Consider the following 72,089-nt stretch of genomic DNA (forward strand, 5'->3'; position numbering starts at 1 on the left):
CCAACTGGCAAATGGAAACAGATATTCTGGTTCTTCCTCTTGGCAAGGGAAAAGCAAAGCCCTGGGGATTTCCCCGTGGAAAGAGAGTGAAAACAAACACACAAAAATTTGCTTCCTATCAGGGCAACAAACCCAAATACAATCGTTTCTGGCATACTACCCTCAGCACAGCCAATTTCATAACTTAGCAGAAAAATACAGTATTTCCCAGCCAGGAACATTCAGGCCAACTAATTTTTTCTTATGGCAGTCTGCAATTACTCTAAAACTAAAACTTATGCCTCTTACCCAATCTTTATACAGGCAAAATGGATCCAAGAGATTTAGAAAATTGAAACCTATTTTTACTCTTTTTTTGGTAGAAACAAATTGTAGTTTTCTTCTTTGCTTCTTTCTGTTTGGTTGTTTTTTCTTTTTTTTTTTTTTATTAATCTGATATCTTTGTTTACTTGAAAATATGTTGGTTTTTAATAAAGATACTCTTTAAAAAACCTAACCACTAACTAAACAAATAACAAAAATGAATAGCAAATACCTCAACTAAAATCTCTTCCCTTCCTTCACTATTTGGATTTCATCAAGTTGTGATGTCTCCTTTTCAGTAACTGTTCAGGTATCACTACTTCTTTCAGGCCCTGTAAGATCTGAATTTCAGTAGTGAAAAGCAAGGAAAGAAGGACAAACTGAAACAGATAAATAAAAACATGTAGATATTCTTTAGGAGGAGAGAAAAGGAGAGGAAAGGACAGGAGAGGAGAGGAGGAAAGGAGAAGAGAAGAGAAAGTAGGAAAGAAAAAAGAAAAAGGAAAGGTAAAAAGAGAGAAGAAAGAGAAAGACAGAATGAAGGAAAGAGAAGGAAAGTCTTCATAGAGCACATTTAATGAGTCATAGTTGAGAAATCCTGGCAAGTCATGTGAAACAAGACAAGGTATCTCCTTCTTCCCAAGAGGAATTACAAATTAAGGGCAATTCATCCAAAACAGAGGACCCTCACAAAAAAACCCACACCAAAACCCAAAGCGACCAAAGGTACAGCAATCCAGGTTTACAATTCTATTTCTAAGGCAATCCAAGTACAAAACCAGTGAGGATTGTTTCTGCTTTTATGATCTAGCAGATTAATTTTATTCATCAGAAAGAAGCTGAAGGAAGGAAACCTCTCCTGGCTTTCTCTGACTGTGGTTTTCCATAGCTATTGTTGAAGCCGAATTAAGGGGTTTCAGGACCTTTGTTCTTCAGCTTTGTATGGAGTACAAGGTCATGTATGACCTTTCCACTTCTCCCTATAACTCTAAAACAACATTTGCTTTGTGATGTAAGTTATAGAAAGTCAGATTTTTTCTTCTTCTTGTGTTGCTGCTCATCTTAAAAGGCATCTACAAAATGAGACAGTAGGTTCTGCAGGTGTGATCTTGTGCCTGCAGTAATTGTTGGACCCAAAGCCTGGGGAAAAATAGATTATTTTTAGAATGCAAACAATTAAATCTAGAGCAAAACTTTCAGTCAGTTGACTTGACTTAACCAAGAGCAGACATACATCCTAATGAAGCATGGATATTGCAAAACTGAAAAACTAATTTAAAAGACAATAATACTTCCCTGAATGCTAAAGTAGGTGAGGAAACATAGGCTAGATTGTGGCTTGACAACCATTTGACAGCCTAATATGAGTGTGTTTGTTTTACTAACAGGAGTTTAGCTCTTTGAGTTCAAATATCCTTCACAAAGCTGTGGACCACAGTTTTTTCTTGAGAGCAGAAGCAAAATGAAAATTAATCAAGATCACACGGTGTCGTATGTAGCATCATGGTTGTGAAAATGTAGAAATATGTCATTCAACATGTAAAATATTTGTAACCTTCTCATTATATTATTACATGTATGTTGTCATAGGTTAGGTCTTCAGTTAGTTTATTCTGAACATTTTGTTCCACTGAAGGAGACCATGGCAGCTGTGTAAAATATTCCCTGACAAATAAAAACGAAACCATGATAATTCAGTAGCAACTTAGCACTGTGAGAGGAAAATCTGTATCTTCACAGAAGAATGAAATACTAATTCTGTTCCCATTCCTGTGAAAATTTATGTAGTTAATTCCACAGAAATGAACTGAGGCCAGTGAACTGCTACAGAGCCTGAGAGTTAAGCAGTTCTTTTCAAGATCAAGGCAATAGCTTTTGCTTCAGGGTTTAAGTTGTCATTCCCAACACGTTTGTTTTCCAGACATAAAATGTAGAGGAGTGTATCAGTCTGAGAGATTTCCTCTCAAAGTATAGGAACATAAGAAACACCCTACTTGGTTAGACCTATCTAACCCATTAGTACATGTTCAAGAGCAGCAAAACAAAATGCTATTTAATGAGAATGTGCAAGCCTGGCCACTGTATTTTGTACTCTCCTCCCAAAACTGTATTTGTCTTAGTGCTGTAAGAGGTTACATGCCTGCAAAGTTCTTCTAGTGTTGCTTTAGGGGCTGTTGTTTCTGAATTTGTCTAACCCCCTTTTGAACCTGCTGATGCTGTTTGCCTCCACAGCCCTCCATGGCAGCAAGCTCCAGAGGTTCTCTGCCCACTGCATAAAGATGCGCTTTCTTAATCAGTTGTAAACTGATCTCCTACTAGATTCACTGAATCCTCTCTAGTCCTGGTAATGTGAATTTGGTGAAAAACTGTTCTGTGTTTATCTTATCCACTATCTTAAATATTTTGTAAACCTTGATTTTATCCCCTTCCACCTTCTCCCCTCTCATTTGAAGAGCCTCCACCTTGTTAGTCTCTTCCCGTAAAGCAGCTGCTCCACGCCTTGATCATCTGAGATCCTCTTCTCTGTACTGTTAGGTTAAATGATCATGGTGAACACAAAGACCCAGTGAGGGTCAGAGGAGCAATAACATGCAAAGGAACCTCAGCAAGCTAATCAGTGAAAATGAAGCCAAACTGCCTACTACCAAGCCTATCCAAGGGGAATGACCAGATCATTGTCCTGGGGGTGAAACCCACCAAGGTGATCAAGGGAAGAAACTCTTTCCCTTGAAATGTAGTACAAACTAAAGAGGTGCTTTCCTAAAGGAATGTGGGACTTGTTATGGTATGCAAGGGGAAGAGAATTGTATGAAAATGATTATGGGCTATTTTAAGGGGATTGTGAGAATATGCAAGACTTACTGTGGGATGTCTAGGGAAAGGACCAAAAGTGGGGAAAGAAAGGGATCAAGGTGGATCAGGGAGGAATAAGAATGAGAAAACAGGAAAAATGCCATTAAAAGGGCCAGTTCAGTACATGATATCCCTCCCTTCCATCTCCCAAACTTTTTGTAGGGTCTAAGTTTCCCCCTGTTTCATTCACCCACCCTCACCTCATTCTAGTAGCTAAGTGTATCCCCTTCCCACTTACCCCATGTACTTCATTTTCCTCTTCCCCACCACCAATTTTCCTTTATTCCTTTAGCACCTTTGTGTACGAAAAGTGTAAGAGCCCAATTAGATGGAATAGTTTTCAGGGAGGAACTTAGAAATAACTAGGCAAGCATGGGATGTTAAAACAGGGCTGAACGAAGCTGGGCAGTAGGTGAAGAAGAGATTTTGTGGCTTAGCTGCTGTGTTGTGATATGAGCGCTCCGGGCCAGACTCTGGTAATGGAGAAATGGTAATAAATTTTAGTGCTGTTCCCTTGATAAGGCTGTCTTGATGGAGGGTACACAGCAGAATAGAGTCCATCCCAAGCACTGGAGAAGGTGAACAATTTATTGTTAATTGTGTCAAGGAGAAGGCAGACCTGAAGTATTTATGTGCCTGCAGGGGACAAACCTGTGACTCGAAATAGCTAAGTAAAAGTCCCATTGATTTCACTGGGATATTTGCCTCTGCAAGGACTAAATGGTGAGGGTTAAATATTTGCAATAGAACAGTGATATCAGAACAGGGATGAAACTGGAATTATTAGGAATTACTTTTCTGAATATAGTCTAATGCACCATCTAATTCTCTGGTTTCAGTTATTTTGCATAAGTAATATTTAAGAGTAGCTTAGCTTCATTATGTCTTATATAAATGTTTTCCTTCGTTTAGCACAACATACTGTACACTTTACCAGGACGTAAAGCAGCCATGTCTGCTCCACTATAAGCACAATCTATTCAAAGATAACTCAGTTTATATTTAGATTGTTACGAAAAGTGGAGCAATATCTATGACTCATGTCTCCCTAGCTTCAGAAACAGTGTGTTCTTCATCCATAATAAAATCATAGGGCTACATCTCAGAGAATAATTCCTCTACATCACAGAACCACTTGCACCCTTGCTGGTGTTCATACATATCAGTGGAATTTGAACAGATTTCCCCAGAAATGCCTCAAATGGTATTTCAGGGATGGAGAAGTGGTTACAACTTAATAGGTTCTGCAGGTGAAACTCTGCACATACCTGGGCTCTTTGTATTTGTTCATTCCATTCCCCAGCTCCATGTGGATAACCAACCCTCCCATCCCCTCTGTTTCAAGGATTCACTTCAGTTTTTTTAGACTCTCTCCCATTTGTCATTCACTTGTCCTCCATTTTTCCCATCTCCCTGACTAAGGATTTCTGTTCCCTACTATCTTGATGCTGCTGCATTAATCTCATTCAGTATCCACGTACTTATTTTTCTCCTTTAACATCCATTGGACTCCTTTACTCTTTCCTCTCATAAGAAAATGTGTATGCTTGCAATGTCACCTTTCCTCTTTGTCCCAGATCTCCCAGATTTGTCCTGTCCCTTCCCATTCCATGTTAATGTCTCTTTGCATAGCTTCATAGTCCCAGCCTTTCTCTGCCCCAGAATACCCTTTTGTCTGTCATTAATTATCTGTGAATAAATAATTTAGGATGTTCATATCCTTGTAAATGTACTAAGTCTATTGCAAATTAGAAGGCACAAGAGAAAGCTGTCATTATTTTAATTATGGGTGCCATTGAATAATTGTTAGACTGCTGAACTGCTGCAGAGATGCTGCAGGTGCCCTGCAAGTGACTCGTTTTTTTCCCATTCTGGCTTCTTTTTTTTTTTTTTCTTTTTAAGGATTTCCTAGTAGAACACTTAAAATATTTTTGAATGAATGAGATGCACTGTTCAACAGTTATTCTGGTATATGCACAGGTGCAGGTGGACGGGCAAGAAAGAAATGCCATTTAGTTGTATTTATGAGTCACAGGACTGGAAAAAAAGGCAAAGAAAAAAATTGACATGAGTTATGTGGCCATTCCTCAAGTCCAGCAATAAGATACTTCTCAGCATTTCAAGTAATGGAGACATTGACATGGAAAATTCTTTTTCAGTAGAGCACATCCAACAAAACAGTGTAAGCATGTCTATAAAGACTGCACATGACTGCAAACTACAAAATTGACTGTCCAGTTCAAAAAAACCCACACTTACCTTACTTCTTTTTTAATAGTGAGCCCAAAAGATGAAATTTAAGGACCAAATACTTCCATCAGTAGCAGTGGCAGTATTCTCCCAGTCCCACAGGGATTACACATCTTTAACCAAGTCAAGGACATAGCATATTTATCTCAGTAATATACTTTGGTGCTACAAAGATGAAATATACGTAAATAGAAATAAAAAAACCCAAAACAACTGTATCTTCTGTTGCATCATCTTTATTGGAAGTAGCTGTGGTCTTCTTTTTTATAAGTTTATAGAGCTTGGTTCACTGACTGGTTTTATATATTTTCATTTGAAAATCTCTGAAAACTTGTTACGCACACTTAATAAATTAGTCTCACCACACCCATTCAAATGTTACATTCAATCTACAGAGAAGTTCAAACAATGGTGTAAAAGTTGAACTCTGAATTCAATGAGATTTCTTTAAGGAGTCCAAGGTCTCACCAAAAGAAATTATTTTGCCATCAGCAACACAGCACGCTGATGGGATCAAGAAATCCTGGCACTACTGAAAAAATTCAGTGGCAATGATCAGCCATTGCCAGACACTTAACAGTGACTACAGCAGACTACATTCTCCAGGGGTGGATTCAGCATGTTTTCAAAAATCTGCCTTTTTGTTTTGTTGTGTTCTTTTAAATGATTCTTTTAATGCCATTTTAAGAAAATCAACTTAAAAGAAATTAGTCTGAATTTCAAAAATGGTTAACATAACATTTCATGTTATCCAGGGATGGTACTAACTGTGGATATAGCAGAAAAGAAGACATGAGATCATCATCTTACAAATGAAGCCACACAGTCCATAGTCATGTAGAGGTCAGTCAGTTTTGTATGCTTTTTGGTGAGAATTTCGAGAACACATTTTTGCCTACTGATTCATGGAAAACTAAGAACAGGACAAATAAGTGAATCACTGAAACATTCTTACTACTGAAGTAGGATGAAATAATTTAAGTTTTGAATTTTAGGAGCACTTGCAACCACACAGTTCAAACTGGTTTAAGTTAGCTGTCCCTTTACGCCATTCCTCTTCCTGTCCTTGCTGCTGGCATATGTGCATGGCTGTCAGGTGAATCAGACCAGTGTATGGATCTGGCTGAAACATTATTTTCCCTGCATTACTTTTCAACTGGATCCACTTCCCAGGTCTGATTAACTTCACAGCTTTAAGCACTTCCAGAACTGAGAGAACAGAGAAGAGTGGCCAAAGGGAGGAACTGCTTACAGTAAGTGCTGCTGTCAACAGGAATTTACATTAAACTATAGCCAGCACAGCACTGGCTCTAGATTCCTGAGTGCTGATTGTTGGAACCACTTCTTGGGAATAGCATTCTGGGATCTGGCTGCCTCAGGTAAACTTAGCACAAAATTCCTCAAGTCCCTTCAACACTTTCTGAGTATCTCTCCAGGGTTTCAATTCTGCCTCCGACTTAAATACATCAGGGACATACAACTGAAGGAAGTACTCTGGAGCCTTTCTAGAGGCATTGCAAACCCACTTACAGTACAACGATAGATTCTTATCCAAAAATATGCCTGTATTCCTTTCCTCTCCTCAATGCCCTCACCATCCTTGTGTTTTTCCTGGTCTTTGATCAGTATTTTCAGGGATCATAGGTCCCCCGCCAAAGCACTCCACAACTAGCTCAGCTTTTTCTTCCTTCTCACAAAACCTCCTCTGAATGCTAGAATATGCAGTCTGTCAGTTAAAAGATCTGTCAGGAAAAATGTGCTTTCATTACATCCCCCTATGAAAGTATCCATTTTGCTTTTCACATCTTTGTCTTCTCTCCTTTGGAGACTCCAGGCTCTGCACCAGCACAGGCAGAATAGTTCCCCTTGACTGAAGCCATTTCTATTGATCATGGCAACAGCTCTTCTAGAGTCTACTGTGCCTTTTTAGCCTTATACCCTGGATGTATATGATGCAACAGCAGATACAGCATACATTGAAACATTTAATGATGCACAGTTTTATAAAAGCCATCAGTGTTACACAAATAAGTGCCCAAAATTTGCACACACATTGATTTTATGTATTATAGTAGTATATAGGCATATTAATACACTGAATTTTGAAATAGGTACATAAACTTAAATTAAAAGGTACATATGCAGTTATTTTAATTAGTGTTGAACTAAATAATTTCTATGATAAAGGGAGAAACAAAATACTGTCAATAGCATTTTCTTCTGTAGCCCTTTATAGCCCTTACTTGCCCCTCCTCTCTCACTATAGTATCTGAATGCCTTGAAAGCTTGAAAATACTGTTGCAATGTCCTGTAAAGTGTTACTGCTCCAATTCTGCAGATTGGGAAGTGAGTTACTGAGAAGTAGTTTACTAAAGACTTACAAAGCAGGGAGGAGACGTGATATGAGGTCTCAAATTCTGGCTATAAGCATTCAATGGTGGCTTCTAAAGAAATGGCTAGCTGCGATACAGAAAACCTGGGTCCTACTTGAGACACTCAGTAGGGAAAAAGTGCTTGACTGTTTGGATGTCATGTGTGATTTTAGGAATAGCTTTCATAGACGGTATGCAAATTTCAGCTGGCAGAAGTCACTTCTGGGTTTGCCCCTGCACAATGCTGGAGAGAAAAATCTGAAGTGTGCTTAATGTCCTCAGCTGAATGATGAGCATAAAAGGTCAGTTTGGGTAATATGTGATGATCTTGAAATTGGTTTTCATCTGTAATTTATGTTAGGATTTCAACCCATATTAACAGATTGACATTAATGAAGTTATGCTAGTTTGCACTACCTTGTGTAAAAAAGTGCATAGAGCAGGGTATTACAATAGAATGTTTCATAAGGACATGATTTCTCAGCCACTCGAAGTGGGATGAATCTAAATTTATCACTGCTGCACCATGAACAGAAGATAAGTAAAGATATACATGTACATACATGTTCTTTAGTACTTCCTGAAAGGAGTTCTGTGCTTGTGATGTGCCTTGTTCTGATTTTATGCCCTAAATACAATGGTACAGACAACGGTTCCTTCCTGCTGCTTGGATAAAGATGTATTAGAACAGATGTCTCAAAAACTTTTTATGAAGTGTTGAATATAGCTAATATATTTACATCTTCATGGAGTTCTTGGTCTGTTTTCTAGCAGTGGTACCTATAGTGTTTTCTGCAATAACGATCTGTCTGTTAGTCTCCAAATTAGACAATATCTTACAGATTCAGAGAGACAATGTTTTAAAAACTTGGACAAAAATTTCAGAAAGGCCAAACCAACTTTGGCATTAAAGTCCCATTTTCAAAAGTGACTTATTGGCCTAAATCCTACTGCTGTGCTGTAAGATGCACACTCCAAAGGCACAGAACCTTAACTTCCAGTTTCCATTAACTTCATAACCATGTTGACCATACTACTCAATGTTCACTGATCTAACTGATCCATAACAGAGCCCTGTTATGAAAAAGATTTCAGTTGGTAATGGTGGTGGTAAGGTGAAAAGCCTTGAAGCCCATTAGCATTCCCTTGAACTATTTTGTTCTCTAAATGCATACAGATATTAATTTGCCTTGATTTTGTTTTATACATGCCATATGAATAGCTTTGAACTGCTTCTTTCAGCGAGCGTCTTTATTCACCTCTTTTCAGTTTTCAGTCATCAAGGGTCAGGTTCTGCTCTCTGCGCCACATGCTTTGTTACCCCTGAAGCTGTTTATATTCCTCTGTGCCGAAGAGTTGGCTTCTCTGACCAGCTGTAAACAATTAGTCCAACTATTTGACCAGAATTTAATAAAGCTGGAGATTGAATTAAATTCTCCAGACTTTCTAAGTAGCAGGGCTGATTCTGGAGAGCACAATTTAACACAATTTAGAACATATTTTGATAAACCCAAATGTCATTCTTTTCAGTGGATGCATACAGGGGTTGCTTGGAGTACTTACAGTCTCAGCTTTGCCCTGAGTAGTAAGTACGAGTAGCTAGCGGAAAATACAGAAGACAAAGGGATTTCTTTATCATTGCACTTGCCTCACCCTGTTCTATTAATAGAATTATTTTATTATTTTTTATGACTCCTGACAACAAAGTGCAGGTAATATTCTGCATAAGCCTTTGGCAAACATTATTCTTTATCCCTAATATGACTTCTAAAAGATTTTATTTCATTTATAGAAATGTAAATGCTAATACATTGACAACCACACTTTTCCTGTTCTGTTGAAAATTTCTCAGATTCACATTGCAGACTAGCTTCCTGTGGTTTAGAGAGTGTTTGCCTCTGTCATGCATTACTGCTTTGATACACAATGCCACTCATTTCTCTTCAGTCTATATTATACAGGCCACCATGTCCCCAGTTATTTTCACAGTACTACGTTAAGTGCAAATAACAAGGCCAACTTTCAAGTTGCAATAACTGAATGGAGTTATAACCAGGAAAATACAAAATGTAGTATCCCTGTAGCTATTTAATTTGTCTGTTATTTATGCTCAGTGTACCAAGTCCACAAATGTAAAACAGAATCATTAGCTGCAGAATCATTAGCACCATGTATTAGATATTTTTTATGCACACATTGTTTGTTTTAATACAAGAGCCATTACCAATTACAATTCTCATTCAGATGAGCCCAGCAATAGGTGGCACCATGAGTCCATGTCCTAGTCAACTCATGCAGGGAGACTGGCAGAATTGCTCCTGATGCTGGGTGAAAATATTAACTACTGCATAGCATATTTAAAAATAGATACTAACGAATGAATTATTCATTTAAAACATTCAGCCAGACCTGTGCAACATAAGGAAAGTAAGGCTTAATTAGCTCATATGAAAATTTTTGTAAAAGCAAATGCATTCAGAAGCCATTTTACATGAAAATCTCACCAAATCAATGTTAAGATTCAAATGTCTATTTTTAACGTTTTTCTTCCAGTCACACAATTGTGCTGGCCCTAGAGTAAACAGTATAACACATTTACCTGATGCGAGTTATCCCACTGGAATAATTTGTGTGAATAAAGTTTAGCGCATGTCAAGGGCAGCAGGCTTAGGTCAAAAGCATGGAAAATTTCCAGCATCAGAAACAAAAGAACGTGTTCATGGAATAAAAAATAAGAAATGTTTTATCGTTTTAAGTAAACAGAGACACACCTAGTCCTTTAAAAGATGGAGATCTAAGTCTAAAAACTCTTTTTTTAGACTGTGACCAAGCCTCAGGAGAGATTTACCTTGTAAAGTTCCCTGCAATTCTGCTTGCCCAATTGTCTAAGTTCAAGACCTGGTGGGAATACACAGTTTCTGTCTGGCTCATGTGCCAAGGTCCCCATTCTGCAGAGTGAAACATAGGATGCAGGTGATAAGGGGGAGTGGGATGATAAATACGCAAGTTGTTGTCCCATTATAATACTGAGTTTTAACAAAGGAACAAACATGGCTGTGGGAAGCAGAAAGCATTCCCGGGTTCTGTGGTGTAATAATTTATTTACTTTCTGTGGTCATCTGGAGCAATGATCTATGATTGCTTTTGCCTATGAAAGAATTACTATTGAGGCAATGAAGCCCTTGGATTTTAAAAGCCGTGAGTCAGAAAAAAGAAATGATCAAATAGACACTGAATAGATTAAAATGTAAAATGAATGTTTCCACTTTCTGTCTTAGAGAAGGTCTAAATTGTATCAAGTATCCCATACTCCTGAAGTCGAAATGAAAAGTGAAAAAGAAACACCTATGGAAAATATGAAAACAGAGCTCACGAGTGAACATTTCATGGCCTTGAGCATATTTACATACATAGACAGGAAATGTCCATATTGGATCTACAGTCTGGAAGTCATGCTGGTTTGATTGGTTTGTGTGTTAGCTTCCCAACCACATCTGATCTTTTTTATCCTCTTCCTAAAACATGGGAGGAACAGTATGCATTTACCAATCAGAACTACAAGAGGAAGAAAAACTGCTACCATAAATGAAGGTGGTGTATACCAGACAAATTGGTTAACATCAACCCACTTATTCCAAGCAAACACCAGTGCGTGAACAGTGCATAGCAGCAGAGCTAAATATCCCATCTTGCTCTGAAAAGAGAAATAAAATAGTAAGCTGTTTATTTTTTCCAACTTGGCAAAAAAGCATTTGTTAAGCAAATATGGAAATCAGGAAGGGCCTCAACCAACACACTTAAATCAAAGAAAAGAGACCGTTGGCTTGGAACTAAAATTTAAGAACTATAATTCAAGAATCCAACTGTACACCTCTATGCCACCGTAAGAGAAAACAGATGAGGCACATTTTTCAACTACTGCTATGATACTTAGCTAACATATAGAAGAGATCACAGATTACAGGCTATTCTTGAAAAAGAGTCAATTCTCTAGATGTCATTTGTATCCTAAATTACTTTACTTCTGTGATAAATTATTATGAGTTCAAAAGCAGATTTATAAATGGCCTGACTGCTTGCAAATAAAAATTTTAAGGCAAATTAAAATCAGAAACTCTAGTAAGTCCAGTACTATGACAAAAGCAATTGCACAACTATAGGAAACTGAAGTCTTTCATTCCACTTAAGTGATAAATTTGGCTTAGGATGTCTACAAAATTCAGAAGCAAAGGAAATTTTATGCTAGAGTTACTAGTAATTTTGAGTTTCCTGTTGCATAACAATCTTGTTATTGTTAGAAAAATGGAATTTGTCATCAGTGAAGTCTGCCTTTCCAGGTGCTAAATCTACAGAATCTGATTTTCAAGTATAAAGGTTATTTGTTTATAAAACTTATCTACTATATTAGTATTACTCTTCTGGGTTTCTTCACCATGCCAATTTAATACTGAAAGCAATCATGCACTAGACCTGTTCATATAGATTCTCTGTAGAGCTGAAAACTTTTCTTACAAATTATGCATTTCACAGAGTGGGCAGAATCTCAAATCACTAATTGTAGGAAGATATACATTTCAGATCTACTTTTCAAATATAGATCAAATTTTCAAATGCCAGGTACTTAGTAGGTCATTGAATTTTCTGATTTTGGTGTTCAGGGACCTAATTCAACACTTGCTTAACTCTAGCATTATCATATTGATGCCAGCAGAACCACCCCTGATTATTACTGCATATAATACAAGAGAACTAAGAGCAAACCAGATACTTAGGTGAATGAAACCTGCACATCTGTAGCAAACTCAGGACTGGCTGGATTTGATTATGCATGTGTTCTACGATGTCTCCTTTTCAGAATACACCTTTTTGGAGGGGGTTATGAAGCTAATAATGCTGCAGATGGAAAACCTTTGCCTGTATTATTGGGGAGAAGTCTTCTCCTGGACCTTCCAGCCACCTGGTACTGGTCAGGCAGTAAAGAATTGCCAAAACAGCTCCAAGGGAGCAACAAGCAATTCTCCTTGTGTAGTGGAATCCCATGTTGTATGGGAACAGCGTTGGCTGGTTCAATACCACCTAACTCCCAATTCAGCAGGACACCGGGCGTTCCTGAAACATAAGATGCCCAGATGACTGAAATGCCTTCAGCCCAGAGGTCTTTGACCTAAGAATAGGTCCTGAAGGGAAAACTGCTGCTGGTCACCAGGTTAGAGGAGCAAAAAAGTGGTTTGGAGTTGTCTTTCTTCCCACTTCATAACCTGAACCTGACAGCCTTTTCCTCTGACAAAATATAACAAATAAAATTAACATTTCTTGCAAAGCAATTAACAAAGAGTACGGAACAAACTTGTAGATTGGTTTCACTAACCACTCTGTGTTTGATATTTCTAACTCCTAATGGTCTTAGTTGATAACATACAGTCCTATAAATGCGGACTAATGACATGCAATAATGACATTTATGTGTACCTGAATGTAGTGGAACTCTCTCCAGGTCAAAGAGTGACTGACGGATGGGATTGATGTTATTGCCAACAAGGCTAGCAAAGCAAGTCCCAGAATTCCTAGAGAGACATAAATCTCCATTCTCCAAACATCGTGTTCAATCCAGGCATTTTCTTTTTTTTGTTTGACCTGCCAAAAGAACACCTCATTTAAAATGACAGACCGGCACACTTAGCCATTTGTTTGAAATACAGCTATTTTCACCATAATATTCAGGAAACAAGCCAAGAAACACAGTATTTTTGTTTGTTTGAATGTCTCTGAATGTAACTGCTGTTTAGTTCTGATAACAAAGTCTCCGCTAGTATGTGCGGAACAAAGGTGGGCTTTAAGTGAGAAGAATTTAGACTTCATCAGCATCTTGGCCCAGGAGAGACTGGTTCTGAGGCCTGTTACCATGCCTTCACAGCAGGAGAAATCTTATTCTTTGCCAAGAAAATTCCACCTATGGCTAAATACCATATCTGGGAGATTATAACAACAGGAAATATATTAACAGCACTATTTTAGGGAGCTAATTCAGCAGATATTCTTAATGATGGTATCCTGCCAGGAGAGTTGTTTAGCTCTATTTTTTTAAAAACAAGTTGGTACATTCAACTGCACTGAATATGATCGTTGGTATGGATGAAAAGGTTGTGATTTTAATAAACTGATGTCAAAGCTTCTCCTATTTATGAGTAACTGCAACAGCCCTTTGATGCTGCCAGTGATCACCATGGCATCATATGCCCCAAACATGATCATTTCTTCATAGAATCATATAGAATCATAGACTGGTTTGGGTTGGAAGAGACCTTAAAGATCATCTAGTTCCAACCCACCTGCCGCAGGCAGGGACACCCTCCACTAGACCACGTTGCCCAAAGCTTCATCCAACCTCGTCTTGAATGCTTCCAGGGATGGGGCATCCACAACCTCTCTGGGCAACCTGTTCCAGTACCTCACCACCCTCACAGTAAAGAATTTCTTTCTAGCATCTAACCTAAATCGACCCTCCTTCAGCTTAAACCCACTACCCCTTGTCCTGTCACTACACTCACTGATAAACAGTCCCTCACCAGCTTTCCTGTAGACCCCTTCAGGTACTGGTAAGCCGCAATTAGATCCCCCCGGAGCCTTCTCTTCTCCAGGCTGAACAATCCCAACTCTCTCAGCCTGTTCTCACAAGAGAGGTGCTCCAGCCCTCTGATCAGCTTTGTGGCCCTCCTCTGGACTCTCTCCAACAGCTCAATGTCTTTCTTGTACTGGGGCCCCCAGAGCTGACAGCCTCATCTTGAGGACTGGAATCTCAAGGAAATTTCTGGTAATCCATTCAAGTTAGATTACCAGTAAGGCTAATGTCAGAGTTTTCAACAGGTAGTTAGACTGTTTACAGAATTCTTAAGAAGCTGCTAACATCATACTATGCTTTTCATAAAACTCTAGATTAGACTTTGAGGGTAATAAAAAAGGACATCTGCAGTCTATACCTTATACTGCAATACTCATGGCACTCAAGGCAATAGGCAAGTATTAAGAACTGTCCAGTCACAGAGGATCTTAGAGAGCTTTGCCAGCCAATTATTGCCCATGACTCAGAAGCATGACTGAAATTCTATCTTTCAGCAAGTTAGTGTGCATCAGCCCAATTGTGGAGCCATCACTGCTCAAAAATTTAGTTTCTGGCAAATACATGTTGTTGTGATTTAGCTCAGCCCTCCTTCATTGCTGGCTAATTCATTTTACAAAGAAGATGTCTAAAAATAGTGTGTGCTCAGTTTTTGTAGATAGTTAGATTCCACTGGTGCAGACAAGATTAATCCACACTAAACAGTGTGCCAAAGACTTAAATGTTCCTGTGAGGCAGGTACAATTATGTGCATTTTACAGAGAGATAAAAAATCTCAAATGAAGCAAATTGCTTATTTAATACACACTGGCACAGCTGTGATGACTTTTAACTCTCTATTACATGCTTTAACAACTAGGTCCTGCTTCATCCCTCAACAGTGCTCTGTGGGGATCTGCTTCAAAATCCAACTAAGACAATGAAAATGGCTTCCCCCCCATCCAGATTTGCTTGAATGACAAAAAGAAGGATTTTCTGAATACAGAAGGGTTGGCATTTGTGCGCCCATCGTACCTGCTGGAATGCCCAGTTCAGCAGCTTGTATCTGTATGATCTTCTCATTGGATAGCATAGGCTATAGCAGGCGTGCATTGCAGCGAAGAAGAAACTGAGAAGTCCAAATTGCTTTCTTGATAACATCCATCTGTCCAGCCACTGGGGAAACCGTTTATACTTGGTGCCAAAGTACAGCTGGAAACCAGCAGCTAATATTCCTGGTAAATATACTAGTGCTAAAAGGGTAATTGAAACCACTGGTAAAACTTTGTTTATGACAAGGATTGGAATTTTATAGAAAACATTTTCCTTTCTGGTTATAAAAGGATATATGACATCTCTCAGAGAAGTGTAAATAAATGTTAATAATGAGATCACAGATGCTATCTTCACTGGCAAGTGCCACTTGGGGAACAGATCCTGCTTGCAGTGTTGTTCTGAAGAGTGTTCAAACTCACCAAAATGGTGTGCTTGATGTAAATTAAAAAGTGCAGCTGCTTCTGGTGGATTGGTGACTTGCGTATCCACATTCTGGAAATGACAGAAAGGAAATACCAAGTGAGTTCAAGAGAAGATTAAAAACTTCAGTAATGATAGTATTTGCCATCATGGCTTTTACTCCGTACTGCTCTGAAACCATATACAAAACATACACACTATTAAAGACAAGATAGCTTGAAAACATAACGTTTCAAACAGCATAGTCAGTAGTTGAGCAAGGCACTTTTAGCATAGGTTTCTCATTCTTCATTAACATTATGATTTCAAAATAGATTTTAATTCCAGGAAGCTAACTACATTGCACGGGAAGACGGATTACATTATGTGAAGCATCACTACGGCTTCTTATGATATGAGCTACAGATTTCAAATGTCAAATTTCAGCTACAGACTTGATGATGCAGCCCAAATAATATTCACAATGACAGAATCCAGAGTCAAGACAAAAAAATATTCCATTCAGTCACTGCTATTTTAATGACATTTAATTGGGGGAATAAGGATGTAAGTAGAAATGTTTGGGATCCGGCATATTAGACCAGCTGCACATATGCCAACTCCAGCATCAAGTCCCGTGGTTGTCTTCCTCTCCTTCATAATTGTAATAGTGTCCTCTTAACTTTTATGAAATGTTGTGAAATTGAGTCACTTCAGTTTAAAAAAATGAATTTTCTGGTGCCAAGTAGGCATGACTTGATTCTAGTCTCACAGATGATCTTGGCAGAATTATGACAGACTTTAGAAAAAGCTAAGCTAGTACAAAAATTTAGTGTAATATTATAAACCATTTTACACTGAGATAATATATTTAAAGATTGTCCCATAGAAAGAATTTAAAGATTGTTCATGGAAGAAGCACATGATCAGTATACATACAAAATGAAAATACGTGTACCAACAGCAGGACGTTGCATTCGATGTAGCAGACAGCTGACCAGGGTGGAGAACTGAGAACTGATAACATTAGGTAATAAACACGTAAGTCCTTTAATATTCCAGTGGAATATAACGTACAACTGAACTATGCTGCAATGGCTCAGCTTTAGAATGGCTGATGTGGCAGATGTCCAGACCTCCAGAAAGCAAAACAGCACTGTCCCTTTTGAGGAAGGCAAATATTTCTAGTTTGAAAGTTGTAAGTTAGCATTCTGCTAGGATACAGGAGATCTTCCTATCTCAGCAATATCATCTGGCTTTATTCTTAAGAATCAAACATTACCTTGAAGCTGATTAAGGGCTCAATTCAAACAAGGTACTACTTGTAAATAATGCAAAGGCAAGTAGGTGCAAGTCTTGTGTTCATCTTCAATGAAACAGGTGGGGTTTTTTAATAGAAAGATAAAGAATGTACATTGGTATCTTGCTGTAAAATCCCAACTGGAGACAAGGTAGCCTGTTTAGCACCACATGTCTGACTTGCCTGTAGTGCGTCACAGTAAAATTAAAGGGCATGGTCTTCATTAGGATTTTTAGCTGAATAGCTACTACATGTTTATCTGATGATAAAAGCATATCTTTGTAACAGTGAAGGTGCAGCCTAAGTAACTTTTATTCTCTAGTCTGAAGAAAAGTTGAGTGTAGTCTATGCATTGCAGAATTAGAAGCTGGTATAAATTATACAAAGTGAGGTTCACATCTGAACCAAGTTTTACCTAGAGATACTCGTTTCTTGAAGATATAGTTTGCAAAGCCTAATTCAGTATTTCACAGCCTGTGAGACAGTTCACATTAGAATAGAAAGTTGTAGCTTGAACTACTTCTGTGCATCAGCAGTTGCAGAGGCAAATGCTCTTCAAGTGGATTTTTTTTTTCTGGATTTTTTTTGTGTGGTGTGGAAAACTTACTGAGTATGATGCAATTATGAAGACTCCTCCAAAGATAAATTTTATATTCCTGTATAAAAATCCCAAATTCTTTCTACAGAGCTTTGCTCATCTGGTAAAATGCAACTAGTAACCAACCTCATGTATTTTTTAGCTCACCCAAACTTTATGTATTTTTTGTCATGGATTGTGATTAAATTGAACGAGATGCTCTTTACCTTTTTATCTCTTCATGTCAATATTGTGACAAGACTTTAGAATATTGATGATATGCCAGTGTGATGGGAACACTGTTTCGGGACAAAATTGAATGAAAGGTTGCAATATTCTGTGTGACATATGAGCTGCTTTTCAACAGAAACTTTACCAAGTTGCTAAGGTTTCCTGTATTTCTTCTCGGCATGATGCTCTGACCTGCATTCTGATCAATGACGTGATTATCACCTTCCCTCTTCTCCATTGCGGAAACTCCCTGCAAAACAAACACAGGATGTAAAACAGGTTTTGAAATGCCCTACTGGAACTTTGAGGCCTATTTTCCCTCAAAATGTTTTCTTCCCTCTCCTCCACCCATTTGCTGGAGAAGGTATGATAATCTAGGGAAAGGAAAGTCTCTCCTCTGAGAACAGAAAAGCTCAGCTTGTTTTTTAAGTAAAGCAGAGACTAAGAGAGGATATGAATCAACAGAATAAAATCACTAAGGAAAACCAGTATTTAAGCTAAATGCCCATGTCACCAGTGGAATGAATGCATTCATTCAGGCTGAATGTTTTTAAATTACAACAAATAAGCTTGAGACAGCTTACAGAAATAACATGTAAAATATTATGAAGATGGATTTTGGTAAGTTCATGAGACTTGCTGACGCAAGAAACCCATGCAAATATGTTGTTCCTAATATTTTTTAGGTTTTAGGATTTAGGTTTTAGGATTGGTTTACCTTACAGCCACCCTATGGCTTTAGAGGCATGTTCTCTTTTCAAGATTGTCAGGAAACTCCAGCTGGAGCTTCACTCACGTATTCCAAGGTATACTGGCAATACTCATCACCTACCAGTACCAGCAGAAATGGTTCTAAGCTACTAAGGACTACAAGAAATCAGAAGCCGGGGGGAAAAAAAAAAAAAAAAAGGAAGAGAATGGATAAACTGAAAGAGATGTTTCTGTAAATCCTAGGATAGCAGGAAAGACAGCATCCTGAAGGCTGTAAAATAACTACCAGGACTGCAAGGACCCTGCAACAGGGACTTCCCGTGTGTACATCAGCCACACTGTCGCACACTGCAGGAGGAGAGGCACTAGCACCGCACCACTGGAAGCTCAGGGTGCCATACCACAGTGTGACTTTCTCTGGCTGCCTTTAAGACAGTGACTAGGTAGCTCTTCCATGTACCTTCCTACTGAACAGCTGAATTACTAGATATGAAACTGTTTTGCTAACTACTGATTCTCTTATATCCATAAACCTTTTGGGAAATTGTATGGACGAATCAGACTTTAACAGCTGTCCTTTTTTTACTGTGTGTGGCTCTGTCAGTGGATGAGTCCTACAGTCTTGTGCTGTCTGCTATGAGGGTTTGCTTTCTGCCAGGCCACCAGACTCCTGAAGCCGAAGTATTCTTTTTCTGAGTATTTCTCTCTGGATTTTTCCCTCCTGCTAGCAAGCTCTCTCTTTGGGCATAACCTTTCAGCCAAGTGTTGCAGAGTAGGGTCAACAAGAGCTTCTGTCTGAAGGTCAGGCTGTTAACCCTTTCCTACACCAGCTAATGGGTGGTTTGTATATCCTGTACACAAGAAAGCATGGGCTGATGAAGGCACATTTCTATTTTTTCCCCCTATTCCTAGGGCTAGTCGCAGTGATTTTATGGCAGATTTCGGGGTATCAGATGTCTTCATATCTGGACAGCTCTTGCAGTCCCATGATTAGTTAAGAATTTCTACTTCTATATGTTTTAATATGCTGTATTTCTAGCTGTTACAATGGCAAAGAGTAGTTTACAAACAGAACTCAGTATAGTGTACTTACTGGAAAAAAACAGTAACAAATACAGTGAGCTCCAGATCTATTTTTAAAAGAACTCAGAATATGGAGGGCAGTCACACTGGTTTTGAGGCCTACCCTCTGATTTTTAAAGTCTGATGTAGAAAAAAGGAGGACATAAACTTATAGACTGACTTTTTACTCTTAGGTAATGAGACTGACTTCTTGAAATTATTAAAGCAGCTTGTGGCTCAGATCTTTGCTGCTTTTTAATTTTTTTTTTCTGTACTGATCTCCATTGAGCTTTCAACTGTTAATATCACCAGTCTACAAGAGCTTACACAGTGATCCCAGCCACTTCATAACTCTCCTCTTCTGACTACCACACTACCCTGGAGGTCCAAAAGCATGTTTTAGATTGGGAAGCTCTGTGTGGAAGAGCTTGACTCACCTGAGTCTTGCGCTGCTGTCACTCTTCATTTAGAAAATTTAGAAATGAGGACTCCAGTAATAGCTTCTAGCTAAACATTTGTATGGATGAGGATGTAGTAAATGATATCATGATGTGAAAAAACCACCCTAATCATGAGCTAGAATGCCAGCTGCTGATCCTAAAAGCTAACTTATTGGTTCTTTTGGGAAACAATGTTTAATAAAATGTTAAATACAGTGTTAATGGTTTATGCAGCAGAAGACAAAATGGAAAGAAGAAAGTGTGTGTGAATGAATGCATGTGTTTATCCATGGAAACATGGGTTACCACCATGCGGCTGCATGCAAGGAAACATAGGTGCCAAGCCATAATAGCCTACTTGGCTGCTGATACCAGAGTTAACACAAAATTATTTCTTGGGTACACCCAACAACAAAGCACAGTAACATTCTTGGAAAACCTTAAATACAAGACAGTTAGAATTCCACTATTCAGTGCCTTATGAATTGCCAGAAAGGAGTCATCTACAGCATGCGTCTTTTCGGAGCAGATCTGAAGAAAAAAATGTAGGAGTCCCGTCAGAGACAGACAGTAATCAGTTATAGCCCTATGCAAGTCACAACTGGTATGAAATAAAACAGTTGTAGTAATGTCCATCCTCAGTGCACACCCCTTCTTCTCTGGGAGGCAGCTGTGAATGAGGGTGGAGGATGTTCAGCTGCAGAAAGCCAAGTTTCCAACGCCGTGGGTACGCTACTGCATTTCGGACTGAGAAAACAGGCTCATTATAACGCTGAACCAACAGGGATCTACGCTGTGCAGACACTACCCCGAGAAAACATCATCCAAAGTCAATGAGAGTTTTTCCCGAGTAAGGGGTTTCAGGGCTGACTCCATGAAAACAGATCAATGGGTAAAATAAACAGGCTATGACAATAACGATGAGGTGATGGAGGAGGCACGGGACAGTGACTACATCTCTCTCCTTTGGCACCATCGGAAAATGACGGCGTGGAAGTGTGAGGGATAACCGTCTTACTTTGAAAGCGCCTGCTGCATCGCGCAGGGCGGTGTAAGCACTCGGGGTACAGTAACTTTCCCTGCTCTTCAGAAATTCTGCTGAGCTCTGTGGAAAACCTAACAAAAACCCGGGGACTGGAACAAGAGAGCGTCGCTCGGCGTCTCTGCTCGGTCAGCGTGCGCCCGGGCCGGACCCCGCCGGCCACAGGGCAGGGCCGGGTGGGCTGCCAGCCCGACGCCCGGCCGCTTCGCGCCGCTGCCCTGGGGAGGCCGGGCCCCGCAGGGAGCCCGAGCCCGCACCCCCCCGGGGTACCCGACCCGACCCGGCCCAGCCCGGCAGCGGCCGCGGAGTGGGCGGGGCCCCGCGCCGGAACCCGGCCGCAGCCCGGCCACGCGGGCGCGCGTGGACGCTTCCCCGGCGGCTTCGGCACCGGCCGCCGCCCCGGGGCTCACCCACCTCAGCCCGCCGCCAGCGCAGCCTCTTCTGCCCGCCGCAGGCCGGAGGCAGCGGCGGGCCCCAGCTCGGCTCTGTCAGCCAAGGGGCAGCCCTCGCCGGCGCCGCCGATGTGGGTGCCGGTGCGCGGCCGCGGCTCTGCTCTGTAGGGGAAGGCGAGTTCGGGTCAGCCGCGGAGCGCCTCCCGGGCTCTGAGGAGGGGAGCGGCGGGGGGGAACCCGGCCGCAGCCTCCACCTCCCCTCCCGGCCCCGCCTTCCGTGCCCGTCCCGCTCCCCTCCGCGCCGGCGGGGTGCAAGCCGGAGTCCCGTCCCCCGTCCCGAGCCGCGGCGGGCACCGGGAGCGGCGGAGCGGCGTGGCCTCGGGGTCTCCCCTGCGGCGCCGCCCGGGGCCGCGGTGCCCGGCCCGGCCGCCCCAAGAAGCGCCCGGCCGTGGGTCTGCTGGGGCTTCGGCTGGACAAAGGGCGCATTCACCTGCGCCCTCCCCGCCCCGCAGGAGGGAGGAGGAGGAAGAGGCGCCGAGGTGCGCGGTCTCCCCGGGCGCCCCTCGCCTCCGCGAACCTGCTCCTGCCAGCAGCTCCGCAGCGTGCTTTTGCCAGAGGGTGCTGCAGCACTTCGGGGGACCGGGGGAGTTGCCCCCGTACCCACCAGCTGCACCCCTTCGAGTCCTTACCCGGGAAACCTTCTCCTCGCCTTTCAGTCTGTTCTCCCTTCCCTACCGCTTCTTCCAAACTGGTCACTCCCAGCCTGACAAAATGCTGTATTAAACCCTGCTTCTAATAGGAGCAGTCCTCACTTCAAAAGTTACAATTTTTTTTCCCAAGTACCAATGATCTCGTGCTTTTTTTTCTGTGCTGGCAATTCTGTAAAGGCAGTTGTCTCCTGAAAGTTTAGTCACACAGTACTGTGAACCATCATTATCTTCTGAAAGCTCTGGTTTAGTGGATATTTCAACATTTAGTGGCTTACTGACATTGCAGAAAATATGGCCAATCTGTCTCAGAAATGTTTTCATTTCTTCATGCAAAGCTCATTGCGTCTTCCTCAGGATGTCTTCACAGAAATGATGCCAAGTTCCATCTCCTTTTTTCTATTGTCTTGGGAATGTATTTTTTCTCCTTTTCGGTAGATGTTAAGTGGACCTAGACTCCAGCTGAATGCTGCATCTGGCAGAAAAGAGATTGCCTTAAAAGGGATAAAAGAATAATTGATTCTCCTGTGATAAAACTTTAACTTCCAATTTTTCTTTATAGGTGCTTTCATTAGAGTATTCGTCTGTGCTTTGCATGAAGGCTATTTTCCACGTGCTTTCCATTAGTTACTTTTGTGCAAGGGATGCTAACTTTCGTCTGCTCTCACTTCGTGAGGGTGCCGTTTGATTTGCTTTTCTACCCTTTTTTGGCACCGTCGGTTTGGGTTTCTCCCCTTCGTTCCCGATACTAAGGGTGACGCCTGGCGGTGGGAGCGCCGGGGAGGAGGCTGCCTGCGGCAAGGTGTCCCGGGCTTTCAATGAGAATTTGTAGTCCAAAGGGCCAGAACATTGCCTTTCCCCAAGTGAACTCCGTGGTAAAGCTCTCCTCAGGGGTTGCTGGTGGAAGCTAGTGTTATGGGAACTACATTTATAGACCAAAAGATAACTCAAGATGCTGAGAGATTTCAGTATCTGGATATCTGATCTTAAGGATCCTTAGGATATCCTTAGCCTTTTCACAAAACACACAAGAGCTAAGCTCCTGCATAAAAGCGTTCTCAGAAGATGAGGCGAAAAGCCAGCCAAAGTGAACCCAGCTATTAAATAAGTACCTAGTAAGCTGCTCTGCCCAGATGCTCCTGGGTATCTCTGGCCAAGCAATCCTCTCTCTAGTCTCTACATCCTGAGTACTATTAGGTGCCTCTCTGTGAATAAAAATGGAAAGCTCATTTGATGTGGGTGCTGACAAAGTGGAAGTAGATTCAAATGCCAGGGAAAACTTTCCTTTCATGGCTACCCTAAGGCATGACTTCCACATCATTCAAAGTACCACTCATATTAGAGTGGTTACTGGAAAGCAAACCGCATGGAAGTCCTCCTGCAGACTGTTACATCTAGATGGTACCGCTGCGTGCTGACAGCTTTGAACTGATATTTATGCAAAGTGCTATGCAAGAAGTGTGAGACTTAAGGTAGGAAACATGACAGGAATCAGGAGTTGAGTCAAAATGAGATAATTTCTCTAGGCACATGCAGAACAGGGATGATCTCACTGAAAAAAATTTAAAGCTGTGCAGATTTGGCTAGCTCCAAACGTTTAGAAGAGTGTCAGTATTCTTTAACTATTGCATGAGTTGGGTGGGAAAGAGTAATATTTCTGTGGTTGCTGAAGTGTGACAGGGTATTTTCCAGAGATGAAAAACACTCTGGTGACTCTGTCTCAGCCCGTCTGTGTTTTAGTGCTTCTTCATTCTGGACAGAGTTTGTGGGTGATGTTGACAAAGGACGTGAGGGAATGGTAGTTTGCATTTTCTGGTGGAAAATAAAAATTATCGCATCATTGACCAGATTGCCTGACAGTGCTTTAATCTTGAGAACATTTTCCCCACAGTTTATACAGGGACAAGTCTTTGGTCAGGGCAATTAATCTGCTTCTGCAACTGCTCTTTAGGAGCTCTGAGAACAACTTGCCAAATGGTTGGAAAAGTGGTGCAGTGTTCCAGTAAGACACAGGCCTACATATAATCATACTAACACCTAGTCTCGCTCTGAAATTGTTGAGTAAGCTAAGTGTAACTATTACTGTCAGCAAGATGACTCTAGCATGCCTTTGGGTGACTCAGAAATGATGCTGCACAGGGGGAAGGGCTGGGAAAGGGTAGAAACCATTCCCTGTAATTTAAACAAGTGCAAATGGGCTTGGATCAGCTGTTGAAACAATGGCTGGATTTCCAGGATGGCTCTGGAGGAGGTTCAGCAGAGGGTTACCAAGGTGGGGAAGGGCTTACAGCACATGATCCCTGAGGAGAGGTGTGGAGGAGCTGGGCTTGTTTAGTCTGGTGAAAAGCAAACTGAGGGGTGATGTAGTAGGAACCCTCAAACACCAGAAGGGGAGGTACGAAGGTGATGAAGCCCAACTCTTGTCGGCAGTGCCAGAGGGTGTAAGAACAGTCAGGGATCACAAATTGCAGCTTGAAGGTTCATTCTGGATATTAGGAAAAAAATCTTCACTGTGAGAATAGTGAAAGTCCAGAGGGATTGTGGAATCATGAAAATTTTCAAAATTTTGCTATACAGAGTTATGGCTGACTTCACAGAATTGCTGAATTGTTGAGGTTGGAGGGGAACTCTGGAGACTGCCTAGTCCACCCCCTCTACTCCCCTGGTCCAAAGCAGTATTAACAGAGCAGGATGGTCAGGGCATTGTCCTGTTGGGTTTTGAATATCTCCAAGGACTAAGACTCAACAACCCGTCTGGGCAACTTATTCCAGTATTTGATCACTGTCACAGTAAACATTTCTTTTTCTTTTTTCTTATGTTGTTTAAATGAAATTTCTTATTTTTAAATGGAATTTCCTGTATTTCAGCTTGTGCCCATTGCTTCTTGTCCTTTCTTTGGGTTCCACTGAGAAGAGTCTGGCTCCATCTTCTTTACTCCCCTCCGCGCTCAGGTATTTATATGTATTGTTAAGAGCCTCCCTGAGCCTTCTCATCTCCAGGCTGAATAGTCCCACCTCTCTCAGCCTGTCCTTGGCGGAGAAATGCTCCAGTCCCTTAATCATCCTTGTGGTGACCTGCACTGAAGTAACTTCAGTACATCCGTGTCTTGCTTGTGCTGGGAAGCCCAGCACTAAACACAGCACTGCAGATGGGTCTCAAAGGGGCTGAGAAAAGGGGAAGGCTCACCTGCCTCGACCAGCTGGCAATGTTCTTCCTAATACAGCCTAGGGCTTGATCTGATATTGGTAGGGTTCTTGCTTTGGGTGGGAAAGTGGACACAAAATTTAACTGCATTAACTTTTTTGGCCATGAAGATGTGTGAGATGCCAACGAGAAGACTCTTGCTCAAAATTCCAAAACCCAGCAGTCTGTGAAAAGGAATACTAAAAACTGCACACTACAAAGAACCTTGCACAAACTTGGAAAATTATGCAATAATTTGAAAATTATGCAATAATTTGAAAATTAATTTTGAAATACAATCAAATCTGACCTGATTTTGAAACTGCAGTGTAAGAAACTGCAGTGTCGGCTCTTAAATAGGACGGAGCTGAGTTGGGAATGGAAGCAATCAGTGCCCTCCGTTCATATTGTGAATGGGAGTTGCAGATGCACCTGGCAGGGAACGCTTGTTCCTTGTGGGCTAAGGCCATCTGAGAACAGGGACATCAGACAACGTATTTGGTTTACTGTCATTTAATAAGCTCCTTTATCCAAGGGAATATGACAGAAAGAGATCAGATAAGCAGACAACTGCTGTATCCCCTGCTGAATGAACATGAAGTAAAGGACCAGCTGTTCTTAGTGAGTAACATCGTTAAAGTCAAACAGATTTCTTACTTGGCCTGGATTTATCACACAAATTCTGATTCAAAGAAGTGGCTCTCAAACTACTTGAAATACTTGAATTCCTCTGGAGGATTTAAGTCATCAGTGCCAAGTTACAGGAAGCTGAGGAAAAGAAATGCAGTGAAAAAACCCAGAGGCTCAAGATTGTTTGAGAGGGCTGTTCAATCCAGTCCAACACGTGTAAGAAACAAAATTATGTACTATTTCTCTGAATTATGAGAAATCAATAGAGCCACATGACACCCAAATATTTTTTTAACAGTGATACTTTTAGACACTGTTGAAAGTACAAGTAAAGATCGCATGACTGCTTCGGTTAAAGTTCAATTAAATGAGTTGAAAAACAGCTCAAAGTAGAGGAGAATAGCAGTATTTTATTTTCTCATTCCTTGTAAAAGAAATTACATTCTGGATTTCAAGTATATAATTTATAGACAAGTACAGAAAGCACTTCCGCTCCCAGTTTGTCGAACTAATACCTTTCACAGAATTCCTTTCTGATACTGCATGTTGTTCCTTGGAAGCAACACAGAAGAATTTGTTTGATATTTAAGAACAAAATCTGATTGAATCTGGCATAGTGATATTCTTTGTGTATAATCACATACTCTTAAAGTAATGCTTGCCTTTTTCATTGTGTTTGTCTCTTTTACTTATATAACATCTAAAATTGTACTGTTATCCCTTGAAGCAGTTATGATACTTCTCTGATTGTGGCGTTTTGATGATTTCATGATTTTACTTCACATGTGTCACTGGAGTATAGAGCTGACTGCCTTAAAATAATAATGAAACCAGTGATAATAAAAATAACAGTAATTTATATATAGACTAACAGAAAAGATGCAGCACTTCAAGACTCTAAAATGTAAAGGATGCAGGGGAAGGAATGGACCTGCAGGGGAAGGGTTACTGAGCAAAGACAGAATATTGAGCATGCAGGTAGGCATTTGAACCACTCCGGTTCAAGAGTTCTTTTACATTTCTGCCTCTGCTTTTTTTTCTACAGGAAACCATTTTGTTTAAGTCTGATTATGTAATAATAGCAATGAATAGCAGTGATATATTTTCTGGTGTGGTGTATATGGGTATTCATTACCTCTAAATGTTAAAAAAGACAGTTTTTTACAGTATTTCTACAAGAGTAATTTGAAATTAAGATGCTTTGGAACATATCTTGTGAAAAACATTTATTGTGGTTTATTGCCTGTAGCTATGGCTCTTTGATAGATTTTGTGGTTTAGGAATGGCATTCTAATGTTATTATATTTTCCATTGAGGACTTATAAAGGCATGTGGTGAGACCACAAAATTGTCAAAACATCGCAGGATCCCTCCCATAACCATGTCCTTTCCCAGGCCTTCTACCTCAGGAATTTCTCAGAAAACCTGCTTCCAATACCATATTTTAAAATTCTTACAATTTGTAAGGAATTTTTTTACACTATACCTTGCATTTATGTCATCAGCTTTTTGCCTACTACCATAGCACCTACAAACCCTAGTCCATAGTGTTGGATGCTAAGCAAACCACAAATACTGACACTTTCTCTGTAGGCTACAATGTAGGTTTAACATTCAAAAAATAGGAGAGGGGTGATACAAGCAGATAGGGAAGAAGCAGAGCTGAACACAGATTTAGGAAGGTAAGGAGATGATGATGGTTAGGATGGCTGTGGTTAAAACTCTCCAGTGTGACAATAGCAGTTCCAGCTGCTGGATGCCACTGTAATAACAACAACAACAACATGTTAATTTTAAAGAGGGATTTGAAGGAAGGCAAGGAATTAGATTGTCAGAACTTATAAGTCATTTCTTGGTTACCAAGATGTCTTTGAGAAGTGAGCAGATGTCAGAAATTCTTAAAACGCTGTGGTAAGTGTACTGATATACTTAAACAAACCTTAAGTTGATCGGACAGCTGTTATAAATTTGATGCAATCTAAATAAATGGGGAACAGAACCTGCTGATACATTTGGAATTATTTAAATAATTTGATCATTATTAAAAAATCAAATAATACCATAATTAACTTAAATAAAACAATAAATGCTTCAAAGTTGTCTGACATCATATTTTGGGCATTTTTTTTTACTTGAAACTACTGCAGTAATACATTTATTATGGTTGACTAGTAAGGGAATTGTTGCTCACATACAAAGACTGACAACACAATTACACATATGTCTTCAATATGGAAATAATTGTGCTAATTGGAGCTTGTTAAGTTGGATATTTGGCCAGATTTGGAATTATTTTTCAACAATTTGAGTGCTAATATTGATATTTTATACCAATTATAAGTTCTTAGAGCAATAGCATGTTTAAATCCAGATAGTTTTATTACTGACAAAGAAAAAAGATCTTTTGTACAAAACTACATACTGGAATTCTAGCTTAAGATTCTGACTGTTCAAAAATACTATCCATGGTCAAAATTAAAATGTTCCCGTCATCCAAAAGTGCTAGTTATACTACGTGACTAACTACACACAACAAACAACAATAGATGGCTGAAGTTAATTGTCAGAAATAATCCAAGAGTTGAAATCTTTGTTCAGACTTTTTGCTGCTGCCTGGGACACTGGTCTACTCCAGAAGCAGAGCAGGGACTGAAGGATGAACCGGAGCAGGAAATGAGTCAGGACTGGAACAGAGACAGGGAGCTCAGGCAGAGCAGGAACAGCAGGCCCTACCATGCTGCAGGCTCCAGGGAAAGACTAAGCTTCCATCTAAGAGCCATCCAGTCAGAAATGAACTTTGCAAGCAACACAAAAACTGGGGTGAGTGGTTGATACAGCAGATGGTTGTGCTACCATTCAGAGCCACTTCAGCAGGGTGGAGGAAGAGGCCAACAGGAACCTCATGAAGTTCAAACAAAATCCTGCACCTGGGAAGAAATAAACCCATACACCAGTACAGGCTGGTGGCCAACCAGCTGGAAAGAAGCTTGGCAGCAAAGGCCTTGGAGGCCCTGGTGGACACCGAATGAACATGAGCACCCTTGCAAGAAAAAAGGCCAACGGTCTGCTGGGCTGCAGTCATCAGAGCATTGCCAGTGGGTCGAGGGAGGTTACCCTTCTCCTCTACTCGACACTCCACATCGAGAGTGCTGTGTACAGTTCTGGGGTCCCCAGTATGAGCGAGATGTGGGCATACTTGAATGAGTCCAGCGAAGGGTGACAACCATGACTAAAGGATTGGAGCATCTGACTTAAGAGAAGATGGACTGCTTCGCTTGGAGAAGTGAAGGCATGGGGACATCTTATCTATGTGTATAAATACCTGGCCGGGTGGAGTAAAGAACAGCCAGACTTTTCTCAGTGACAGCACAAGAGGTAATGATCACAAACTGAAATAAAGGAAATTCCATTTATACATAACAAAAATAATCCTGATTGGCTGTGATTGAGAAGGTGCATTGATTGTGAAAAGACTGAAATCAAACTCCACAGCAATATTTGACTCTAATTATGGAAAGTTTCAGGAACTGGACTCGAGGGTGCACTAGCTTGAATGTGGAGGTTGAATGACGAGCACAAGAGTTTGATGAGAACTCAAATCCATATCATAGGAAGTGTACTCAGAAATCTCCTTTCAGGTCATTTTTTGTTTGGTTATTGCCCTTACTTGAAGTCTAGAGTAGAAGTCTGGTTTTCTGCTGTTTTGCTACTCTCTTTGGCTCACTTGTTTTACTAGAGCTGTTGACCTAAGGTGACTTAACATTAATGGCCCTCTGAGAACCCTGCCTCTGCCAATTCTACTTGACATCTCAGTGAAAATGGAGGCAGGGAGAGCACAGTGAAAGCAAAGACAGACATTGACATGGACATAATCATTGCAGGCTACCAAATGAAAGCTTGGCAATACCTTCAGAAAGAGATGAGTCAAGCCAGAAGATCTTTAAACTACTTAGATAGTAGAAACATTGCACATCTCATCTACTATCTATTTTCAGAAACAGTATCAGAAGATGAAGCAGTGTAGAGAAACGCATTTTGAGCATTCATAAAAAGCAGCAAAGCTAAGGAAACAAGTTTTTCTTAAAATGATTTATTATTATAGTTCCCTGGTTGTCAATATGGATCTGTAACAATCCTGGCTTTGGCATAAACTGCAACACGATTTTTTGGGGTTTTTTTCCTTCCTAATGTGACAACATTGCCCTGACTTGCTCAGTCAACAGTTCATGAAAAAAATAGAGACTTCAAAGACAGGATCTATGCTTCTGAATGTTATTTGGTGATCTACAAGGGGCTGAGTGTTGTTATTCATCCTTTACTCTCACTTAGGAGACCCCTTATGTTTACAAGCACTTTCTTCTTATTGCCTGAAACAACTGTCTGGAGCTTTGTGGATTCCATTCAGCAGAATATTTATCTAACTTTTAGATGTTTTGGTGCTTCGCACACCTAAGAAACCTAAGTATGCTGATATGCTTAAGGATGCCTTAGCATCTTTGAGGAACTTGCCTAAATGACTGCTATAGAAGTATTTAATAAATATTATTTAATAAACTGGTTTGGTATACCATAAACCTCTTATCTTTGTCCTTAAAAAGATACTCCTGTTGATTGACTCATGACTAAATGGTTCCCAGTTCTACTGACTGTCACCTCTTCTAAATTTAGAGTTTTCAGCAAAACAGAAATCCTGACAACATATCCTAATGTACACTCCCAAAACACAACATAGAAGGGAAAGTTAGAACAAAGTAATTTCAAAAGCTGCAATGTAGTGTTCTTAGTGTTTTATGGTCTAGAGTGTTACTTAACTTTTTGGACTCACAAGAACTATTTTATGTTGACAGAAATTGGAAATCTTTATTTTCTTCACTTATCCTGACTATCTTGTTTAAAAACAACTCGAAATATGTATTTTTATGTTATCCAAAAGTCACTGGTATAAAAATAGTTGAAGATATTGCTTAAATTTCAATAAAGGTTCTGGGAAAGTCATAAAAATGAATTGTAGAGTTTTGTCCAACTTTGATTTTATTCATGCTGAGCTCTGCCCTACTATACTGCTTTGGTGCTGAAGAAGAAAACCCAAATGCTGCCTTTGTATGTTTTGCACAGTTAATTTGTGTAAAACATACATAACTATTTGTAATTCTAGAAAAAATGACAGGTCAGTCTTTTTTATGCCTTTGAAAAGAAGAGAACTGCAACACATTTCACAGATCAGTAGAGCAAAGTAAAATGGCGATGAAATACATTCTCTTGGTAATACATTAATTTCAAATACAAGTTTACACAGAACATTCAGATATTGCAAGGATTTTCATAAGTGAGTCAAATACTGTAGCAGTACTTTAGATATATATGTACAATTATAATGAAGAAAAAGGATAGCAATTATATAAGAGAAAAAGAAATACTGTTTCCTCATACAAGTCTTTCTTCCTGCTCTAAAATATGGTTATATTGTAGAGTCAGGAATATTAAATGAAACTCTGAAGCTGTTCAGTAAAGAGTAATGCATGTGATTTAGAATAAATGGGACTGCACTGGATCAGAGGAAGAAGTTGGCTTGTATTTAAAATCAAATCAGTAATTTGAAGTGATTGGTAGGGATGCCTAATTCTACTGTTGTGGACTGATTCAGCATCACATCTACTTGACTCTAGTGTTATGTTACTTTTGCTGGAATTGTTCCTTATTTAGCATCACAACAGAACATGGCTTAGCCCTATAGAGTATCCTCTGTGGAAATTCTTCAGTAAATTAGGGGATGATTTCATTCATGTGTAAGATAATGGAATATTCCATACTGAAAGAGCTTTCTGCTGTGGTCCTTTAAATTTTGTAGAAAAATACTAGTTTTACTTTTCCCTTGAATAGCAACACTTTATAGTGTAATTCACAGGAGGAATGTTAATCCATACGCTGCCAAGCCCCTTTTTCTGCTAGAAAGGCTTTTGAGGTTGGATGGCATGGGCAAATGGCAAAACTCGTCCACGAAATAGCATCTCCCCTTAATGTAATGCTGGCCACCTCTACTTTCATTCACAAATCCTGAACATTTTAGTGGCCATTGCTGCCATAACAGTGTTGAAGCAGTGCATGTATGCTTGTATGTACATTTACATATGCAGCCACACACATGCCCTCCTCCTCCTCCCCCCAGTCTATCTAGTTATCTGTCCGAAACGCATACAGTTATATTTCAACTCAGTGAAAAAAACAACTGCTTTCTGTATATTTTCTCTCCTCATCCTATCTATTGCCTTTTCCACATGTGGCCAGCTGTTTGCGTGTGAAAACCTTCTCTCTTCAGAACATACTTTGGAAACTGTGAATTACTTTATTTCTGGAAAACAGTTTCTACTCTTCTTGCCCCCTTCTTGGCCATCTGCTGTGGCCTGAAGAGTAAAACTTCAGTAGAACTTTTTTTTAAAAAAACTTTTTTGTTGTTGTTGTTGTTAAGACTAAAAATAAATTGAAGAAGTCATTTCCATTGTCTCAATTCATCTGTTTTGTTTTATCTGGGAGAAACTGAAAGTTGGATGTGGGTGACTTAATTTTGAAAAAAACCCAACCCCTGCATGAAGTCCAAATCTAATAAGATAAAGGAAAGCTCTGGGTGAGAAAAAACCAAACAAATACATAATGTTGTGTCTATCTAGTTTGAGTTCTCTGGCAAGTTGCTTTTTCTTCACCCTCAGTGCTATTACTAAACTAGCTACTATGCCAGAACTCGCCACATCTCGATACAGCCCTAAGACCCTTCAGCTTGCAGCAGCCAAGGTTTCAAAGTGATTTAAAAAGTCAGTGGTCCCCGCTTCCCAGAGGCTGGCTGTGATGGAACATGGTCCTTTTCTTGAGAGGGTCGCCTTCTGATAGAACGGAGGGGCTGTGTCACTCTTTCACCAATCCATTTTACACTGAAATAGCACATAGTTTTTGTAGGGGTGAAATGTAGGTTTTTCCACTGACTTCACAGACTTTGTATGTGCTCCTTTGTAAGAAGTTCTTACACCAAAAGCTCCAAAGCGGAGGTCAGTGTCAGACTTGATGCTTGCTTTCCTCTGAAGCCGAACACTGGAGAAGAATGTAGCTGTGATTTCCATGGCAAATGTGCGCGGTGCTGACACTCCACAGAGGCACCTGAGGTATAATGCTGGGGGTTTTTGGCTCCCTGTGTGGTTTGTGGTTTCTGTTAAGCTGCAATATCTCACATCTGCTGCGCACTAAGAACTGGCCCATGTAAAGTTACCATAACTCAGTTGATGTTCGATAACTTGTTAAGCTGCTGTCAAATTGTAACGAGACTCTAAGTCTGAGCATTAATACAACTACCACTCCCAGCAACAAATAGGAATTAAAGTGTTGTATCAATTATGGTTTTTATAGTAGGAGTAAATCTGTTTTAGTTACAGAAATGGGTTAAGTCATGTCCAACAAGAATAAAAAAACAGTGAAAACATCTATTTCCTTATAAATTAACAGGGTGACATGAAACAGTATTAGACACTTATTTGAACTGTCTTCCTGAAGTAATAAACGTTTAGAATTAAGCAATGAAATCTCTGTAACTAAATACTTCATAACGGAAGCCTAAACTTACCATGAAGAAAGCAACAAGGTGAAATAAGCAGTAAAGCAAACTAATATTTTCACTGAGGTTATTTAATTTTATTATTTATTCCTTGTTTCTACAATAGCTGTTTATTTCATAAATCCACTATAAACAGAAGTCCATCAAGTTATCACTGGGGCTGAAAAGAAGGGTGCCAGTCTGTGAGTCAGCATGTTCTGCCCATCAGAACTTTTGACAAATCCCTGAGTGTTAAAGTGATTATTAATGCTGGAGAGAGAGTTCAGAATGATATCTTCCATGATGCTCCCTTTGTTTATCCAGACAAGATGTACAGCAGCATAAGCCCTAACACAACAGTGCTTCCCATCTGCTTCAGAATATCAGTTTTCCGAACTGAATGTCCGTCCCCCGAGCCACCACACCACCGGCGGTGAGTAGTGTCCTGAGGGAGCATTCTCAGAGGAGCCACCGCATGGTTGGTGTGAGAGGCAAGATGGACTGGAGGAAAACATCCCACAGTAGGACGCCAATGACTTCCTTCTTTGCTGCTTTTACAGCTTCTTGGGCGACTTTGGAAAAGTTTCATCACTGCTCTGTGTCTCTGTTTTCCCCTCTTTAACATAAGCAGCATCGTCCTGATGTCTATGAAAATATTTTGAGATCATAAAGGACAAATAGTAGAGCCGAGTGAAGGTAGTAGCAATTGCTATACTTATACTTGCTAGGCTTGGGATGTGCTAAATTGTAAGTCTTTATTAAGTGTGTACAAATGCATCTGTTACTCTTATTTACTCTTTCTACAGATTGACACACTTCTCTACCACGTATTCCTTCATCTTACCCAGACTCATAGGGAAGGCGTATCCCTGCCCAGGGTGTTCTGGGCTCATACTAATTTCAACTCATTCAAACACTTTGTGGCAGCCAGAAAGTAGTGATGCTGCTTCCTGTCTGTGTAACATTTTCTTTAATGAATTAAGAGTTAAGCCCTTAATAAATGAGCAGGCACATTCTAGGTCCTGATCCCAGTTGGTCTCAGCATGTGATAGATACTTGTAAATGACTTTCTTTTGTGGAGGTACAAATGAAAATAATGTTCAGGTCTCTTGCACGTACTTTTTTTCTGATTTATTAGAATGCAAAATAGCTTCACTTGGAAGCAGATTTTGTGTTACGTCTCCTGAGGATAGCGGATGACTTGGGTGGTGGCTGCGAGAAGACTGTTAAGGATTAGTAGTTTCTGGTGCTCTGCCACTATGCAGCACATGTTAGAACAGCCTGAAAATTATTTTAACTAATACCCGTCAGAGCTGCTCTCTTAAGAACTATTCATTAGGTGGAAATAACAGAGTGGACAGTGATACCCATTCCTCCTCGTGGCCTTTCCCTGCCTTCCTCTGCTAAGACTACAGGAAGCAAGGGGAGAGAGCTGCTGGCTGCTCCGTGCCTTTTGGAGGCTCCTCAACATTGAAGACCATTGCAGGGTACTTGAAGAATCAACAAATGCAATAATATTCTTATTTTCTTTGGAATAGTAAATACTTTGATCATGAATAATCACTTTGCTTATGTCTGTATACAGTGAAGTCTTTGCCAGTTGCATTTTAAGTCCTGTTGCTGTATAAACTTTACATTAATATAGTGGTAATAATAATTTATTAAAATGTTACATGTGTATTTCAGTGACATAAAGCAGCCTTCGTCGTGAAATAGGATTCTGCTGTGCATTAACATGCATTAACAGAACAAATGTGAATTCTAATAACGCTGAAAGAGCAGCTAACTATCAAAAGAGAACAAGTACTTACTGAGAGGCATTGCTCTATGGAGAGAAAACAAGTAAACTCTGACTCTGAAGTCAGCGTATCCAGAGACAGCTTTATAGATCTGTGTTCAATCGCAGTACCTCAGGAGGGCTGTGAATCAACAGCAGCGAACCTTTCTGTAGCTGAATTAAGGATAAAATAGGTTTGGGGTTTTTTTTTCATCTGACCTTTTTCTTTTTCTTTTTTTTTCTTGTTTTAGGCTTTGAAAGTGTCGATAGTGAAAAGCTGTATTTGTGTCATCTTGTACATTCTTTTGCTCTGGATATACTTTTGTGTTTTTGTTTTTGTGTTTGTTTTGTTACATTGCTCTTTGTGTATTGCTTTAAAAAAGAAATAAAATGAAAAATAAATAAAAAAAGTGATAACAAACAGGTTTTGCCAAAAGGTGGCAGTGAAGGCACGTAAAATACACCATCCTACATTTGAATAGTAAAGAGTTGAAAAGAAAAATCTTGTTCACCTGAGCTTTAAGAGCATTATTGTTAAAAAAGTTACCAGTTAGGCTGCATGTTAATGTAAAATCTCCAAAAGGAGTTTGACTTACTGAAGTAATTTATTGCTTGATAAGAGCCTGCTATTGACTCGTGCACGAGCTGCGTGTACGCCAGGAAAAGATGGCTTTGCCTTGATCGAGTCTCCAGCTGCTCAGTGAACAGGTCACGGAGGGTTCGGCTGGCTCTTCCTATGGAGATGGGGACACCCATGGCACTGCTCATCCATCATTCCCAGTGCACGCGCGATGTGTCCGAGCAGCCTTTCCCTTGCTCTTCCTTTTCTAGCTCGATCTGAGAGTCACGGGTGAAGCAAAGGGTAAAGCCAACACTTGAGCTCTCCGGACCGTGGTGAGATCTTTGCCTGCCGAGCTCTGCCGGCTGCAGTCTGCAGGGACGTCTGGGTCACTGCTGCGTGCGTGGGTACAGACCTGTGGCCTTTCCTCAGCTGGGACTGCCAAACGCCGATTCAGTTCAGTAACACATATGGCATGGCGCTCTTCTACCCCAGCAACTGCTTTGGTCTTAAAAATGTACTTTCCTTTATTATCCTTATTAGTTATGAGAGTAGCTACATAGTCTAGTTGTGCTCTGTAGAAATGACTAATTAAAAAGATAGCTTCTCCCTCAAGTAGTTACACCCTAGGGCTTAGTTTCCTTTTCCGTTCTTAAATTGTTCCTCGTTTGCACAGAAGCGTACAATTTGAAGTACGCATGCACACGCGCGTGCACACACACACACATACGTCTTTAAACATCGACGCTGAAGCACTCAGATTTTGTTTCTGGGTCTAGCCCATTGATAAGGTCAAATTCCTGTAAATGTCTTTTGAGACTCTGCATATTTTTCAATGCATTTTCTCCTGAGTGTTAGCAAAATATATTATGGAAACTGGGGGCAATATATAGCGTGAAAGTTAGCTTCATTTATCTGTATGGCTGCTTTTCACAACTTGTAATCTGTGGGTCACTGTTGATCTATGAGACATCAAAAACTTGGAAAAAAATAGTAAAAAACCAGCTACAGAGTCCTCGGAATATGAACAAGAAAGTAAGCAAATAAAATAGTGGGCAATAAGAGTAAAAAAATGAATATTCATGATTTAGCCTGATTTTTATTTGGTTGGAAATGACAAGATATTGTGAGAACCCTATACAAGACAGTCTTTAAGTTTTTGTGGGTTTTTTTTTTTTTTTTTAAAAAAAAAGCTGTAAATGGTCCTCCATGTGAAAAGAGGTTAAACAACACTGTTAGCCAGTATCCTACTGACTGTTTGATCCATCCAGTTTAAAAAACTGACAGCCTGTCCTCTGGGAAGTTGCTCCACTGTGTGATAGATTTCTTTGCAAGGAAACTTTCATGCCATGCAGCCCAGATTTCCTGGGCATCACATTATGTTGATCAGGTCCCAATACAAAAAACAAAAATGCAAAATCCTCTAAAGATATTTAATATAGTTTATACTGATCACTATTTTGTAAGCCTGTAACTAGCTGGAAGTTAAACCTACAAATGCTGTAACGTTGTAAGATGCTGTATTCTTAGAAGCCTGTATCCTTAGAAGCCTGGATAATTTGTGTAGGTTAATCCCATTAAAATTAGGAACAAATTAGCTTGACATTGAGGACGGGAAAATCAATCCTTACTCTACTAAGAGCAATCCTTTAATTTCACGGTGGGAATTGGAGAATGCTTTTCCTGTTTTCCCAGCTTTCAGTGCATTTTTGTAAGATTTTTTTTTTCTCTCACTTCGAATTGAGTCAGCCAGGGGAAGCCACTGACAGGAGATATACTAAATGTGTTTACTTGAACCACATCTCTTTCTGAATGTATAAAATTTCTAATTGTATTAAATGAAGATGCTGTAGAGCTTCTGTGGTTTGGGTTTCTTGTTCTTCTAAGGATATGCAGCAATAGATTTCTTAGATTAGCTCAGTTTGGAATGTCTGTACAGTTTTGATAGTAATTGCAAATACTAGTTAACTTGTCCTAATTAAATTCTTTGCGAACTATTGATGAACCCTGAACAGATGAAATGAAATCAAGGAGATGAAGAAATCAGAAATACATACTTAAATATCCGCAGGGACTGACACATGGAAATTGCTATTTTTGTTAAGTTCATGTTGAGTGAGGCACCTTTTGAGCCATATACTTGTAAGTCTTTTCTTTTGTGTTGATCAGTCAGAGTAAAGATGCCGGATAAAAGCTTTAACTTTTTACCTTTAACCTGGTAGTGTTGGGGTGGCTATGGGAGAAACTCCCAGCTGGTTCGTAGTCAGAAGAGCTGCTTCCCCGTTGGAACGGGCACTGGAGGTGCCTGGAGGTGGACTTACCCGTGAGGTGGCTGCAGCCTCTTCCATGGGCTCTGCTTGTATCAGTGCGGTGCTCCCTCTATGCTGTGTGGCAGGGGAAAATTGCAGCACTGCCGAATTGGTTCCCCGAGACGGAACTTTTTAGTGTGGATCTCCTGCAACTGCAGAGTTCTCTAGCCAGATGTAGCTCTAAGAAAATCTATGCCCCTCTCAATGGCATTAATTTCACTCTTTCCCATGTACTGCTATCATCACTGCTGGATGTATAAAGCTCTTGAGGTGGAGGAAGGATGTGCTGGGAGCGTGTCGAGTTGAGGCTGGAAAGAGACAAAGTGGTTGGTTCTCCCCATCATGAGGAAACTCAGTGCTGAAATGAGCTCAGATTCCTCTGTGGAATTAAGGAAATGCCACCATGTTCCTGAGAGCATCCTTGCAGCAAGTGGGACTCATGCCTAGAGGAGAGCAAGTCCCTTTTTGTTTGTTTGCTGATTGGGTACAATCTTCCTGTGTTACCTGATCAAGATAGTGGGACCTATTTTGGCTTCTGATTCCTTTTCTGCCTTCTAAAATTATAATCTACTTAAAGCATATATAGAAGGCTTTGATAAGCATTGGAAAATATAGCTGGGTGCTGGGAACTGACAAAAAAGAAAGACAAAATACAGTGTTTTGGATAATAGACAAAATATCATATTCTGACATTTATCTTAAGTTCAAGAAGTGTTTTAAAAAAGTCTTTCCTTTTGTGTGTCACAATTAGTGGTGCAGGGACCTGCTGCCTGCTGGAAGGTAGGCTGCAGATGATAAGCAGTATTTCTAAAAAATATCCTTTGTAGTTATAACAGGAAAATGATGATTTGGAAACAATAATGCAACCAAATTTCCTAGCTGCCAAAGAATAGTGAGATGCAGTATCTGGGGATTTTTTCCCAGAAATCTTAAACGGTCCTTCAATTTAAAAAAAAAAAAAGAAGCAGCATTTGGTTGCATTGCTATTATTTCACATAAACTTGAAGTAATTCTTTCATTTAAAGTTTTTGGGTGAGGTCACTGGTGATCTGAAATTCTTCTTGTGGCATATATAGTGGATAAAGAAGTTCAGCCAATTGGAAAGAAATTTATGTGGATGAAAACAGATACATTTTTCACAATTGAATGGAGAGGGAAGGACTTCCTTGTAGTGAAAAAAAAAACCCACAAAAATTCATATAGACTGTTTCAGGAAAATGAAAGCAATCTGTGGTATTTTTAGAGCTACTTCAAAGACAATTTATATACATAAGTTGAAATGTCAAAAAGACATTGGTGCCCAAATTGTAGTGAATTTCTTTGGGAACTGGGCACTCAGCTACATATTGCCCTTAATCTTACTCATGAGGTACACCCCTTTTAGTTCCATTTATCTCAGTACAAACATTTCAAAGTTATCAATCTAAAGCATAGTTCTTTAAATCCTATGTGAATGTTCTGATTTTCAAATGCTATGGAATATGGAAAGTCCCATTAACGTTGGAGTAATACTGCACTTTTATACTAAGAGCTGGTTATAATTTCAGATACAGCTTTCCTTAGAATACCTCAAAACTTGTGCTGAGGACAAAAATTTCCCCCAAATTTCAGCATCAGTAATGTCAAGAATCAGCACTGGCTGCCGTTACGCTTAGCTGATAAAGCCTATTTGGCCAGCATGCCTGGATTTACCCTCCATGGAAACTGCAGTGCTGAGGGTTGACTAGATGCATGCCTGGATCTAGCCGCGACGAGGAGCTTGACTATGCTGTAAATCGTGCCTAGGGCTGGGGACTTGAAAGAACAGAGGATCTGCAAAACTAAGCGTAGCTTTTATGAAATAGCTGGAGCCCAGTCAGGGGATGGTAATGCCATCAGTGTCTGTTAAAGCTTCAAACTGGGATACAGAGAATGTCTGGGTAGTGCTTGATTTGAATAAGTCTTTGGATAATAAAGTTTGTTTCTGTCTAGAACTCCTGTTATGCAAAGGACTGATGACTTGGCTTGTCCTGTTGTGTACAAAACATCTCTTTTCAGGTCATCCTCCTTAGTTCATGCTGTTTATTTCCCTCTCAAGGTATATAGTGAATGTTTTCTACTTTCCCCTGCAGACAGAAAAATATCTTCAATTAGATATTTATCTAAAGCTGTTATCAGCTTCAGCTGTGTTTGTTACATAATAAAACATACCCATGCAGTAAACCCAAGCAGTCCTGCCCTGCAGCCCTAGCTAATAACAGCAAGAGATGCACATTAAGCTCACAGTATGGTCACATTAGTTTCACAGTAACTTTTCTACGTTATCACAGGACGAAAGAAAAATTAACAGCCAATAATGTTGGAACCAAGAAAAGAGCGTATAGGGGGGTAAAGAAAGAACAATTTAGAGCTGTCAATTACAAACATTTAATGATAAGAAAGTATTTTTATGCAGAGCTTATCTTAGCTGGATCCCTCCTTGCCAACAGGATAGTCTACGTTTTTTCCAAAATGTTCCAATTTTATTAATATTTAATGCTGCTTTAAATAGTTACTAGGCACTTTTTTACAATTTCTTATGTCCCTTCTTATACCCTTCATATAAGACTTCATGTTGAGAGCCTAAAGCACGCTTCACCTTCCTATTGAAAACTTTCTGCTTCTTACACCATGGGAGATGAAGACAAAATGGAAAGGACAAAATGAAAAGAACATACAACTTCTAAGTGGAAGTAATGCGTTCTTTTCAAATGCATATTGCTCAAAATATAAACGAAGCTCTTGTTAGTTGTCAGACTAATATAAATCAAGCTCTGTTTAGTTTTCAGATGGTGTCATTGATTTGTATATCTGAAATCTGCAAGACTGTTGACATCTGCTGTTTTGAGACTGAAACACTTACACTGAATACCACTAATTGTTCATTGCACTGAGGAGCCTTTTATGCAATTAGGCCACATTTTTTTGATGAGGAAATCAATTTTAAATTAAACGACTGCACTAGGGAAAGGTGCAGTTAAAAGGTTCTACCTAAAAGGGAAATGGAAAACTATACGAGTATTGTAGTGCTTTATCATGCAGCAGTTCTGAAGAGCTTTTATTTCTGCAATGAACTTCGATACCTGAGGAAGAGGTTTTTGCGGAACATGGTAATTCACTTTCAGAAGTTAAGTTACGTTATTTTGGAATTTGCGAGATGATTGATGTGCCTGTGATAAGACAGCATTTGGATGTCAGTATGCATGAATGACAGCAAAAAGCAGACACAGGACATCTGAGCAGTGATACCTGAGGAATCTTATTTGACGCACCCACATATTATTTAATTGCAGGAATATTTTTTTTCTAGTGAAGGACAAGGGTATTTTTTGCCAGGAGAGTAAATGCAATTGGCACAAAGAGCACCCTTTATGACATCCTGAGGCCACAGTGACCCTTTGCTTCTTTTATTTCCCTCTTTATTCTTATGCTGCCTAAGCAGGCAAGCCGACTCAGACAAGATAGAGCTGCCACTGGGCTACTCCACATTGTACAGACTAGAACAACCTGAACTTACAGTCTTCTACACCTCTTCTACCCAACGTCGAGTCTCCTTTTTGCCCAGATTCAGTGTTACCCTGCTTCCAGGTGGATGTGAGATGCCTCTGCTTCTGTGTCTGGTGAAGGTGTGAAAGTGGGTTAATTTTTTAGTTTGTAAGCTCGTTAGTCAATCCTCCATAACTACCTTCTGTCTGAAGATGTCCAATGATCTTCTTTTCAGATACTATCATTACTTAATCTGACTTTGTTTGACTATGTTAACTAATGAGTTCACATGGACACAATAAGACTCTTATATTTAGGCTGAACTGCTTGAATCCTCCCCTGTAGCCATGGGCAGATGGACTGGTGATGCACAGATGTATCAGTACCCAATACTCATAAGACAATCCCCTTGCAACACCGGAGATACAGACTTTTCCGGAAATAGAAAATGTCTCATTCACATGTAATCTACTTGATCTTCTTCTGAGTAAAGAAAATATATTGATGATGGGAAAAGGTTGGAATGCATCCTTTCAGGACATGTTTTTCAAAGCATTGGTGTATGTGCTGGTTTTGGCTGGGATAGAGTTAATTTTCTTCACAGTAGCTGGTATGAAGCTATGTTTTGGATTGGTGCTGAAACCAGCGTTGATAACACAGGGATGTTTTAGCTATTGCTGAGCAGTGCTTACACAGAGCCAAGGCCTTTGCTGCTTCTCACACCACCCCACCAGCCAGTGGGCTGGGGGTGCACAAGGAGCTGGGAGGGGAGACAGCTGGGACAGCTGACCCCACCTGACCAAAGGGATATCCCATGCCATATGACGTCATGCCCAGCATATAAAGCTGGGGGAAGAAGAAGGAAGGGGAAGATGTTCGGAGCGATGGTGTTTGGCTCCCTGAGTAACCATTACGCGTGATGGAGCCCTGCTTTCCTGGAGATGGCTGAACACCTGCCTGCCCATGGGAAGTGGGGAATGAATTCCTTGCTTTGCTTTGCTTGTGTGTGCGGCTTTTGCTTTACCTATTAAACTGTCTTTATCTCAAGCCACAAGTTTTTTCACTTTTACCCTTCCAATTCTCTCCCCCCAGTCTGCCATGGGGGGAGTGAGCGAGCAGCTATGTGGTGCTCAGTTGCTGGCTGGGGCAAAATAATGACAGTGGGTTTGGGTCAGAAATAGTTATGTAAGTGTAAGAAAGTTGAGTACTCCATAAATACAGGCATATCTGTGCACATGCAAGCATGAAGCATTTAAGTTTCGTGTGCCCTTTAAAGTTCCCAAGCATGGCAGCAAGTAAGTATTAATGAAAGCTTTTTGCTCCACCTAAACTGAACAAAGAAAACACTCAGCTCCTAGGCAAAGAAGAGACATTATTTTAATTTGTCACATTGATGGTATTTTCAATCAATTATGCAAATTTCCTGAGACAAAATGAAAATAAAGACACTGTAAAGACACTTTAGTATCTCAGTTCAGTATCTTCTTTAACTGATCTGCCAAGGACCTTTTATTAGAGATTATTATAATACTGATTTCAATGAAGAATCCATATGATATTATCTTCATATTTGACATGCCTTTAAATCTAAGCTTGTTTTAAATGTAATTGCACCTCCTACGTCTCATAAGAAGACTTGCAAAGGAATGCTGAGGGTATTATCGTGTGAACTTGGTATGCTCTCTTCAGTCTGGCAGACGCTTTTTTTGCAGACAGATTATTTCTGCACAGTTTTGCTTGGGGAACTACACCGAACGTTGAGTCTTAGAGTAAGAATTTGGCAAGTTGTTGATATATGCCTGAAATGTAATACACTGCTTATAGTAAATAAAGGATATACCACTACTGAATAGGTGCTATCCTTATTAGAGTGTAGAAGGCAATGTTCCAAATTCCTACAAAAATGCCATCACTGGAGCTGCCCTATGTCTTTTGTGTCTTAATTTCCCCACATTCCTTTTCCCACACTAAGTTTCTTCTATCCCTTTAGTGCATGGAAATTTAGGAACATCTTTACCTGAACAAGGACCCTCTCCTGCCCATTGGTCATGTCAGGAACTTTTATCTGCTTGAATCCTCGAGCTGTGCTAACTCGAGCTTGTGCTGAGAGACATAAATTACATTTTGTTGTGCTGCTCTAGCTGTGTGCTAAGGGGATTCATTTCAAGGCAACATATATGATTCTGTCTCACTCTTCACTGTGGCTTGCAAAATGGGAGGGCAGTTTTAACTTGCACTGGGTGGGTTGGTAGGGAGGAATATTGATTCAGCTTCTTATCCATGCTCTGCGTTTCTTTCCTCCCTGAATTAATGTGGTCCACAGCCTGGGTTGCGCAGGTCTCTTTCTTTGTAGAGAAACATTGACTGAGATCTTCTGTATGTAAATGTTGATCTCAGCCTCATAATGACATAAAATGATTAAAAATGTTTGTGAAGTTCAGGGCTAGGCCTTATCTGTGTGCTGGATCACTTGTCTTTGTGGTGCTGTGAACCTGGTCCCTCTGATGAAACCCATAGAAAGATATGGTGACTCTTATCTAGGGCCATCTTTAGTACAGCCATAGCAAGCATGGCCTGAAATGGGAGCCTTTTCAACATGTGCAAGCAAAAGCAGCCCAGAAAGATCAAGAGGTGCTTGATACCTTGCTTAGTTGAACTGAGACCAAGCATGATAGGATGCCTCATTCCACCATTGTTGGCTGGTAAGTCTGGGAGGAGTTAGGAGGAAACACTAAAGTAGTTTGTGTAATTCATTTGATGTCAAAGAAACTTAGGCATTCACTAAGACAGTGTCAAGCCCAAGTGCATCTAATTTAATGCTGTGTTATTTTATAAATGAAGCAGATAACTTTCAGCAGCCTGTCTGCACTTAGCAGTTGCTGTCTTTCTTGATCAATTAGAACTTCCAGAATGGAGATTCTGGTTGTTAGCTTGCCTAATCCTGATTCGAGACTGCAAATACTTTTGCTCATTGCATTTTACTTTTACAGTAGAACATGCACTGACCTGCAAGGATTGCAATTCCAGAGAAACATACTGGAGACCACAAAAGCCTTGATCTTAGAGCTACATCCCCTCAAAGTTTTCACATAAACTAGGATATATGTAGATTGTGATTATTTAATATACGAAATCATACTTTCCAGTTTTCACAACTGATTCTTTAGAGATATATTTTTATGTATTCATACACTAGCTCATCATCATCAACTAGCTCTGAATAAACCAGAAGTGCAATCAGGTTAATACAGACATATTGATGTGCCATAATAGATGGTCCCAATGCAAATAGTTCACAATATGCTTGCTGAGTCTGTGCTGAAGAGTAACTTCTGTTAAACAAGGTAAGTATATCTCCAAACATGTGCTTATTAGTAGGCCAGTGTTCACATGTCTGGAAGTCTACTCGTGGTTTATTGTGCACAGAAGCCAGAAAAGAGAGTAGGAAAAAGATCAAGAGCTTGCTTGCCTGGAATGTACTCGGAATGCAAGCAGTGAGTTTTCTTCCTAAGAAGAGAGCGAATCTGTGCCTGTATGCTTGGTTTGCTCTCTGTGTTTTGGTACTGTGTGCCATGATTGAGAAAGTGATTTGGTAGCTGAGGATGTGAGGCAGGCTTCACACTTTCAGTTTCTACTGGTATATGGATGATCATGAAAGATAAAGGGGGATCAGAATTAGCCTGTGCAAAAGGCTTAATAGACGAGCTCCCAGCAACCAGAATGTGGCCCAGCTGGAGGGGACTTTGGAGGAAGGATTGCTCCCTTCTTTGAATACATGGGCCAGAAAGAATGATGAGAATGCTTCAGAGGCAAGAACTGAAGGCAACTTACTGAAGGGAAGAGACAATGAAGATAAGTGGATGAAGATTCCACAGTATCAAAATTATCCCTAAATGGAGGCCTTGAAGGAGACATTTGGGTATGAAATGTCACCTCTGAGAGCTAACATAAAAACCTGAGGAACAGGGATGCAGATGGGTGGCAGTGCTGATATTCAGAAAAGGGTATGAAAAGCATATATATATACAGAGAGAGAAGGCTGTACAGAAAATTTTGTACCTGTGGACAAATCCTGAAAAGGGGATGTATGAGGCAGCCCTAAAAGAATACTGGATGAGCATGACTGAATACAAGATACAGTAAGACACTGACTTAGGAAGAAGTAGAGTTGCTGCAGTATCTTGTTTAGAACAGATGAGTTTAGGGTCCAGGGAAGACTATTCAGTAGGAGGGTTAGGATGCGTGAACGGTGGGAGGCAGCCACAATGTCGGAGTACTCTATTACAGAGTAGGACATCTATATTTCTAATGTGTCATGAATGGTCTCCATAGAACAACAGCAACAGAAATCATAAGCTTAGCCAAATTGTTGTATAATTTATACTGTTTATGAGGTGCAACATAGGAAGGCTAGTGAAGTCAAGAAAGCGTTAAAACATTTGTCTTGTGCCTCCTGTGGAAGAAAGAATATGTTAAAATTGCAATGTAAAGGTCGTCTTAAACTGGAAATGGAGAGAGAAAAGAGGGAGTCATGATTCCAGGAAGTGATTTGAATATCAAAGGCAAACCCTGAATATTTCATTTGCTTTGAAAGGACACTGATCAAGCTTTGAATGTTTCATTTGCATTATAAAGGGACAGGAGTACCCAGTCTAAGAGAAATCATCCAGGATTGGAGGGAATCACCCAGCAGATGGAGTAATTTGATGAATTCTGCACCCTTAGCTTTTGCAACAAGAGGTTTTGGGTGAATATTATTTCTTGAGCACCTAAGGAGAAGCCATTTTGCTGTTAAAATTTAGGTATGTATTTTTAAATGTATTTACTATTTGCAATCCAGTTTACAAGTTTGTAATTAATTGTGCGAACTTCATCTTCATAAACTAGCTTTTGTTGTGCTATAACCTTTAACACTCACATAGTATTGTAGGGGGAGTCTGGGTGAAGCTGAGAACTTGGGGATTTATAACCTCTTTGAAAACAAAAAGAATCTGTGTGAAGCAGCTTCCTCAGGACAATCTGCACACAAAGTCATGTTTTTAAGAAGCATGGGTGCTTTCCTCGTAAGCTGCAAGAGCTAGTATGCAGGCTATTAAATACAGAAGTCGGTCCAGTGAACAGCCGTCCTAAAGGCAGCAGGACATGGAGATATCTCACTACTGAATGTGTGGAATGGAACAAGTTCCTTCAAGACTATTTCATCTGGTCTATTTGAAGTTAGAATCAATTGGATTGGAGTAGAGTCAAGCTACAGTTAGCTAACTTGTCTCTTATCCTCAAATAAGACTATCTGGGGATTTGGCCTGTCACCGTGCCTGTCAGAGAGTTCAGTCTGACAGTAGCTTTCAACTGTCATTTTGTAAGTCCCCCCTCCAAACCCAATAGCCTTTAATTCAGTCTCTTTGCAACCACAGAACACAAACTTTTGCAGCATTGGATTATTTGTGGAGGTCCCCATGGATTCAGAACATTTAGCATTACTTTGTAGATAGGCACAGATTCTGTGAATCTCCTCTTGTAAACCTGGAATTTTTTAAAAAGAAAAAAAGTTAAAATTAAATTAAGGAAGGATGGTATTGGTGAAAACACCGATGTTGAGTGAGTGCTAATACAAACAATCAATCCATTGGCTAGAATTAGCCATCGCACATGCCAGTCCTCAACAGACAAAGACATTTTGGTAAGCAAAACTAGAATTTACTACAGAGTTGGAACAATTAAGAAAGTTGAAGAACCTTCATTACAGAAGTTTGGAAGGTACCTGTGAATGGCACAAATTACTGCTCAATTTACTTGATCTATTGTGACACAAAGGTTCTTGCCAGAGCCCTTGGCTTGTAAGCTCAAAAAACCTCAAACCTCTTATTACTCTAATTAGACACGTAAATCAGGTCAGATTTATTCAGTCTTGGCAAGAGGCAGACAACTCATAAATATGATTGTAATTGTGCTTGAAGGAATGCTTGGTAGTGTTGCTGCTGGACGCTGAAAAATAGATCGGGTAGCTTGGGATTTTTTTTCCTAACCCTTGAAGGAAAGGGATTCAATACCCCCTTTAAGAATCAGATTAAATTGTTATATACTAACCCCTCATTAAGGCAAATAATAATTAGATTTCAGAATCTTTCTCATTACAGAGGGACAATCCTTGCTACTCTTCCAGATCCTGCCAGCAGTGCTAGTGAGGACAACCCAGGGCAATATAGCCATTGTGTTCTATAAGTTATATCACGCATGCAACAAATGAACAAAAAGTTTTATGTAGAGGATGTGCTGGTTCTAAAACCCATGAAGACTTGTTTCCAAATTATGAGAACACATCAAGAACTGTGTACATAATATTTGTACAAATGTTGCATAAAATTCTTTGTTATACGATAAATACGAATTTGAGGTTTAGCAAATGACATTGAAATATCTAGGGTATCAATGCTAAGAAATGTAAATAGCTGAATCAATGCCATTATTAGACAAAGCCCTAACTGACAATTGGTTAAATGAAAGTCTTTCCTCTCAGACTCTGAGAAAAGGAAGATGGAAATCATAATTTCTACCAAGATTAAGTAAGGGCTCAGGGAGATTCTTACCTCAACACTAATTTCAGAAAGTCAGGGACGTCCTTAAAAATGGGAGCTGCCTTCTTACCATCATCTTCTTGTCTGACAGTATTTGGCTTCTAAAGCTGTAGCAGTATCTTATTTATAATAAACCAGGCCATACAATGTCTACTTTCTATCACAAATGCAATGCCTATATGTTGTATTATTTGTCCTGTGGTTCTGGACTTTGAATGTTAGTTATTCTGCAGTATTCATTGGGCCTGTCAGATGAAGGCCAGATTACTGTATCAACAGTTCAGGCTTCATCCCATGTGGAGAAATTCCAAGTTAAAAATTGAAGGGAAAGGTTGAGAAAAGACTGGCTGCCACACATGTATATATACACCTCCAGAAATATCTCTCAGTAGCTGAGGCCTGGATTCCACCTATCTTAAGCTGCCAAGAAGTCTAGCATGTACTGAAATAAGGCGATATATTTAGATATATCACTTACATCAGAATAAAGCCCCAAAATATTGATGCCATTGAAATACTCAAATCTTCTCCTTACTGAAAGTGATACTATATATACAGAGACTGCCAACTACACAGTGTTAGTTTCCACTGACACATTAAAGTTCACACAGACAAGTATTATAAAATTATATAAATTTATTTATATCTAAATATTTCTCTGTATTATAAAATTATATATTTATACATGGATTATCTATACACACACATGTGTATACACAGACACACATAAAGTTAAAAAATGTAAAGAGAATTGGGAAGAAAGATCTTGCTCACTTAGAATGAAAAAGAGCAACCTATGAGATTAAAGGAGCAAACTTTGACCATCATATATGTCTCATTCAGTTTTAATAGAAATAATCTTTTCATGCCTTGGCCACTTCAGGAGCCTTATGAAATAAAAGCTGAACCATCTGACTGATGGTGAAGGTGTAGGGGAAGAAATCTCATGCAGGTTTTTGTTCATGCCCTGTCTTCCAAAGTTCTGGTGTGATACTGGTGTAATTATAATGCACCTCGTTGACCTTAATGAATAGTATCTCCATACGGTGTGGAGCAGTCAGCTACTAACTTTTTGGTGGTTGTGAGATCTGACAAAGAAGAATGCTGAATGTACAGCAATCACTAAGGAGTCTTAGTGCCTTTGAATCAGTTAAATGGAATTCATTGTCGGAGACTTAGACAAACAGCTGGAGTAAATTGACGTGTCTCCTTCCCTTTTCTTTATTTTCTTCTCTTCTTCACTCTGCATATTTTTCTCTCTGACTTTAATTGCTGTATGTTTTTGTTTTTTCTAGTGTGTGTCATATTAATCAGTGCAGAGGGACTACTGTGTTTAATATATGGGCATCCAATCACTGAGAGAATATTTTCATCTGTTCTCATGTTTAATACTTTTTTCTTGTGTTGACACAATTTTTTTGGTTTGATTAAAAAAAAAGATAAAAACAGAGGAAGGCTGAAAATGTTTAATAGATAATAAATGGGTATGTTGACAACCCTTTGACACTGAGAGAAAGGAATACATAAAGAATTTTTAATAAAAATACAATCCCAGCAGGACATGAACACAATATTTTTGAAATATATGACAGATACTTAATCCATTAGGGTAAAAAATGCTTTGGTTAACACCCAAGGGGTGGTAAAGGTATTTTTTTGCTAGCAGGTCCACAAAGTGTTCTGTAAATGGAATAGAAATTGAATCTTAGCCTCACAAAGTTTGCAAGTAATTTTCCTGGCACAGCACAGTAGTAGCTTTGAGGTGGAAATACTAAGAAAGCAGAGGGCTTGCTTGAGTTCTAACTAGGTCTAAGAATAAGAGGAGCCTGAAGTAAGTGTCAGATTTTTTGAAACATGAGTTTCTTGAAACCCCATGTGTGTAAGACTTACTATGTTTCAAATGTAAATACTTCCTTTCTGTATCTTAAGGGCTTAACCTGTTGTCCTTACGGAGACAAAATTCCTATTTGTGGATGTAGTGACCATTAGATAAGATGGGTGCAGCATGTTCCCCAAGATTACATGAAGTAGGCAGCAGCAGTCCAAAGATGATAGGTCATTGTATCCTTATATCTTTGGCCAGAAATTCATTTGAAGGATATGTTTTGAATTCTGTATTTAACCATCACTCCTCTGTAGGCAAGAACCTGTCCTAATTTCCTAATTAAAATTATTTACAACCACTTTTTATCCATTTATTCCAGTGCATTTGTTGCCTATGTGTTCTCTAGTAGTACTGGTTTCTCTAGCCTCCTAATCATCCTAATCATCTCAGCATCATTCCAGCTTGATTTAATATTTTTTTCAAAGAAAGTTGTCCACCTAGATAAGTTCTCAGTGACACTGTAAAATAACAGTAAATTTCCATATTGTCACAGGAGTGCTGACTCCATCCGATTTAACCTTGGATCATATCTGTGCTTTCCATGGAGGCATTGCACCTGGATGCAAATCCTCAGTCTAAAACTGGCCAACAGTTTAAGACACCCTTGTTCTTTTCCTTCCTTGTTAGGTATTTCCCTACCAATGAGCTACCAGGATATAGCAGAAATACCTGTTATGTCCTGACTGTGGGTCCTTGCACCTTGTTCTATATAAATTCTATTAATTTCCTAGTACATAATTTCTTCCTGAGTAAGTTTCCAGTCATCCAACAATATGATGTTTTCAATCATTGTACCATCAGAAAATGTCACATGTTGTGGTCATTAATGGTGACTGTTTATTGAAGAACTGCACTACACTGACAACTGTTCTTTTCAGAACAATTCATTATTTTATTTTCAGTCAGTTTCTTACCTACCTTCAATTCTTGTAGTTAATTCCCTGTCTTCATTTTAACTGGTGATTTCTCATAGAGCTAGCACATGAAAATTTGTTGGAGTCAACTTTGGTCATATGTTCTTAGTCTTAAAAATCAGTTATCTTATTGAAGAAGGGATCTGGCATGATTTATCTTTAGTGAATTCATGCAGAATTTTTACATCACTTTTCATTTAGCTTCAAGTCTTATTTTTTTAAGGCTACCAGGCCACTAATATTCAGTTGTCACACAATCATTTTTATTGTCTGTAGCTAGAAGTTTTATGTTTGCTGTTGTGCAGCTGTATGGAACAGCCCCATTTTAATTTATTAAACAACCTCTTTGACATTTGCCTTGGATTTCACAATATTCTTTTAAATATACACACTGTGCAATTACCATTGTCCCATCCTACTGGGAATCCAGGAATGCTTTTTTTTTTTTCTGTAGTTAAAGTCAAAGTGAGTTAGATTCCTCCTTTCAGATCTTATCCTCAGGCTACAGATTGTTCTGTCCGCTGCATTCCTATATTCCTATTTTTTCCTCTTTGAGTCCATCCACTGGTTATCGCCACCACAGCTCCACTATTCCAAATGGAGAGGTTTTTGTGGTTTCTTCCTATTCCATTTTTTTTTTATGTTTGAGTAGGAATATAGTAAATATGGATGGGATCGCTCTGATTTGGAGCCATAAAACACCTTACCTTCAGTATGGTTGGCATTACTACTCATCTAGAGGACTATCTGGTCTTCATCCCAGTGTGGTCCGTGGAGACCATACAGCTTGGATCCTGTGCCAGCGCAACTTGCTCTCAGGATTTTGTTCAAAATCAAGGTCATGCTAGCCTGCCTGAGGCTTAACTACAAAACTAGTTTATTTTTCACATTAAATTTATGACTGATGTTTTATTGTTGTCGGTTTTAGAGTTCTTTTCTCCCAAGGAGGTAAGTGGGACCAGATAAGAAAGGATTCTGAGGCCTTCTTTACTAGCTAGCTACTAGTTTTTTGAGTGCTGCTATCCAAACATTTAGGTGTTCAGATTTACTTAATGGATATAGAAATGCTAGAGAAACTATGATAATGACTCTGAAAGCTTTCTGGATTCTGCTTGAACAGACTTTCAATTAAATATTGTTATGAAAACATTTCCTCCTCATTTGTCAGTTAGTAACTTTCAGTCTCTCTCATGCCATCTGCTGTCTTCTGAGATCTTTAGTTCCCAGGCCATTTCAGGTTGCTCTTTCCAATATACTGTCTTTCCAGCTTCCTTCCTCATTTCAAGACCAAGTACTGCTCCAGCAGCCCTAATTCACTGTGTTATAGTAACTGCTACATGCTCTTTCACATGCTCTCAAGCTTCTATGCATACCATTACTCACTGTTTTTGTCTCATTGAATTGCTAGACAAACAGAAATTCATCCTCTCTAGAATCACGCAGAGTTTGTGCCATTATATATAATCTGTTCTTGTAGATGGGTGTTACAACAGACACTGCATTTTAAGCCTGAAAATCAGATAACATGGCTCTTGTGTATATACTTCAGCTATGCGTATCCACAACCATCTACTGCATATCTTTTTGCTATCTTTGTACAGTACTGGGAACAGAACTGGAAGAAAACCTTGCTTTTAAGGCCAATGAGGCCTTCTCTTACTCAGGTATGTGGAGCCCGGTGGGCACAGTAATATTATAGGCCCTTAACAGAACAGAATTAGGCCCATGGCATTCAGCTCTCCTGTGTGCCATGTTTCTCTCTGAGGACTTAGTAACAGTAGGACACTAACAGATAATTAGTGTAGTGGAACAACTGACATCAGTATGGAAACTCTGATGCAGTGGACTTCTTTCTCCCACAGTTGAAAATGTACTTTTTTTTTTCATTTTTCCTCCTGCAATATAGCTCCACCTGACAGCCTGTCTTTGACATGTTCATAGATCAAAGATATTTTCTTTTCTGACTGGAGACATGATTTGCTCATGTACTGTTTCAACACTCACTGAACCCATTTGTATCAGGGTAGTCATCTCTGTGCACTGCATCTGGGGTGTCCTCTGCCTCATTTGGCTTCCAAGTCCTTAGCTAGTTTCTGTGTTCAACGCTGCATGTTGAAGGTCCCCATTTTGCTGGGAAAATAAAGAAATCTGTCTGGCACAGCAAGAAAAGGGATTGTTGAGCAGGACTGTGTGGTGGCCATCCAAGGTCTGTAGCCTTTAGAAATCAAGAGCAAAACCGTTCAATATCTCAGCCTTAATGCCCTTAGAAGTTTCACCTCAACTTCTTAGTATTGTCATATACCTTGTAACTCTTTGGTAGCATGACTTTTAAAAACTTCTAGTTAGTTAAACAGGAATCAAACTTTTAATCTAATTCATGGATAAATAAAAGATATACTATATCAAATAATAAACTTCATGCCTTTAACAAGGCTTTCAATTTTCATATGAGAGATGGGGACTGACAGATGACATGATTGAATCTTGGACAACATTCCAAAACTAAATATACTGAATATACGTCTCATGAGAATAAGTGATTAGACAGACATCAACAAATGGTGAACAGGGAGAATGGAATAGGGGAAGTACTACGGAAAGAGAGTTAGAAAAGAGAAAAACTAATGAAGAGAAAGTAGCTAATTATAAGTAGGTTGCCAAAGGATGTCTGAAAAGAGGATGAGAGTTAAATTGTGGTTGCATAAAAATGGACTGTTCCTAAAAGATACAGCAAAGAAAATAGAGGTCATAGAGGGAATGTGTCAGTCCAGAGATATATGTAGATTTGAATCTAGTTGGTCAGAGAAGAGTGTAAAACAGTTTCTTTACATCAGGAAAATTTGGCATTATCCAAGGAAAATTTTCCATTATCTTGTACAAAGCAGTGTGCAGGAAGTATGGACTGTAAGTAAGAAGAAAGTTGTAGAGAAGCTGTAGGCCAAATGAAATCACAGCAAATAATAGCATAAAATTATTATAGGATTTTATATCCTTCAATTGTCATTCATGAAGTTTATGCTAGAAAACAAGTAGTAGGGTTTTAGAAAGAGAAAGGATGATTATATTGGGATTGGGTGAGAAAATTTAAATTGAAATAAAAAAGAATATTCACAAATATGATCAATTATGGCAGAAACAGAAGATGTTACGAAACCTGGTGAGTTATAATTTACAGTGCACTGTGATCTTATCATGAGTGTATCATAAAACCACTACTTTTATAGGAAATCGACCTTTTTCAAAGTCTATGAGACCTAGAATGGACACCAGTGAGCACCCTTAGAATACTGAGCAAGGTGATACCTGTGTAAGCACATGAATAACACACACACACACACACAAACACTTTCCAGAATCTGCATTATTTCAAATAATCCTTTTTGGTCTGCCTGACAAATAGCTTGATTCCTGTATAGGCACATTGTTGTCTTTGCTTATGAGGTTTTGGGTGTGGTGCATGGCGGCACTCCTATGTGTGAAAAGCTTGAGGGAAAAAGCTAAGTTGAACACATGAATTTTGTGCTAGGTTCAGAAAATCACCAGGTTCCATTCACTCATTAAATAGTTTAAAAGAAATGGCATTGGATTGAAGTATGCTCTTGAAAGATCAAAATTAGTGGGTTTTTTATCTTTTAAAATTAAATCCTCTTACAATTCAAGTGGATTGAGATAGATACATCTTGTGCTAATCTGTTGCTAAAAACATCTAGGTAAGCAGAGATAATTCTAATGTCAGTTCTGTGGGATGCCTACCTCTCTTCGGTTTTCAGTTTCAAGCCTGCTACCATTAATATTCAAGTAAATCCTCAGGAAGGGATGTGTGGGTTGTGACACCCAGTGGTCCCAGGCTGCAAAGTGAGATGCTGGAATGGAATTCAAGAGCCTCTTGAGATCCTTAAGTTGCTTCCATAGGAAATGAGGGCTGTATAATACAGCAATTGTGGGAGTTGTTGAAGACAGCTGGTAGAAAACACTAGGGAGTGCGCTACATCTGAGATTTTCTCCCCTGTTAGGTATCTCTGTGAAACTGCTGTTCAACACCAGAAATTGTTTCTAGTGCTGACACGCCTGAGCTGTGCAGGTGGGTACAGAAAACTGCATCACTCTTTTCTTTAAAACAGACACTGCATGTGATTCCATATCGACCTCTTCCATAAAATGTTCTAGATTTGTTCAGAGCATTTCAAAGTATCTCTGTAAGACATAGCCATATTCATATTGTATCCCAGTTTTCTGCTATTGGGATAACTTTTATTTTAGACGAGAAGGATGAAGCAAATAAATCTTCAGAAAGAGATAAGCCATGTACAAGCATTTCCAGATGTCCACAGTGTAACTGAACAAAGTATAATAATAGCCACCAAAGCATCTAAAATTAAGAATATAGTCATGATTGCATATACAACAGGTGTAAATTAAATAAGTAGATAAATTAAGCCTGAAATAAACAGCGCTTCAGGCAAAGGTAGGGAGCACAATTAATAAAACAGGTGATAGATGTAGAGGAGTGTTGTTCACAGCACAAGCAAAGAAGAAAGCCTTCTGCAGTGAAAATGTATTTTATAGCGCTCTCCTAAGGTATGCAAAAAGGTTTGGGTGTAGCCACCTCTCCAGGTTCAAAGGAAGGCTTTGAAGTGCTGCTTGTTAAGTGGAAAGGCAATTGAAAAGCTATCTATCAAGGAATGCTGAGCTTCATTAAAGATTGTATATGACAGTAAACTGGGTAGAAAATGAAAGGTGGAATCAGCACGTTAACAGTTGGTTAAATGAGCTGGTTGTCTGCACTAGCAAATGCTGACTGGTCCTTGAAAATGATTAATCAAAGCAATAACATAGGAAAGCAATCAGAAATCAAAGAAAGGTTATGAGAAGAAAGGTAAGCTTTTCAGTGGCACAGTGTTATAAAGGACATTGGAGTAAAGAACCCTTTAGGATCTAGGACCCAATGACAAAGCAGGCAGAAGTGGGTGCACATTGAGCTCCAAAGATTGCATTCAGTAGAGATTTGGTTTCATGTAGGCACAGCTCAAAAGAATGATTGGGAGGTAAATGCCTTTCATAGTGAAGACTATTTTCATAACTGTACTCACAAAGTGTAATAAACAGAGCTTTTGTGACCTCCTTCAGTTTGTTTCCATACTTCCTTCATAATTTCCATTTCTTTGGTGGCTCCATTTCTTTTTGTTTGTGTATTGAGTTTTTCTTTCCTTCCATTTTACTATAACACTGAAAATATTTCTAATAAAACAGAGGTGTTGAAGGTAAAAGCTACCTCTCCCAAGGTCCTACCTCTCCCAAGGAATGCTATATGTCCCAGCTGGATTTAACATGATGAGTGAATATTTTTTTGCAACATACATTATGATCCCACTTCCCTTTTATCCAGTTTACAGCCATTTTGCTTCCAGTAAAAAGAGCCAAAATTTGAGAAGTTGTGCAGCGTAAAATATCTATCACTGAGTACTGCCGTTTTAGCAGTTGTTTCTGCATGGCTAAATTGTATAAAAGATTGAAACTGCAGCTTCACTGGACTTGGCATGTTTAGGAGTAAAGTAATACCTTCTGAATTCAGACTTACTTCTTGTGTACTGAAAGCAGAAACTCATTTAGAAGCACACACTGATAATCATGACAAATCCTTTACACCATTTGTGAAACCTGCCGGTAGTGTTGGAAGGTAATTGTGGGGAGGTCTCTATTTTACAGACATGGATTTGCCTGAACAGGTTCTCAGTCAATGTTTCATTCAAAATGATAAAATAAGTGAGATCAACCAGAGTATTTGACAACTTGGAAATTATTTTGCCCAATTCCTGAACCTATCTTGTATTTTGCTTAAACTTCCACAGGGGAAAGGGGGACACAATCCATATGACTAGTACAGATCTTTAGATGACATTATTAGAATAGCTGTTCATTTTACCTGGCTGCTTCAAATAAATTGTTACATCTTTAAATATATTTCTTCTAAATACTGTTATTAACAATGTACATTAATTCAGAGAAATGCTCATTCCACCATAAAAACCTAAGAAATAGGATCAGAAATATCTGTTTTAATATAATATATCACTTAATTCATGCTTTTCACATTTGGGACTAAATTAAATTCAGTGTTCTGTAGAACAGCTAAGGATATATGCAAAATCAAAATCATGTATTGTCTTAATAGGGCTTCCACACAGAACACTTATCTGTACTTTAACATTACATTCTGTGAGAAGGTAAAATCTTTTTCAAAACCTTTTAAGGTTGCATTTTCATTGATGTGATTAAGCCGATAGACTAAATTATAGCGTGAACAATCTACCATGAAAGGCCAACTGATCTCAGTGCTTCATAGTTTCCTTTAGAGAGAAACAGAGAAAAGATTTGATTTTATCAATCAGTAGGGAACTCTTATGAGATCAGGGCAGGTAGACACTGCTGTCGCTCAGTAGTTCATTTATGCAACATAGGCTGTGTTATCTTACCTTACTAGGAAGATTGTCGCTAAACCTTTGGAAACAACTAAATAATGGGAAGTGGTACAGCTCATTACAACAACTTGAGAAAAGTACCTTGCAAGCGTTTGCCTGTTTTCAGTAGGTTTAGTTTTATAACCAGAGATTAACAAGACATTTGTTGTGTTCTGTTCTCTCAGGTGCATTTGAAGCAGAGTTTTTCTCGTTATTTGCTTTCACAGGTAAGCTTAACTGTGCTTTTTCAAAGTTCTTGCTTTCTTTTTATTAGCAAATTTCGTTACACATTATTCAAGAAGGATGGAAGGACCTTGAAGACAGCAAGAGGGAACACAGCACCATTCCAAAGACACAAGCTACTGGCCACATGGAAAACTCCTTTAAGTTCCTACCTATGGAGCAAGATGCTATATAGATCACCTTTTACTGCCTTTTTACATAGACCTTTAGGAAAAGCCCACCCTGCCGTGAACAGAGTTAAGAGTTTAGGGGAAAAGTTAAAGTGTCTAGAAAAGGTATTCCTTGACTCGTCCCCTGTTTATGCGGAGATGATTTAAAATGGCAGGAGAACCTGTGCTACAGGGTCCTCTCCTAGGGTTAACCCTTTCTCAAAATCCATATCTACCATGTCACCCATATAAAATAATTCTTTTAATGTATTTAAACAGGTTCTTCCACAGACTATGCATAATCTTCAAAAAGATAACTGAAAAGTCATCTTGAAATCCTTCTTCACCTTTGTCTGAAATCTGGGGCATCATCTCTGTATTTCTCTGCACTGTACAATGTCCTGGCAAATGTGTCAGTGCTTTAAAATAATATAGCTACAGATAATCTGTCTGGATTTTTCCCTAAGATCCTGGGTCTGAGGAAGGATATTTCTCTTGTTCTATTTCTGGAAGTTGAAGCTGGATAGCATCCTCTTATCATTTCTTCAGAGAAGGAGAAAGGGCAATCAAGTAATTTTTACACTATGTTTTTTCTGGGTTTCACAGAACAGAAACATAACCAATTCCATAGATTTTTCTTTTCACTCAGCTGGAAGTAGTATGTACAAAATTCAGTATATCATTATCGCTCCAAAAAACAAATAGGAAAGGCTCAGAACTGATGGATTCAGAGCATCTCTGAAGGCATTCTTTCCAAGAGGTGAAGCAAGTAAGAGTTTGCACAGCCACTGCTTATATTGTACCTGTTTTCTAAGGGATATGATTTTAAAACCCACTTAGGTGATCTTTGTCCATTGAGATTTTAATCCCCATGGACCGTGTTAGCCTTTTGCTATGCTGTGTGCTCTTAGATGCAGAGCTGACCCAGTGCTCAAATTCGTTTTCATGAACAAAACCTTAGAACTGTTCAGCAAAATGTACTGGGAGAAAACACATAAAGGTTCAGAATGCTGTAAAAGAACTGTAACCTACAAAACAAAATGAAGAGATCACTTTATTGGCTATGATCCACATCTCAGAAATGTTTGTGTGATCACAGTATTTTTAAAAATCTATGATGTATTGATATTCAGATGATTTCTTTTTAAAAGATCTATTGAAAGATGAAAGGTATTATTTTAAAAGCAAAATAATTCACAGGTTTTTATTTCTAAGCCAACATTTGGAACCTTGCAAACACGTGTTCTAGGATTAAAATATCAGCATCATTAAAACAGAACCATGTGGCATTTCTGTTAAATTCATTACATTCCCCTTCTTTCCTTTGTAACTTTCCAGTTTTTCACAGCTCATCAGATATGAATCATTTATCTCTAAAATAGTTTTAAAAGTTAGCTTTATTTTTGCAATATTTTACTTCAGGAACAAAATGTAGCTTTGGAGTTTTGTGAAACTCAGCTAATGAATTGAACTTTATAAAAGAGTTTCTTATGACAGAGGTAAGAGGGCACCATCGGATCTAAAAAAAATTCTAACTGAAGGACCAAACGTTTATAAATTCTGCAAAATTTGAGTCTTGCTGTTCTGTTTTACCTCTGAGTGATTAGGTAATAATCTTATACACCATCTTTTAAGACTTTCTGAGTGAAAACCTTTATTGAAAATTTGAAGTATCTGTTTTTACCTGGAAGGTTTTATCAGCTAATAGAGTGAAGTACAACACTGAATTGACAAATCTTTATGTAGAGATAGAACCGAAAATGCCTGGTGGGTGCTGTCTGCCCCGACAGATACCGTTTTTGCAATGCCATACATCTTAAACGGTTCATACTAATAGGAGAGACTCTTGGAGCTAAGTTTGCAGCTGCCTTTGCATTTTGTAATAGAAAGGTCCAACTCAGTTACCACTATTAAGGGGAAGCTGTGAATAGCGTGGTGTATCAAATCACCAGGAATTTCTAGCAAGCAGTTGGTTGGCTAGTAAAACATTTTTTTTTTGCCTGCATACATTATTCTTTTACAGCAAAGATGGCAATAAAAGGCATTTTAGTGAACTTGCCGCATGATAAACTTAAGATTTTCTCCACAGGAATTAGATGCCCGGTTTCCAATGACGTTTTTGACATCTCATTTCTTTAGAAAATCACAGTTTTCTAACACCATGTTTATACTGGGAAAATTACTACGGTAAATAAAGTACATCCATCCTACTGAATGAAATGCTCTTTGCCCAAAACAACCATTGCAAGTTAGTTCCAGAATTTGTGAAGGAAATCACTGATTACTGTCCCAGTCCATCCCGTCCCAGATAGACCAAGGCAGTCTGGCTGTATCTCTGTTTGCAAGTGTTGTAACATGTTAGGAGTGGATCTGCAGGGCAAAACAGTTGGTGCTGAGGACCTGACGTCTGCACTGGGCAGAGATTAAGGGTTTTGCTGCCGCCTTGCTTGGTCCTGTGCACCGGACCTCATTAACAGCCCAAGTGCGTTAGTTGACGTGATGCAAAACCATGCTGAGATATGACAGGGAGAGCAGTAACTGGGAATGACCAGGATATTAACTTCAAAAGTACGTTTCTGATCTGAACTGAAACAGTAGTTTAGGTATATCGTACAAATCATTTGTGGGATATCCGCTCTGACAGATGGCATCTTTGGAATGCGTTCTGCCTCTGATATGGTCCTCGCCACGCATCACCAGCAGCGGATCTGCTTCAGGTTCTCTGTGGAGTACAGCATGAAAAAATGTAAGCAAACATTGCATTATCAGTGCAATACCTCAGAAACATTCCTGATCTCTGTGAAACGCTGCAGTTCCCCCAGTTTGTCTCAGCACCCTTGGATAAAGTTACATCGCATGACAGCAATATGCTAAGCGTGGTTCCCACAAGTGAGTTGATTAAAGAAATGGAGGTTGTGCTTGCAGGAATTAATAATGCCTTGAAATTTGTCTCCACATCCTGGGCTATGTCAATAGCATTTCGTGTGTGCTATGTGCTGTTTGGATACTGCCAATGGGTTGAGCAGAAATCTTATTTCTGGGGTGAAGTAACAAGGTGCTTGCAGTATTTTAAATTGTTTCAGATGAAAGAGGTTTCAGATGGACCTTGAGCATAATGAAAGATGACTTCAGCATGCTTTATTTCTTGTCACTAGCAGCATAACTATTTTTGTTATTCAAATGAAAATAAGCACTAAAGGAAGTGCTGGAATTTTTTAACCTCCAAACTGGCTTTCCCTGGCTTTCTTTTAACCGATGGAAGAAGTGTTGGATCAGGCCAGCAGCATTCACAACTTATAAGTTTTCTTACCCTACCAATGTAAATGTAAAATGTTTGATACAAATCTCTTATTTATTTTACTAGTCTCACATTCATTTTAAGTAAGGTGAAAAACCTGCATATTTTAGTTTGTGGCTGGGTGTCTCCTTGATTCAGAAAAAATTATTTGGTGAGTATGTTGGGTTTTTTTCAAGATAAGCAGCAAGGTCGTAAAGGTCTGTCAATCTCACATTAGAATGGAAAGCAGCCTTTCTGCTTTTAGCATCAAAAAAATGTTCTCTTTCCTAAAAATGGAAGGCTAAGATTTCGATCAAAGATTGCGGGAAATCTGGATATAATGAATAACATGCAAATATGAAATGTCATTTCATGGCAAAAAAGAGAAATAATTAACTCTCCTCCATAGATGTTAATGTATCAATATATAAGTTTGGAATTCTGAACTATTGAGTTTTCCACTATAAACAGAAGATTGTCTCAAAAAACTTTGATACAGATTTTTTTCTCTTTATATTTGCATAAGTCTGAAATTTAAGTGCTGTGAGTATGAGGTCTCTCCAGATTAACATATCTTTACTGGGTGCAGCATCATCTGAGTGACTTCAGCAAAGGATTTTTTTAAATTTAGAATATAAATTTCCTTTTTATGAATTTCCTTTGTAAACCACAAAGATTAAGTCTTATGTCAGTGAAAGACATGAACTATTTTACCACATCAGCTTACCTGAATTTATTAAGGGCAGAATTTATACTCTTACAATACGAGTATATAATAAATACGTGAGGAAGAAAAATATTTGGTTAGATGTAGGTAGAAAGAATAAGACTGATTTAGAGAAGTGTTTTGTGGCAGAAATAGCTTCATCTCTGAAATAAAATGCTGATGGCATTGTTGCAAATACAGTATTGTGAAAATGAAAAAAAGAATCTCAACCCCAAACAAACCACATACTGGCATATACTGTGCTGAAGAGCTTCAGATGCCAGTATCCCATCTTGGGCAATTCCTGTAAAATACAGGAAAATGTATTTGAAACCATTGGATTTTTTGTCTTTCTGTGAACTGGAAAAAGCTGAAAGAATAAATGAATCACTTCTTTTATTAGAGTAATAGCAATATTACTTCATAAGGCAGCTTTTAAAGAAAGAGTTACAATACAGGAGAAGGAAGAGCTATAGTTAAGAGAAGTTTAATGTCATCATAAATGTGCTAAACTATTGACCGGCTGCTCTTATATGTGGTGTTTTTGTTTTCCAGTGACAGTTGTTTTAAATCATTTATTACCTGTTTGAAGAAGTTAATGAACAGCGTGAAAAGGGGACACTTTTGTTCTTCCCTTTTTTTCCTTCCATAATGATGTTTACTGTCTGGCACAATGATTATTCAATTTTCAGAGATGTTCACCACCTTCTGCTGCTGATTAAATTCCTGTTTGGTTTCCCTGCCAAATCTGCTGGGTTAAATTAACAAGCTCTGTCTGCTTTAGTGGGCATGACCTGCACTGACCTTCAGCTTGTACAAAATAATAATCTTTTCAGTGATTTATTGATTCAGTGCTCTTTATCTTCTCTTAAAGAAATGTGCAATAGAAATGTTTGCCTTTACCTTGCCTGAATTTGCAGACATGCTCTGCTTATTTCATTACGCTAGAGACTTTGGCTCTCAATATATAATAGGTTTGCACTCTCTGCTATTATTAACACTTCGTTTTCTTCAGAAGAGTCACTGGAGCTTGATTACTCTAAGGACAAAACTTCACATGATCCTTCAGTCTATAATAGGTCCCAGTCTTGAAAATTATCCATATCAAAGGACCAATTTAAGAAATTAAAACCTTTCTCTTTTTTCTAAAGTAAATTCAGTTTTTATTGAATTACTTTCTTAATTCATTTGTTTTGTTGTTGCCAATCAGGTAGTGAGGAAACTGTGGAGAAATGACGTTAGGAGTGAATATGAAAATGATATAAACTATTGTGTTAAAATCTCGTGTATTTAATTCTACTTCCACCGCTATTCAAGTTGATTTAATAACCACTAAGTGGAGAAATTACTTCTGAAGTCCAGAGAAATATAAGCATGACTCCTCTTTCCTATTTGCAGGATAGATTTAGCCTGGGTTGTTTTACAGTCCTTGCATTGTATGTGTGGGCTCTGAATGGCACCTCAACCAAGGAATTCTGATGGCCATTGCTAAGGCATAGTACTTGTTATCTGCCACGGAAAATGCTCCAAGGGCACAGATAATTTCAGCTAACATCTGTGGAATAAAGTAAAAGAAAAGTTGTTGAAAACAAAGAATCTGTCCAAGTCAAAATAGAAACAGTGCTAGATCTTTAGCTACAGTTTGGACAGCTTTCCCCTTAGAGATTATTGCTTAATACTCACTGCCTATTGTAGTGTCTTAAATGGCACCATATTTCTAAAAATGAGTGGTCGATATGGGCAGGTGTGAAAGACTGCCCATCAGCAAAGGAATCTACATTCCTCTCCTGAGATGTTAAAGATATTTTTCCAGCTGCTACCATACCAGTTTCAGAGTATATATTGAACCCAATGGAGTTCACATAGTATAACCCACGGCTTTTCAGCTGCCCCAATACAGATCCCTTTGTTGTTTATGAAAATAGAATTCATGTCTTGTACTGAAATATTTTACAACCTTTGCAGATAGTGCGGTCACAGATGGTTTGACAGTCAAAGACATGGAATCCTAGTAAGAGTTGTTCTGTGTCAGTCCAGATAATTGGTGAGCTCATGAGATCGGGACTGAAGAAGCAGGTATAGACATTCGTATGGAGCAGAGAGATCCCCAAAGCCCAGGTTCACATATCCCATCATGCAGCAGACACCTGTGAAAAATTATCAAGATGAATGGATTATCATTACTGTGATTATATTGCATTGCAGAGCTAAATGTTGTTTGGGGGGTCTCACATAATGTCCATGTGCAAAATCTTATGCAATGGCAGCACCGTTAAAAGAGCACATTTCCCTGATATAATGGGCTAAATACATGGTGACTTCTGAAAACTTAGCCATTATTTTTATGGTTTTGATATCATAGTTCAAGCTTTTGGCTATGCCTGAGTTTAATCTGAGCACTCCAGTTGTGCCTTTGCAAGATGTGACATTTCATCCTCTGACAATGCCTGGTTTTGTTGTCTTCAAATAGACCTACTGTGTTATGGCTTGTGCTTCATGGTCTCCAGTACTGGACCAAAATTGTTATGCAGTGCTGAAAAGGTTTCTGTGGGCAATCCTGCATAGATATATGGCAATTAGGTGGTTTACTATTTGACTATGCTTCTTTTAGTAACATATTTCCAAACTTATTTTCTAGCATTCTTACTCAACAACATCACTTACAGTTGTGATACAAGCTCAAGCTTTCACTTACAGCAAGTAAAATGGTACAGAGTGCAAAAGCTGCCCTTAAAGGGAAAAGTGCCTTTGACAAACAATGTGTGAGAAGACATAGATGTAAAGACAGCCTGCTATGAAATTATCTAGTTATTAACTGTAGACTGGGAAGTGTGCGTCTGGGATATGGTGCAGCCTTGTGCGTGTGGAAGGCAGAGGATGTTAGCTTACTTCTTCAAGTCTGTAAACCAGTGCTGGAAGTGCAAGAAAGACAGTGTCTTGGAGTCTTGCTGTCCAGGTGAGTTGGGAGCTATCAGTTGAGTAGCAACGTGGTAGCCTGACACTTTAGCTGGATGCTTCAGTGGTTCCTGCTGAGGACCTTCAGACTTTGTGATCCATTGCTCTAGTCCTTTGATGTATAGCTGGTAGATATTCGGAAAGCCACTCTCATGAATATCGCTCTCCATCGCACATGCAGTGAGCCTTACCCATGACACTCTGTAATTACAGCTTTGAAGCGAATAATCCAGGCCTTTCAGCTACCTTTGGTGGGTCATAAATTGGCAAAGGTAGGAATGGGAATTTTGCTTACAGAGTCAAAAGGACTATGGATCCAGGAAAACTGAGACTGTGTGGAAGCGCTAAGCATTGCTTCATTGTTTTTCTATTTATTTTCATCTTCTGTCAGGTTTGCTAAGGTGAAGATATTTTTATTTTATAGCATTGGTTGTCACTTCACTTTTAAAAATACAGTTAATAGTGCTGTCTTCATTTGTAGATCTCAAAGCCCTTCAGGTGAATGTTGTTTTCCCCTTTAGACAGGTGGGAAAACTTAAAAAAGAATTCCCTTTATGCGTGGCTTTGGAGTGGATATTTTTCCTTTGTTGTCAGGAGGAAATTTTTAAAAATCTGCTTTGTTGACACCACTGCAATATTAAACCATTTTTAAGCTATTTCAGTAAATCGGTTCTTTGGTTTATCCCAGTTGCACAGCTTCAGCAAATCCTTTTTATGTGAAACTTAACGGAAGAACGGTTGCAATACATTTCAAGCAAGAGACAAGATGAGCACTTACAGACATCTTCTTAAGTGACCAACTGATTTGCTGGTGACACTGATGAAGGGCAGTGTCCCCTAGTAAAGAGACATGAGGTAACCACATAATACTCTGATATCAGTGTTTTTGTGTTATCGTTGTCTGTGCACACCGATAAGAACCAGAATGGCCGTCTAAACCATACTTTAGTGCCTGTATTGATTGCCGGTTCTCAAACCAGCCCTGTTATGAATTGCCCATTTATCACTTCAGACGGAATGAACATCCCCAGACTCGGTGCTACGACTAGTCTCTAACGAGGGTCTTTTCAGATAAAAAACCCAACATGTAGAAAGCAAAAATAAGAGCTACGTTTTTCTACCCTTATGTATGTGAGAGAATCAGGACAGTATATACAGGTCATGGTGTTTACTGCATGCACGTTGTCTGTTGTGACACGCTGGCTGCACTCCAACAAGTCCCCCTGCAAAGCCATTTGGTTGTCTCATTCTGATACACCCAGGAGGATAATAGCTGTCAGTGCACTCTCTAGGACACATTCCTGTGGATTAGAGCAGTAATAAAAGTCACTACTGTGCTCAAATAAAAATTCAGTGAGGCCCAAAGGCTGCTGCTCTGGGTCTGAGCTTCAAGTCTCATTTAAAAAATTGTTGTGTTTGCCTGTGTTCTGTACCATTCCACACTCTGCTTTGCTTGTTTTCTCTAGGTTTTATATAGAATGATTAGGTTTGTTTTGAGAGCACATAAAGTATACAACCATCTTTTACTGATGATAACTTTTAGTTTCAAGAGGGGCTCGCTTTCCCTCAGTGCATTTGGCAGCTGAAACAGGTTAGTTTTATTTGCTTTATACAAGAAAATAAATGGACAAAGATTTTCTAAATTGATTGTCTGAGACTTGGTGCCTTAAATATGTATTGAGGTTTCTAGTTAAATGCCTTGTTTTCAACGGAAACTCTCTAGTAGTTGCTTTGAAGTTTGGAGAGAAAGCCTGAATAAGTGGTGCTTTTGAAAACCAGTCCTGCTTGACTTCTAAATTCATTCTTGATACTTTACTAAATGGCCTGATTTTTAGGTGCCTTACTCTTGTAAATATTTCTACTAAGTTTAGTGGGAACAGCTAGCTGTTTGGCACTATCACTCTTAAGGTAATTTGACATTTTCCTGTATGTCTACCCCATAAATATTTCCATATTTTGATCTCAGTCATTACTATTACTGGTTTACTACGCTTTTGCAGTCTCTACAATCAAGAGATTTCACATGATTATTTGGGATTTATGTACCATATAGCAGCATATCCAACTGGCCAAGCAAAGATGTTATTCCATATGAAAGCTTCTGAAATCACTGTGGAACTTCTTTAAAATCTAAAAATGCTTTCAAATTGTAAAATAGATCTAGGTCTATAAAGGTATCTGGTCCTTCTGCCATTAACCAGTCAAAAAAGTAACTTACCATATTTACTGACATTATGTCATATCTCATTGATCTCCTGTGTAGCCTATGGAGGGAAACAGGTTCCTCCATGGAGAGTATCAGATCTTGGGTGAAGTGTTTTGAGGTGTCTTAATGAGGTGGGATGGATTGGGGCAATGCATCTGTATGCAGACTGTGTGACTCTTGTGACTGTGGTCTGGAAGGAATCCTGCTGCGTTATATATAAAGAAATAATTAACAGAAAGAGATTGTTAATTGTTATTGAGTGTGATCTTCCTTATTAATTTGTATTAGAGTCTGAAATCAATCCTTTCCTTATTTTAAAATATCATTGCTGTCTCTAAAAAAATAAATATCATGACACAATGATGAAATAGGCATCCTTTCACCTGAGAGAAAATTCCACTTTCAGTGTGTAGAGGCTGTTCCCCATTATGTTAGTGAGTGATGAATTACAGTTCCCTGTACGAAAGATTCATTGACTTCAACTTTCTGTCTCCCTATCAGCAGGCAGATGATAGGCTATCTCTGTCAGAAGTGTGTGATATAAGTGACAGGATGCCAAATACATGGTCTTGGGAAGAATTTTCCTTCTCCTGCTGGAAATCATGCATTTTTTCTTGTGAACTGTGAGTGACTGTAAAGCCATTCACACTGGTGGGCATGCAAAACAGGTAGCTAAACAAGGAGACAGAACTTCTCAGTCTTCCTGTGTAGTCTGTGGAAAGAGAATTGCAGCCCAAGGGGCATTAGGTGGTTTGAGGAATATTTGGCAAGAACCTGCCTCTCTCTAATGATTGCCAAGGGGAACCGGCTTCCAAAATACAGCACCTCAGCCGAATGCTCACACTTAGGTAAGGGGTGTAATGCACCTCACGCTAAGTAGCACAAAAGCTGATCAGGAATCAGATAACGTCTCAGTGAGTGACCATGTAGCTCTTGCTTCTGACATTTCTCACTAGGAGGAAATTAATTAGGTTCCTTCAGACCTCTAGCACAGGACCTTGCCCTCTGTGCGCTGACTCCTTTGAGTTGGAGAGCCTGCTGAAGAGGGAACTGAAGCTCTGCTCTGTTTGCTTCTGGCCTTGGCTGGTACACCCTCTGCCCCACCACACTCCACATGACTGCTTTCTTGTTTCTCTGTGGGGGGACACACCTGGACAGTACTGCTTATTATACTGAGTGAATAGCAAAAATAAAGGGTGTTGGTTTTCAAAAATAACAATTAATCATAAGGTTGGCTTTAAAGCTGTTCTTGATTTACCTCCTGGTTTTGAGTCTTTGGAGGTCTCAAGCTTTTCTTTGCCACTGGGTGAGCTGGATAGGAGTGATTTTCAAATTAATCCCAAGATTCTCATATCATTGCATGACCCTAGGAGAAGCTGCCTCTTGAGACTCTCTCTGAGTCAATAGGACTTCAGGCTTGCTCTGCCTGCCGGAGAACGGCGATCAAACCAAAAATCAGTCAAAATATGCTTACCTAGTACTTGCAGAAAAATTACTAAGGATAAAGTTGGCTTTTGCAGCTGCAAGTAGGTGGGACAAGGCTCTTTTCTAATGTGTGTTTCACTGTTAAGGTACAGAAAGGGTTGGTGTGGAACTACAATGTCTAAAGATGCAACAACATCTTTAACAGCATTAATGAATCAGATTCTTTCATCTGAAGTACCTGTTGCCTTTAGCATTGGTGACAAACAATACTGCTACTTCCACAAGCATCCTGCTTCAAACTTAGCTTTCCGTTTTCCTCTTTACAAACCGCTCATTTGAAACCAGATCATAGTTTTGGAAAGCCCATTGAATCCTGAAATTCAGCTTTGTTTGAAATGTAGCTTCATTAACCCAACTGTAAAATAATTTCTTACTTTTTTACAACCATATGATAAATAACAACTGGATGATAATCACATGGAATAAATAAAACGGTCTGTATTTCATAGAAGGAAGTTGAATATAACTGTTTACTTTTATGATGACTGTTTTTCCTACCAATGTTATAGCTCCTGGCTTCTTAATATGTTAACTTTGCTTTGCACCGGTCTCAGAGCATTAAACAACAATAAACCCCAGACGAACAGGCTAGCTACAGATACCCATATGCATTTCTCAATGATATGGCAGTGTTAATGTCTGATATTAGATCTTTTAGGACAGGCACGTGTGGTTACTGAAAAAGATGCATGCTCAAAACATCTTGAGTATCTGTGGGTTCTGAATATTGTTTAGAACAGCCCTGAAACTGCTGTAAATAACTCCAAGGAGCTGGAGATGATAAGATGTGGGACACAGCACATGATTATGGAACTGCAAATGGGTCTAAAAGCGCTATTTAGCTTTTCCTAACCCACATCCTTATCTGAAAGCAGCTTGACGATTGAGTTACCAATTGTTTATAATTTTTTCTTTGATTTCTGAAGAAAAGCAAAGGCACATTTCAATGGTGCAGTGACTAGTGCAGATGGCAAGTTAACTGGCACCTTGGATGAACTCAGTGAATGCCAGGCAGCTAAGAGAATGTGAAAAAAGCAGCGTATAAAGCAAATGCTCCAATTAAAAAAGAACTTAAGATTACGACCAGCAGCTGCCCAAACAAATGCTTCCCTTAAATCAGACAGAAATAATGCTGACCTGCATCTCTGAGCAGCTTACAACTTGTTAGCCAAATGTGCTTTTTGTTGAAACTTTTCCATACATATTTTACACTGTTAACACATTTCTTCTAAGCACCTAAACCCAATTTGATCTGCTATATGGTATAATTAATGGTTTATCTGGAAGTCAGAGGAAAAATAATATTTTTATATTTATATGTTGACTGATATAAGACCTTATTTTGACAATGCAACATCACTAACATGCTTTAAAGCAAAGGAAGAAAAATATTCTTGAGTTCAGAGTAGTGATCAGAAATAACTGCATTTTTATAGTTCATCTCGCATGGAGGATGCTCTTGTGAGAAAATTGAAGATAAAATTTATCTTTGGAGGTAAAATGAAGGGCAGAAAAAGAGAATCTCAGTTTTTCATTGTTTATTCTTAGTCATCACGATTAACTGTTGCCTGTTTATCACTAGAGCTCCTATTCCTCCTCTGTCTCTGGCATTCTCATGGACAGGGCAATGTGAGCTATACTTGAGGCATGTTGCATGGCCACCAGCTGCTCAATGATCCTTGAGGTGATGGGAAAACAGACAAAACAGAAATGTGGTATTTTCCAAATACTTTCTACAGGTAAGCTTCGAACAAGATGGATTATAGAAATGCAACAAGTTATTTAGATTAGAATGTACAATTCTGGTTGGTTTGCGTGACAGTGATAATGTCTCAACTCTGATAGTCAAGGTAGGCTTGAATATTATTCTGAAGCCCAACTCCAGCTGCTGTCCATCTCATAGTTAAACTCTCACTACCTGTCCATCTTGATTAGACTGATCTTACTGCTACTTTTCTACAAGCTTGACACTTTCTGCAATGTTTCAAATTCACTTTGTTTTGATGGTCTGAAGTGTAGCAGTTCTGTCTGCAGTGACCCCTCAGTGCTCTGCTTCTGCTTCACAATCCTTCTAGATCTCTCTATCTCTCTTCGTCAGGGACTAGCCTAAAAAGTAGTCTACACGTTAAATTGGACAGAAACTCTACTTTGGGTATCAAAGATACCAATGTTCATGGCTTTAAGTGGGCTGTGTTGTAGCAGCATGGCTTTTGTGGCCAGAAGAGTCAAGGATTTCCCTTAAGCTTGACCCTAAGTACCAACATGGGCAGACACTGTGTCTCCTTTTGAGAGGTTTCTTTTTGTGCCTCCCAGCACAACCCAAGTCCTTGTGCTTTTTCTGTGGAAGATGTGTGCTAGATCTACCTTCTGTCTGACTTGCATAGTCAGTCTTATACATGTTAGATGCTGTCAGAAGAAGCATTGAAGTCAAAAGATTGGGACAATGGGAAAGGCAGGGAGTTTAAGTTAAAAGTTCAGTGGGAATGCAAATGTAAAACTGCTTTTCTCCTACTAATGACTGAGCTTTCTCAGCTTTTATTAGTGGAGAGCATCAATCAACTTGGAGAAATGAAACTTGAGTTTGTATCTTTGTGCTGGCTGCATGAAAGGTCTTTTGTCTAATTTTGGCCACATGCTTTTATGTGACTGCTTGAGCTCTCCAATCAGATAATTCTCGTCTTTTGTTTTCAAACTACCTTGCCTGGAGTAAATTGCTGTCACAGTGAAGACTCCTCTCATGACTGGATAATTACCTGCTACCTACTTGACATCTCTGGTTTGTAGATGTGTGCTACATTACAAGATGAACCTTTCTCTTAAACATTTCTTAACTTTTAAGAAATTCCTACTTACAGCAAAATGCTAGGGGCCAAATCCTCAGGTAGAGTAAATCAATGTCTTTCTATTATGCCAATGGAAACTGTGTTGATTTACAGCTACTGAACATCTCACCCTAGATACTGATTGGATTTCTTGTTTCCTATCAGGAACAGGGTCTGAATAATTTCTGCATTCTATTTGCTTTCTCTTCTCCTTCTGCAAATAAAAAAAATTTGATTCTTTTAATAATAAATCCTATAGTGCTTTTTTTCCACTATATAATAAAATCCCTTAAGAGCGTTTATGGAAGTACACTCATTTATGCAAAATTGCTGCCTTCTTCACTTTTGCCTCATTTTTCATGGTGTTCAAATTAAATATTTTATTCATTGGTTGCAGTTGTGCCCACCATGCATATTACTTCATCATGATGGAATGAGATTGATGTGCTGCTTTGTAATCATCTATCTATAAATGCCATCTTTGTCAATATTGGTTCATTTTTCTTTTTCTTTGCCAAGAGGCAAGTGCAGGAAATCAAATAAACTTGTATAATACTGTTGCAAAATTAAGTTTATTACATGAAA

General features: G+C 39.2%; 1 protein-coding gene across 2 annotated transcripts; it reads right to left on the reverse strand.

The window, feature by feature from the left end:
* Positions 1-6,487: 6,487 nt before the first annotated feature.
* STEAP1 (STEAP family member 1) lies at positions 6,488-22,304 on the reverse strand. 2 transcript variants are annotated; one of them, XM_054818282.1, is made up of 5 exons: positions 22,273-22,304; positions 18,082-18,186; positions 15,409-15,921; positions 13,248-13,412; positions 6,488-11,472 (listed from the first exon to the last, which is right to left on the reverse strand). In XM_054818282.1, exons 2-5 carry the CDS (start codon positions 18,172-18,174, stop codon positions 11,215-11,217), a joined length of 1,029 nt encoding a protein of 342 aa, XP_054674257.1. In that variant the 5' UTR covers positions 18,175-18,186; positions 22,273-22,304; the 3' UTR covers positions 6,488-11,214. The 2 variants fall into 2 exon arrangements, with proteins under 2 accessions (XP_054674257.1, XP_054674256.1); XM_054818281.1 differs by lacking the exon at positions 22,273-22,304 and adding an exon at positions 21,606-21,719.
* Positions 22,305-72,089: the final 49,785 nt, after the last annotated feature.

This window comes from Grus americana, chromosome 2, assembly GCF_028858705.1.
Source record: "Grus americana isolate bGruAme1 chromosome 2, bGruAme1.mat, whole genome shotgun sequence".
NCBI lineage: Eukaryota > Metazoa > Chordata > Aves > Gruiformes > Gruidae > Grus > Grus americana.

Coding starts and splice junctions, on each gene's coding strand:
- STEAP1 (XM_054818282.1), bottom strand. CDS start 18,174: ATGGAGAAGAGGGAAGGTGATAATCACGTCATTGATCAGAATGCAGGT. Junction 13,413..15,408: donor TGAACTGGGCATTCCAGCAG/GTACGATGGGCG, acceptor TTCTTTTGGCAG/GTCAAACAAAAAAAAGAAAA. Junction 11,473..13,247: donor GAGAGTTCCACTACATTCAG/GTACACATAAAT, acceptor TTCTCTTTTCAG/AGCAAGATGGGATATTTAGC.